The following is a 72,089-nucleotide window of genomic DNA, read 5'->3' on the forward strand; positions in this document are numbered from 1 at the left end:
CTTGTCTTTTGGGTAGTGGCCATTCTGACTGGTATGGGTAGATATAACATTGTAGTTCTGATTTACCTTACCCTGATTAGCTATGTAGAGCATCTTTTCACTGCCTGTTGGCCTTTTGTATTTCTTTGGAAAAATGTGTGTCCAGGTGTTCCACCTATTTTTTTTTTGGAGTTGACATGTATGAGTTCTTTATACATATTTAGGATGTTAATACCTTATTGGGTAAATTCATATGAATATATCTTCCCATACTTTAGGTTGCCTTTTTGCTCTGCTGATGGTCTGTGTCCTTTGTTGTATAGAAGCTTCTTAATTTGATGTACTCCCACTTGTTCCTTTTTGATATTGTTTCCCTTGACTAAGGAGATGTGTGCAGGAAAAAATTGCTCATACTTATGTTCAAGAAATTTTTGCCTATGTTTTATTCTAAGGCTTTTATTGTGTCATGGTTTATATTCAGGTGTTTGATCAATTTTGAGATTACTTTTGTATATGGAGATAGACAGTAATCCAATTTTATTCTCTAGCATGTAGCTGCCCAGTTCTACAAACATCATTTATTGAAAAGACTGTCTTTTCCCCATTGTATATTCATGGTTCCTTTATCGTATATTAATTGATCATATATGTGTGGCTTTACATCTGAGCTCTCTATTCTGTTCCATTGATCTATGTGTCTGTTCTTGTGCCAGTACCACATTGTTTTGATTACTGTAGGTTTGCAGTATAGCTTGAAGTTGGGGACTGTAATGCCCCCAACTTTGTTCTTTGTCATGATTGCTTTGGCTATTTGGTGTCTTTTCTGATCCCATATGAATTTTAGAACTGTTTGTTCTAGTCCACTGAAAAATGCTGTCAGTATTTTGATAGGGATTGCAGTGACTTTGTAATTGCTTTGGGCTTGGGCAGGATGGATATTCTGACAATATTAATTCTTCCTACCCATGAACATTGGATAGATTTATATTTATTTGTGTCTTTTTAAATTTATTTTATGAGTACCTTATAGATTTCAGAGTGAAGGTCTTTCATCTCCTTGGTTAGGTTTATACCTAGATATTTTATTATTTTTCATGCAACTGTAAATAGATTTGGTTTCTTAATTTCTCTTTCTGCTAGTTCATTGTTAGCATATAGCCACACAACAGATTTCTGTGTGTTGACTTGGTATCCTGCAACTTTTCTGAATCCAGTTATAAGCTCTAATGGTATTTTTGGTGTGGTCATTACGGTTTTCTATGTATAATATCATGTAATCTGCAAATAGTGACAGTTTAATTTCTTCTTTACTGATTTGGATGCCTTTTATCTCTTTATCTTGTCTGATTGATGTGGCGAGGACCTCTAGTACTATGTTGAATAAAAGTGATGAGAGTGGACATCCTTATTTTTTTCTGATCTTAGAGGGAAAGTTTCCATCTTTTTCCATTCAGTATGATGTTAGATCTGGGTTTGTCCTATATGGCCTTTATTATGTTGCACTATGCATCCTCTATACCCATTTTGTTGAGAATTTTTATCATGAATGGATTTTGAATTTTTTCAAATGCTTGTTCAGCATCTACTGAAATGATCATATGGTTTTTATCCTTCTTCTTGTTAATGTATATATGATAGTCATTGATTTATGAATATTATAACATCCTTGCATCCCCAGAATAAATCCCACTTGGTGGTAGTGAATGATCCTTAGATGTTTTTGAATTTGTTTTGCTAATATTTTGTTGAGGATTTGTACATCTATGTTCATCAGAGATATTGGTCTTTAATTTTCTTTCAATTTAATGTCTGCATGGTTTTGCTATTAGTGTGATGCTGGTCTCAAAGAATGAATTTGGAAGCATTCCTCATCTTCTGCTTTTTGCTATTCATTAAGAAACATGAGCTCTTTAAGTGTTTGGTAGAATGCAAGTGTGAAGCCGTCTGTTCCTGGAATTTTGTTTGTTGGAAGTATTTTAATTACAAATTCAATTTCACTGCTGCTAATTGGTCTGCTCAGATTTTCTGTTTATTCCTTGGTCAGTCTTTGGAGTTGTATTTTTTCTAGGAATTTGTCCATTTCTTCTAGGCTGTCCAATTTATTGGCATATAATTTTTCATAGTATTCTATAATAATTCTTTGTAGTTCTGTAGTATATATTGTGACTATTCCATCTGCATTTCTGATTTTATTTATTTGTATACTCTTCTTTTCTTTTCTGAAAACATGTTTTATTAGGGTATTATTGATATACACTCTTATGAAGGTTTCACATGAAAAAACAATGTGGTTACTACATTTACCCATCTTATCAAGTCCTCACCCATACCCCAATGCAGTCACTGTCTATCACTGTATTAAGATACTACAGATTCACTGTTTCCCTTCTCTGTGCTACACTGTTTTCCCCGTGATTCCCCACACCATGTGTACTAAACATAATACCCCTCAATCCCCATCTCCCTCCCTCTGCACTCACCCTCCCACACCACTCCCCTTTGGTAACCACTAGTCCCTTCTTGGAGTCCGTTAGTCTGCTGCTATTTTGGTCCTTCAGTTTTGTATGTATATTCTCTTTTCTTCTTGACAAGTCTGGCAAGGGGTTTCTCTATTTTGGTTATTTTCTCAGAGAACCAGCTCTTGGTTTCATTGACTTTTTCTACTGTTTTATTCTTCTCCATTTTATTTATTCTTGTACTGATATTTATTATGTCCCTCTTTCTACTAACATTGGATTTCATTTCTTCTTTTTCTAGTTTCTTTAATTTTACATTTAGACTTTTATTTGGGATTGCTTTTGTTTCTTGAGGTAGGTGTATATTGCTGTGTAATTCCCTCTTATAACTGCTTTTACAGTATTACACTAATTTTACAGTCTTTAATTTTTTTTCATTTGTTTCCATTTATTGCTTGATTTCTGGTTTAATTTGTTCATTGATTCATTGCTTTTTTAGAAACATGTTTAACGTCCATGAGTTTGTTGGCTTCTTTGTTTTCCTTATGTAATGTTTCTAGTTTCATATCATTGTGGTCTGAGAAGTTGCTTGATACTATTTATGTCTTTTTGAATTTATTGAGGTTACTTTTGTAGCCTAGTCTGTGATCTATTCTGGAGAACATTCCTTCCATGTGCACTTGAGAAAATTGTGTATCCTGCTGCTTTTGGCTGGAATGTTCTGTAGATATCCATTAAGTCCATCTGAACTTAGGTATTGTTCAGTGACTGTCTTTCCTTATTTTCTGTCTGGTTGATCTGTTTATTCATATGAGCGGTGTGTTGAAGTCTTCTAAAATGAAGGTGTTGTAATTACTTCCCCCTTTAATTCTGTTAGCTTTGTTTTATATATTAAGATGCTCCTATATTGGGTACATAGATATTTATAATGGCTATATATCCTCTTAGTGGACTAATGTCCATATCGTTATGTAATGTCCTTTGTCTCTTGTTACTTTCTTTGTTTTGAAATCTGTTTTGTCTGATGTAAGTAGTGCTACTTCTGCTTTTCTCTCCCTATTATTTACATGAAATATATTTTTCCATCTCTTCACTTTTAGTCTGTGTATGTCTTTGTGTCTGAAATGAGCTTGTAGTCAGCACATAGATGGGTCTTGTTTGTTTATGCGTTCTGTCACTTTATAACTTGTGATTGGTGCCTTCAGTCCATTTACATTTAAAGTAATTATAATTTAATTATTACATGTCTTGTTGATAGGTATGTACTTATTGCCATTTTTCATTTCTTCCTTGTTTTTATATCTCCTATATTTCCTTTCCTACTCTGTTATACTATTCTCTTTTTATGTGATGGCTTTATGTAGTGTTGCAATTGGTACTTCTTTTTTAATTTTTGTATATCTATTATAGGCTTTAGGTTTGTGTTTACCCTAAGGTTCATGGAGAGCTTCCTGACTATTTAGCAGTCTATATTAAATTGATGATTGCTCTATTTCAAACACAATTTAAAAGTACTTCATTTTTCTTTTTCCTCCTCTTCCACACTTTATGTCCTAGATGTTATAATCTGCAGTTTTTTTGTATCCCTTGATTGATTTTGTGTATAGTTTATTTTACTATTTTTGCTTTAATTTCATACTTGCTTAGTAGTTAATTGGTCTACTACTTTTACTGTGAGTGTTTTCACTGGTGAAAACTATTTAGCCCAGGAAATTTCCATTTTCAGAAGACCCTTTAACATCCTATAATGCTTATTTAGTGCTTATAAATTCCTTTAGCCCTCATATATTTGGGAATGATTTAATCTCTGCTTCAGATTTTAAATGGTAATCTTGTTGTGTAGGAGATTCTTGGTTGAAGGTCTTTCTGTTTCAGTACAGCACATATTTCATGCCACTCCCTTCTGCCCTTTAATGTTTCTGCTGAGAAGTCTGCTGATAGCCTGATGGGGTTTTTCTTATGAGTAAATTTTTTATTTCTGGCTGCTTGCAGTACTCTCACTTTATCCTTAATCTTTGTCATTTTAATTATTACATGTCTTGGTGTTGTTTTCTGGGTTCCTTTTGTTAGAGAATCTCTGTCCTTCCATGAACTGAGTACTTATTTCCTTCCCCAGATTGGAGAAATTTTCAACAATTGTTTCTTCAAAGAGACTTTCTATCCCTTTGTCTCTTTCTTTTTCTGGTATCCCTATTATGTGAATATTGTTTCATTTAGATTGGTCACACAGTTCTCTTATCATTCTTTCATTCCTAGAATTCATTTGTCTCTCTGTTCCTTGGCTTCATTGTTTTCCTGTTCTCTAATTTACATCTAATTGTCTCCTCTACTTGAAGCAATCTATTTTTTGTTTTCTGTACTGTATATTTCATTTCAGTTACTGTGTTCTTTAACTCTAAGTGGCTCTTTCCAGCTCTGGCATCCTTTGTTAAAGTCCTCCCTGAGAACTTTACTACTTTTCTGAAGATCAGTGAGCATATTTATCACTTTAACTTTAAAATGTTTTTCAAGAAGATCATAATGTCCATTTCATTTAGTCCTCTTTCTATTGTCTTATCTTGTAGTTTGGTTGGAACATATTCCTCTGCCTCTTCATTTTGTCAGGGTTTCTGTGTTTCTTCTTTTGTATTAGATGGATCTGCTATGCTGCCTGGTCTAGATAGTAATTACTTTATGAAGAAGTCATCCTGTAGTGCCCAAAAGCTCATGACACCTTACTCTCCAGTGTCTGGTTCTAATTTTCAGGATCCCCAGTTGCTGTTGTTGGGCAATGGGCTGGGTGTCCATCCTGTCTGTCTGCCAGTAGTGTTCTTAGTTCACTGCAATTGGCAGTTTGCTTCAGCCAGCCCTGTGTGACCAGAGCAGTGGCTTCTGCTGGGATAATTGTGGGTAGGGCTGCACTCTGCCTGGCCTGAAACAATGGCAGTGTTGCAGGGTAAGGAAGTGGGCTGTGTGGTTGTGCAGCTTTCAGACCAGGCAAGGTGCAACAAGTCCCATGGTGGCTTGATGGCTGGGGCAGCAAGTTGCATGGGTACTCTCTGAGGGTGTCATTGTGTGCAGCACTGGGCTTGGTTGCCCACAGATAGGACAGAGCTCTCAAGGCTGGCTCTTGTAGGCACCTCCACAGTTGGGCTAAGGCATGGCTGAGAAAGCTGGGAAAGACTCCCTCCACCTGCCAGGCAGCAAAGTCTGACACTACTGGGCTGAGCTGCCTAGTGTGCCAGTGGTGAGCCAGCAAGCACCTTGGTAATGAGCCTCTAGCAAGGGGATGGAGCATCTGGGGCTCCCAGGAGTGCCTGAACTGTTGGTTTGAGAAAAGAGTAAGTAGATATTTTTCATCTCCCTTTTCTTCTGCAGAGAGAGCTCCATCCAGCTCTCACACCTCTGGCACCCGTTTCTCTCCTGGAAATTTTTAAATGGCCTCCTGTGCTCTGAGTCCCAGTGGGACTATCAGAGAGTGCCTGTCCTCCACAAGCAGCTGTAGTCTCAGCCTCCCAGAGTGTTCCATCTGTCCATGATTTCCAGCCCTGGTAACCCCTAGAACCCAGTGCAATGTGGACTCATGTTCTCAGAACAGATCTCCATGGTCAGGTGTGCAGAGTTTCTGAGTACCTATTCCCACCATGCTCCATTGCTCTTCCCCCTGCCTGATCGCTGGTATGGGGAAGGGCTTGGGTCCTGCTCAGTCATGTCTCTGCCATATTACCCTCTTCTGTGTGGTCTTCTCTTCTTCTCCAGGTATAGGTGGTCTGTTCTGCAGTCTTGAGGTTGTTCTCAGGGTTAGTTGTATTTGTTGAAGTTGCTTCCTTGGATTTTTTTGTGGGAGATTTCCACATTGCCTTCCTATTCATCCATCTTTTTTCCATCTGTAAGGAAAAATTTTTTAACTTTCACCACTCCATATTATATCAGTTATATTACTTTACCAAATTTGTCAAACACATTTTATCAAGAAAGGATGCTGAATTTTGTGAAATGTTTTTCTGCATCTATTGAGATGATTATACAATTTTTAACTTTCATTCTATTAAGGTGGTGAATCATATTATTCATTTATGTATGTGAACCATCCTTACACCCAAGGATAAATCCCACTTGATCATCGTGCATGATGATTTTGATGTGCAGTTGAATTCAGTTTGCTAATATTTTCATGATAATTTTTACATCTATATTAGAGTATTGATGGACTCAAAATTATATTTAGAGTGTATTTTCCTCTTCAATTTTTTGTAATACTTTGAGGAAGATTGGAATTAATTCATCTTTAAATGTTTGTTAGATTTCTCCTTAGAAAACAGTTGCTCCTGTGTGGTTCTTTGTTGGGATGTTGTTGGTTAGTCCTTCAAAATATTAAGTTGTTTTTGGTTTATTAAGATTTTCTATTTCTTCCTGATTTACTCTTGATAGATTGTATGTTTCTAGAAATGTAGTCCTTTCTTCTAGGTTATCTACTTTGTTGATGAATAATTGTTCATAGTACACCATTATATATTTACTTCTTGGTATCAGGTAAAATGTCATCACATTAATTTTTGATTTATTTGATTCTTTTCTAATTTTTTCTTATGTAACCTAGCTAAATATTTGTCAGTTTTGTTTAATCTCAAAAAGCCAGCTCTTAATTTGGTTGTCTTTTCTATTTTCCTGGTCGCTGTTTCATTTATTTCTGTTTTGATCATTGTCATTTTATGTCTTCTGCTAACTTTAAGCTTAGATTCTTTCTCTTTTTCTAGTTCCCTGAGGTGTAATGTTAAATTGTCTGTTTTATCTCTTCTTTTTTATTATTGTAGGTGTTTTTCACTATAAACTTTCCTCTTAGAACTTCTCTAGCTGCATCATATAAGTTGTTGTGTTTCCATTTAATTTGTTTCAAAAATTTATTTATTTTTTATTTATTCTTTGTCCCATTTGTTGCTCCGTAGTGTGTTGTTTAATTTCCAAGTATTTGCATATTTTCCAGTTTCCCTCCTGTTGATAACTTCTAGTTTTATACCAATGTGGTCAGAAAAGTTGTGATTTAAAACTTCGTAAATTTGTTACTGCTTGTTTCATGATCTTTCCTGGAGAATGTTTCATGTGTGCTTTAGAAGAATATGCTTTCTATTAATGTTGAAATTAATGTTCTGTCTATGACTGTTAATTCCCATTATTCTAAAGTATAGTTCATGTCCAAAGTTTCCATATTGATTTTGTCTATATCATCTCCTATTGTTGAAAATTAATTATAATATTCCATACTATTATTGTATCATTCATTTCTCCCTTCAGTTCTGTTAGTATCTGCTTAATAAATTTATTTATTTATTTATTTATTTTGGTATCATTAATCTACATTTACATGGAGGACATTATGTTTACTAGACTCCCCCCTTCACCAAGTCCCCGCCAGATCCCCGTTCACAGTCACTGTCCATCAACATAGTAAGATGCTGTAAGATCACTACTTGGCACCAAGTTCACAGTCACTGTCCTTCAACATAGTAAGATGCTGCAGAATCACTACTTGTCTTCTCTGTGTTGCACAGCCCTTCCTGTGCCCCCCCAACACTATACATGCTAACCTAATGCCCCCTTTCTTTTCTTCCCACCCTTATCCCTCCCTCCCCACCCGTCCTCCACAGTCCCTTTTCCTTTGGTAACTATTAGTCCATTCTTGGATTCTGTGCTTCTGCTGCTGTTTTGTTCCTTCAGTTTTCTTTTGTTCTTATACTCCACATATGAGTAAGATCATTTGGTACTTGTCTTTCTCCGCCTGGCTTATTTCACTGAGCATAATACCCTCTAGCTCCATCCATGTTGTTGCAAATGGTAGGATTGTTTTTTTCTTAGGGCTGCATAATATTCCATTGTGTATATGTACCACACCTTCTTTATCCAGTCATCTACTGATGGACACTTAGGTTGCTTCCATATCTTGGCTATTGTAAATAGTGCAGTGATAAACATAGGGGTGCATCTGTCTTCTTCAAACTGGAATGGTGCATTCTTAGGGTAAATTCCTAGAAGTGGAAATCCTGGGTCAAATGGTATTTCTATTTTGAGCATTTTGAGGAACCTCCATACTGCTTTCCATAGTGGTTGAACTAATTTACATTTCCAGCAGCAGTGTAGGAGGGTTCCCCTTTCTCCATAACCTCGCCAACATTTGTTGTTGTTTGTCTTTTGGACGTTAGCCGTCCTTACTGGTGTGAGATGATATCTTATTGTGGTTTTAATTTGAATTTCTCTGATGACAAGCGATGTGGAGCATCTTTTCATGTGTCTGTTGGTCATCTGAATTTCTTCTTTAGAGAACCATTTATTTAGCTCCTCTGCCCATTTTTAATTGGATTATTTGCTTTTCCTTTTTTGAGGTGTGTGAGCTCTTTATATATTTTGGATGTCAACCCTTTATCGGATCTGTCATTTTCGAATATATTCTCCCATACTGTAGGATACCTTTTTGTTCTATTGATGGTGTCCTTTGCTGTACAGAAGCTTTTCAGCTTGATATAATCCCATTTGTTCATTTTTGCATTTGTTTCCCTTGGCCGGGGAGATATGTTCAAGAAGAGGTCACTCATGTTTATGTCTAAGAGATATGCCTATGTTTTTTTCCAAGAGTTTTATGGTTTCATGACTTACATTCAAGTATTTGATCCATTTCGAATTTACTTTTGTGTATGGGGTTAGACAGTGATTCAGTTTCATTCTCTTACATGTAGCTGTCCAGTTTTGCCAGCACCATCTGTTGAAGGGACTGTCATTTCCCCATTGTATGTCCATGGCCCCTTTATCGAATATAAGTTGACCATATATGTTTGGGTTAATGTTTGGAGTCTCTAATCTGTTCCATTGGTCTGTGGCTCTGTTCTTGTGCCAGTACCAAATTGTCTTGATTACTGTGGCTTTGTAGTAGAGCCTGAAGATGGGGAGTGAGATTCCCCCCCCCCCCACTTTATTCTTCCTTCTCAGGATTGCTTTAGCTATTTGGGGTCTTTGGTGTTTCCATTTGAATTTTTGAACTATTTTTTCCAGTTCATTGAAGAAAGCTGTTGGTAATTTGATAGGGATTGCATGGAATCTGTATATTGCTTTGGGCAGGATGGCCATCTTGACAATATTAATTTTTCGTAGCCAAGAGCATGGGATGAGTTTCCATTTGTTAGTGACTTCTTTAATTTCTCTTAAGACTGTCTTATAGTTTTCAGAGTATAGGTCTTTCACTTCCTTGGTTAGGTTTATTTCTAGGTATTATATTCCTTTTGATACTATTGTGAATGGAATTGTCTTCCTGACTTCTCTTTCTGTTAGTTTATTGTCAGTGTATAGGAAAGCCACAGATTTCTGTGTGTTAATTTTGTACCCTGCAACTTTGTGGAATTCCGATATTAGTTCTAGTAGTTTCGGAGTGGAGTCTTTAGGGTTTTTCATGTACAATATTATGTCATCTGCAAATAGTGACAGTTTAACTTATTCTTTACCAATCTGGATTCCTTGTATTTCTTTGTTTTGTCTAATTGCCATGGCTAAGACCTCCAGTCCTATGTTGAATAACAGTGGGGATAGTGGGCATCCCTGTCTTGTTCCCGATTGCAGAGGAAAAGCTTTCAGCTTCTCGCTGTTCAATATGATATTGGCTGTAGGATTATCATATATGGCCTTTATTATGTTGAGGTACTTGCCCACCATACCCATTTTGTTGAGAGTTTTTATCATGAATGGATGTTGAATTTTGTCGAATGCTTTTTCAGCATCTATGGAGATGATCATGTGGTTTTTGTCTTTCTTTTCATTGATGTGGTGGATGATGTTGATGGATTTTCGAATGTTGTACCATCCTTGCATCCCTGGGATGAATCCCACTTGGTCATGGTGTATGATCCTTTTGATGTATTTCTGAATTCGGTTTGCTAATATTTTGTTGAGTATTATTTCATCTACGTTCATCAGGGATATTGGTCTGCAGTTTTCTTTTTTGGTGGGGTCTTTGCCTGGTTTTGGTATTAGGGTGATGTTGGCTTCATAGAATGAGTTTGGGAGTATTCTCTCCTCTTCTATTTTTTGGAAAACTTTAAGGAGAATGGGTATTATGTCTTCTCTGTATGTCTCATAAAATTTCAAGGTAAATCCATCTGGCCTGGGGGTTTTGTTCTTTGGTAGATTTTTTTTTTTCTCTTACAAAAGTAACATGTTTAATGCAAAAAGCTGAAAAAATATACAGAGTTGCACAAAAGTATAAATTGTCCACTCCAGATAAGCTGTTAATATTCTGGTGTATATCTTATATTCTACATATTGTATGTGTATACACACACACACATGCACAGTTTTATATATGTATACACACACTTTTTGCATATAAATGTCATTTAAAAAGTAGGGTCATAGTTTGCCTTGTCTTTTTTTTTTTTTTTAGAGGGCATTTCTCATATTTATTGATCAAATGGTTGTTAACAACAATAAAATTCTGTATAGGGGAGTCAATGCTCAAGGCACAATCACTAATCCACCCCAAGCCTAATTCTCATCAGTGTCCAATCTTTTGAACCATAACGAACAAGTTCTTACATGGTGAACAAATTCTTACATAGTGAATAAGTTCTTAACAAGGTGAACAGAACAAGGGCAGTCATCACAGAAACTTTCTGTTTTGATCACGCATTATGAACTATAAACAATGAGGTCAAATGTGAATATTTGTTTGATTTTTATACTTGATTTATATGTGGATCCCACATTTCTCCCTTAATTATTATTATTATTATTATTTTTATTTTTAATAAAATGCTGAATTGGTAGGTAGATGCAAGATAAAGGTAGAAAACATAGTTTAGTGTTGTAAGAGAGCAAATGTAGATGACCAGGTGTGTGCCTGTAGACGATGTGTCAATCCAAGCTAGACAAGGGCATTAAAACATCCACAGATGCAGATTTCTCTCAAAACAGGGGATGTGAGGTTCTAAGCCTCACCACTGTTGATCCCCAATTTCTCACCTGATGGCTCCGCTGTGACTGTGCCTGTCTTAGGTTGTTCCTCCCTTGAGGAATCTTACCCGTCTCTGGCTAACCAGTCATCTTCCAGGGCCATACAGGGAGATGTAAAGTTGGTAAGTGAGAGAGAAGCCATATTGTTTGAAAAGGTTAGCTTTTTACTTCTTTGCAGATTTATGCCCTGTGGCTTCTATGCCCAGCATTTGTCTTGAGGTATCTTTACCATTTGGAGGAGTTATGATACTCGGTAAATTCGATATGAGGCATGAATTCTATTTAAGGGTTGTAATTAGAAAGGAAGAAGTAAAGCTATAGAGGTACCAGACGGAAGAAAACATGGGAGGATTGATTATTTCTTTGACATATATTCTTGTAGAGTAACTTAAGCATGTATAGGTTTTAAACTACTAATTAAATTGCACACACACATTAACATAATAGGAATACAGTTACATAACAAAAGCAGATCTATAATTACCAGCCATCTCTAGTGAAGCCAGGAAAACCAGTTAGGCACCCTAGGCATTTGCGAAAATTTCTCTATGATATGATGGATATTGTCCAACTGTACTTGAACAGTCTGAGAGAAATCAGACAAATTAAAAGAACCCATTCCTGGGAACTGTTCACATCCCATATGTTCTTTTAACAGTAGATAGTCTGTAGTTGTAAGATTTTGGAGCACTACAACTTGCACTTCTCTTAATTCTTGGTTGAGTTCCAACAGTATAGATCCAGTCAAATTTGTTGTTTTACTGAAAGCACAGGCCAGCTTAGATATCTCCTTCTTCATTCCAATGGCAAGTCCAAGAACCAGTGGGATGGATGCAGCTATAACTGCAGCATTACCGGGATCTTTGTTGAGCTTTTTTGATGATCATCTTCTGGTATGAGTCTTCCAGAGAGTGCTGATGTTGGAAGTTCTTCTTCATATCGTATCTTAGTTCATTTTCTGGGTAGCCAAACTAGGCTTTGATCCTCTGTATAAACACAAACAGACCCTTTGCCCACACTTTGATATGCTCTTCATACCATTGTGTAGAACTCGTTGGAGGTCACCACAGAGGAACTGCTTTTTTTTTTAAGAGAAAGGAATATTATCAGAAAAGTGTACCTGCATAGCCGATCATCTGACACCCTTTAAGTGATCAAAATTAAGGATATTAAAAGCATGCACGAATCATTGATTTACAGTTAGTTTTATCCTATCAAGGAGTAATCCCCCTTTTCTTTCTTTCTTTTTTTTAATCTTTAATCTACACTTACATGAAGAATATTATGTTTACTAGGCTCTCCCCTATACCAGGTCCTCCCTACAAACCCCTTTACAGTCACTATCCATCAGCATAGCAAAATGTTGTAGAATCACTACTTATCTTCTCTGTGTTGTACAGCCCTCCCCTTTCTCCCTCTCCCCCATGCATGCTAATCTTAATACCCCCTTTCTTCTCCCCCCCTTATGCCTCCCTACCCACCCACCCTCACCAGTCCTTTCCCTTTGGTACCTGTTAGTCCATTTTTGGGTTCTGTAATTCCACTGCTGTTTTGTTCCTTCAGTTTTTCCTTTGTTCTTATACTCCACAGATGAGTGAAATCATTTGGTATTTCTCTTTCTCTGCTTGGCTTATTTCACTGAGCATAATACCCTCCAGCTCCATCCATGTTGCTGCAAATGGTAGGTTTTGCCCTCTTCTTATGGCTGAGTAGTATTCCATTGTGTATATGTACCACATCTTCTTTATCCATTCATCTACCGATGGACATTTAGGTTGCTTCCAATTCTTGGCTATTGTAAATAGTGCTGTGATAAACATAGGGGTACATCTGTCTTTCTCAAACTTGATTGCTGCGTTCTTAGGGTTAGTTCCTAGGAGTGGAGTTCCTGGGTCAAATGGTAGGTCTGTTTTGAGCATTTTGATGAACCCCCATACTGCTTTCCACAATGGTTGAAGTAATTTACATTCCCACCAGCAGTGTAGGAGGGTTCCCCTTTCTCCACAGGCTTGCCAACCTTTGTTGTTGTTTGTCTTTTGGATGGCAGCCATCCGTACTGGTGTGAGGTGATACCTCATTGTAGTTTTAATTTGCATTTCTCTGATAATTAGCGATGTGGAGCATCTTTTCATGTGTCTGTTGCCATCTGTAATTCTTTTTTGGAGAACTGTCTGTTCAGTTCCTCTGCCCATTTTTAATTGGATTATTTGTTTTTTGTTTGTTGAGGCGTGTGAGCTCTTTATATATTTTGGATGTAAACCCTTTATCAGATCTGTCATTTACAAATATATTCTCCCATACTGTAGGGTTACTTTTTGTTCTATTGATGGTGTCTTTTGCTGTACAGAAGTTTTTCAGCTTAATATAGTCCCACTTGCTCATTTTTGCTGTTGTTTTCCTTGCCTGGGGAGATATGTTCAAGAAGAGGTCACTCATGTTTATGTGTAAAAGGTTTTTGCCTATGTTTTTTTCTACGAGTTTTATGATTTCATGACTTACATTCAGGTCTTTGATCCATTTTGAATTTACTTTTGTGTATAGGGTTAGACAATGGTCCAGTTTCATTCTCCTACATGTAGCTGTCCAGTTTTGCCAGCACCATCTGTTGAAGAGACTGTCATTTCCCCATTGTATGTCAATGGCTCCTTTATCAAATATTAATTGACCATATATGTTTGGGTTAATGTCTGGAGTCTCTAATCTGTTCCACTGGTCTGTGGCTCTGTTCTTGTGCCAGTACCGAATTGTCTTGATTACTATGGCTTTGTAGTAGAGCTAGAAGTTGTGGAGTGAGATCCCCCCTACTTTATTCTTCTTTCTCAGGATTGCTTTGACTATTCGGGGTCTTTGGTGTTTCCATATGAATTTTTGAATTATTTGTTCCAGTTTATTGAAGAATGTTGCTGGTACTTTGATAGGGATTGCATCAAATCTGTTATCTGTTTTGGGCAGGATGGCCATTTTGATGATATTAATTCTTCCTAGCCATGAGCATGGGATGAGTTTCCATTTGATAGTGTCCACTTTAAATTCTCTTAAGAGTGTATTGTACTTTTCAGGGTATAGGTCTTTTACTTCTTTGGTTAGGTTTATTCCTAAGTATTTTATTGTTTTTGATGCAATTGTGAATGAAATTGTTTCCTGAATTCTCTTTCTATTGGTTCATTTTTAGTGTGTAGGAAAGCTACAGATTTCTATGTGTTAATTTTGTATCCTGCAACTTTGCTGTATTCTGATATCAGTTCTAGTAGTTTTGGAGTGAAGTCTTTAGGGCTTTTTATGTACAATATCATATAATCTGCAAATAGTGACAGTTTAACTTCTTCTTTACCAATCTGGATTCCTTGTATTTCTTTGTTTTGTCTGATTGCCGTGGCTAGGACCTCTAGTACTCTGTTAAATAACAGTTGGGAGAGTGGGCATCCCTGTCTAGTTCCCAATTTCAGAGGAAAAGCTTTCAGCTTCTCACTGTTCAGTATAATGTTGGCTGTGGGTTTATGATATATGGCCTTTATTATATTGAGGTACTTGCCCTCTATTCCCATTTTGCTGAGAGTTTTTATCATGATAAAACTGATGTTGAATTTTCTCAAATGCTTTTTCAGCATCTATGGAGATGATCATGTGGTTTTTGTCTTTTTTTTTGTTGATGTGTTGGATGATGTTGATGGATTTTCGAATGTTGTACCATCCTTGCATCCCTGGGATGAATCCCACTTGGTCATGATGTATGAACCTTTTGATATGCCATTGAATTCAGTTTGCTAATATTTTGTTGAGTATTTTTGCATCTACATTCATCAAGGATATTGGTCTGTAATTTTCTTTTTTGGTGGGGTCTTTGCCTTGTTTTGTTTTTAGGGTGACGTTGGCTTTATAGAATGAGTTTGGGAGCATTCCCTCCTCTTCTATTTTTTGGAAAACATTAAGGAGGATGGGTATTATGTCTTCTCTGTGTGTCTGACAAAATTCTGAGGTAAATCCATCTGGCCCCAGGGTTTTGTTCTTGGGTAGTTTTTTTTAATACCGTTTCAATTTCTTTGCTCGTAATTGGTTTGTTTCACTTTTGTGTTTCTTCCTTGGTCAGTCTTGGGAGGTTGTATTTTTCTAGGAAGTTGTCCATTTCTTCTAGGTTTTCCAGCTTGTTGGCATATAAGTTTTCATAGTAGTCTTTAATAATTCTTTGTATTTCTGTGGAGTCTGTCGTGATTTTTCCATTCTCATTTCTGATTATGTTGATTTGTGTTGATTCTCTTTTTCTGTTTATATGTTTGGCTAGAGGCTTATCTATTTTGTTTATTTTTTCAAAGAACCAGCTCTTGGTTACGTTGATTTTTGCTATTGTCTTATTCTTCTTAATTTTGTTTATTTCTTCTCTGATCTTTATTATGTCCCTCCTTCTGCTGACTTTAGGCCTCATTTGTTCTTCTTTTTCCAGTTTCGATAATTGTGATGTTAGACTATTCATTTGGGATTGTTTTTCCTTCTTCAAGTGTGCCTGGATCGCTATATACTTTCCTCTTAAGACTGCTTTCGCTGCGTCCCACAGAAGTTGGGGCTTTGTGTTGCTGTTGTCATTTGTTTCTATATATTCCTTGATCTCTATTTTGATTTGTTCATTGATCCATTGATTATTTAGAAGCATGTTGTTAAGCCTCCATGTGTTTGTGAGCCTTTTTGTTTTCTTTGTAGAATTTATTTCTACTTTTATACCTTTGTGGTCTGAAAAATTGGTTGGTAGAATTTCAATATTTTGGAATTTACTGAGGCTCTTTTTGTGGGCTAGTACGTGGTCTATTCTGTAGAATGTTCCATGTGTACTTGAGAAGTATGTATATCCTGTTGCTTTTGGATGTAGAGTTCTATAGATGTCTATTAGGTCCATCTGTTCTAGTGTGTTGTTCAGTGCCTCTGTGTCCTTACTTATTTTCTGCCCGGTGGATCTATCCTTTGGGGTGAATGGTGTGTTGAAGTCTCCTAAAATGAATTCATTGCAGTCTATTTCCCTCTTTACTTCTGTTAGTATTTGTTTCACATATGGTGTTGCTCCTGTGTTGGCTGCATATATATTTAGAAGGGTTATATCCTCTTGTTGGACTGAGTCCTTTATCTTTATGTAGTGTCCTTCTTTATCTCTTGTTACTTTCTTTATTTTGAAGTCTGTTTTGTCTGATATTAGTATTGCAACACCTGCTTTTCTCTCTCTGTTGTTTGCATGAAGTATCTTTTTCCATTCCTTCACTTTAAGTCTGTAGTTGGGGCTTTGGGTTTGAGGTGAGTCTCTTGTAAGCAGCATATGGATGGATCTTGCTTTTTTATCCATTCTATTCCTCTGTGTCTTTTGATTGGTGCATTCAGTCCATTTACATTCAGGGTGATTATTGAAAGGTATGTACTCATTGCCATTGTAGGCTTTAAGTTTTTGTTTACCAAAGGTTCAGGTTTAGCTTCTTTACTATCTTACTGTCTAGCTTAACTCACTTATTAAGCTATTATAAACATGGTCTGATGGTCTGATGATTCTTTATTTCTCCCGTCTTATTCCTCCTCCTCCCTTCTTCATATGTTGGGTATTTTGTTCTGTACTCTTTTTAGGAGTGCTCCCATCTAGAGCAGTCCCTGTTAGATACCCTGTAGAGGTGGTTTGTGGGAGGCAAATTCCCTCAACTTTTGCTTGTCTGGGAATTGTTTAATCCCTCCTTCATTTTTAAATGATAATTGTGCTGGATACAGTAGTCTTGGTTCAAGGCACTTCTGTTTCATTGCATTAAGTATATCATGCCATTCTCTTCTGGCCTATAGGGTTTCTGTTGAGACGTCTGATGATAGCCTGATGGGTTTTCCTTTGTAGGTGACCTTTTTTTCTCTCTGGCTGCCTTTAATACTTTGTCCTTGTCTTTGATCTTTGCCATTTTAATTATGTGTCTTCGTGTTGCCCTCCTTGGATCCTTTGTCATGGGAATTCTGTGTACCTCTGTGGTCTGAGAGGTCATTTCCTCCCCTAGTTTGGGGACATTTTCGGCAATTATTTCTTCAAAGACACTTTCTATCCCTTTTCCTCTCTCTTCTTCTTCTGGTACCCCTATAATGCGGACATTGTTCCGTTTCAATTGGTCACTCAGGTCTCTTAGAGTTCTTTCATTCCTGGAGATCCTTTTATCTCTCCCTGCATCAGCTCCTCTACATTCCTGTTCTTTGTTTTCTAGTCCACTAATGGTCTCTTGCATCTCGTCCATTCTGTTTTGAAATCCTTCCAGAGCTTGTTTTATTTCTGTATTCTCCTTCCTTAGTTCTTGCATATTTCTCTGCAAGTCCATCCGCATTGTTATGACTTTTGTTTTGAATTCTTTGTCAGGAAGACTCATTAAATCTATCTCCCCAGGGTACTTCTCAGGAGAAGATGTAGCAGATGCCAAAGCTGTCTGGGTTAGTCTTGTCTGGATCAAATATTTTTGCCTTTTCATGTTGATATGTGCAGTGGAGTGCTATTCACGCATCTATCAGCTTTCCACTTGACTCCTGGCCTTTCTTTACTGGGACCACTGCGACCCCTAGTGGCTTGTGTTGGGAAATTGCATGTAGACTGGGTCTTTGTGTCTTGCCCATCCGGCATGGAGGATGCTCCCTTGCTGAGGGCATGACCAGCCTCAGGCTGCTAATCTGCTATGCAGGGCCCCAGAGGGGTAATGGACGGGGGGGGCTGTTTGGCTGTTTACCTCTGTGAGGGGTCTCAGAGCTGTTGCCCAGGGGGTTAGTACACCTGGAGTGCCCTGGAATTTCCAGCTGTTGGACTGTGACCTTTGATGTTTCCGTCCAGCTCTGGCATCCCTGTCCCTTTAAGACTTTCAAAAAGCACTTGCTTTTCTTTGTCACAGGGGCATCAGCTTCGGGACCTGCTCAGAGGTCTTGCTGCCCTGTTTCCCTAGTTTCCAGCACCCCACGCATGCACTGTGTCTGCGCTTTGGTGCGGATGGCTAGGGCTGGGTGTTTAGCAGTGCCTGGCTTCCTTTCCCTCCCCGCTCCGAATCCTCTCCTCCCGCTGGGATCTGGATGGTGGGGCACTCGGGTCTTGCCGGGCTGGGGCTTGTATCTTACCCCTTTCACCAGGCGCTGGGCTCTCGCAGGTGTGGATGTAGTCTGGCTGTTGTCCTGTGTTTTCTGGTCTCTCTTTTAGGATTAGTTGTATTTGTTGTATTTTCAAAAATATATAAGTTTTTGGGAGGAGATTCCCACTGTCCTACTCATGCTGCCATCTTGGCTCTGCCCCCTCTGCTTAATATATTTAGATGCTCAGATGTTGGGTGCATATATATTTTTAGTTGTTATATCCTGCCATTGAATTGACTACTTCATAATTATATAATGATTTTCTTTGTCTCCTGTAACAGTTTTGAGTTTAACTGTATTTTGACTGATATACATAAAGCTAGCTCTAATCTTTGATTTCCACTTTCATAGAATATCTTTTTAATCACTTTATTTTCACCATGTGTGTGTCCTTGTAGCTAAAGTGAGTCATTTGTAGTTGCAAATAATTGAGTCTTTTTTCACATTCAATGAGCCTGTGCCTTTTGATTGGAGAATTTAATCATTTATTTTTGAAGTAAGTACTGATAAGTAAAGACTTACTGCTATCTTATTAAGAGTTTTTTTGGTTGTTTTTTCATTCCTTTGTTTCTTTCTCCCTCTCTTGTTGTCTTCATTTGTAAATTGATTATTTATCTACTATAGGTATTTGCTTTGTGATTACCATGAAACTTACATAAAATATATCTATAACAGTCTATTTTAAACTGATATTACATAACTTTAATCACATACAAAAAAATTGCAGTTTATTTGCCACTCACATTTTTGTTTCTGACTTCATACTTTATTTACACCATTTTAGACTGTGTATCTGTTGAAAATTATTGTTACTATGCTTATTTTAATACTTTTGTACTTTAATATTTATACTAAATTTATGTGATTTACACAGCACTATATTGCCATATCAGTTTATCCTGAATTTCACTATGTACTTACCTTTACCAGTGTGCTTTTTATCTCCATATGTTTTCATGTTACGTATTAGCAACCATTTGTTTAACCTTGAAAATTTCCTTTCATCATCTCTTATAAGTCATGTGTATTGGTGATGAAAACTTTCAGATATTTGTCTGGGTAAGTCTTTATATCTTCTTCATTTCTGAATGAAACTTACAGGAGTAAAGTATCCTTGGATTACATGTATTTTTTTTCACGCCTTTGGCTATATGATCCCATTTGCTCCTTGCCTGCAAGGTTTCTGCTGAGAAATCCGCTCGTAGCTTTATGGGGTTTCTCTTGTATGTGATGAATACTTTTTTCTCTTGCTGCTTAAAAAAATCATTTCTTTGGCTTTGCTTTTGGATAGTTTCATTTTAAGGCATCTAGGGGAATATCTTTTGGCATGGAAAATGTTTAGGTGAGCTTCATGTACTTAGATATCCAGATCCTTTCCCAGATTTTTTATTGTAAACTGTATCTTTTTTTAATTAAGGAATCATTGATATACAATCTTATGAAGGTTTCACATGAGAAACACTGTGGTTTCAGCATTCACCCATATTATCAAGTCCCCCCCAACCCCATTGAAACCACTGTCCATCAGTGAACTAAGATGCTATGGAGTCATTACTTGTTTTGTCTGTGCTATACTGCCTTCCCCAAGAATTACCTATATTGTGTGCTAATTATAATGGCCATTAATCCCCGTTTCCCTCCCTCCGCACTCACCCTACACAACCCCTTCCCTTTGGCAACCGCTAGTCGCTTCTTGGAGTCTGTGAGTCTGCTGCTGTTTTGTTCCTTCAGTTTTGCTTTGTTGTTATACTCCACAAATAAGTGAAGTCATTTGGTACTTGTCCTTCACCACCTGGCTTATTTCACTGAGCATAATACCCTCTAGCTCCATTCATGTTATTGCAAATGGTAGGATTTGATTTCTTTTTATGGCTGAATAATAATAAATTGTGTATATGTACCATATCTTTTTTATCCATTCATCTACTTGATGGACACTTAGGTTGCTTCCATATCTTCGCTATTATAAATAGTGCTGTGATAAACATAGGAGTACATATATCTTTTTGAATCAGGGATCCTGCATTCTTAGGGTAAATTCCTAGGGGTGGAATTCCTGTGTCAAGTGTCTTTTGGGGACCCTCCATACTGCTCTCCACAATGGTTGAACAAATTTACATTCCCACCAATAGTGTAGGAGGGTTCCCCTTTCTCTGCATCCTTGCCAACATTTGTTGTTTCTTGTCTTTTGGATGGTGGCCATCCTAAGTGGTGTAGATGATATCTCACTGTGGTTTCAATTTGCACTTCCCTGATACTTAGTGATGTAGAGGATCTTTTTATGTGCCTCTTGGCCATCTGAATTTTCTTCTTTGGAGAGGTGTCTGTTCAGATCCTCTGCCCATTTTCTAATTGGGTTATTTGTTTCTTGGCTCTTGAGGCATGTGAGCTTTTTATATATTTTGAACGTTAAGCCCTTATTAGATAAGTCATTTACAAATATATTCTCCCATACTGTAGGATGATTTTGTGTTCTATTGATGGTGTCCTTTACTCTACAGAATCTTTTTAGCTGATGTAGTCCCATATGTTCATTTTTGCTTTTGTTTCCCTTGCCTTAGGAGATATGTTCAGGAAAAAAGTTGCTCATGTTTACATTGAAGAGATTTTGCCTATGTTTCCTTTTGCTATGTTTTCTTTTGCCTATGGTTTCATGACTTACATTCAGGTCTTTGATCCATTTTGAGTTTACTTTTGCATATGAAATTAGACAACAATCCAGTTTCATTCTCTTACATGTAGCTGCTCCGTTTTGCCAACACCAGTTGCTGAAGAGGCTGCCATTTCCTTGTTGTACATCTATGGCTCCTATATGGTATATTAATTGGCCATATATGTGTGAGTTTATATTTGGGTTTTTTATTATTTTCCATTGATCTATAGGTCTGTTCATTTGGCAGTACCAGATTGTTTTGATTATTATGGCTTTGTAGTAGAGCTTGAAGTTGGAGAGTGTGATCCCCCCAGTTTTGTACTTCCTTCTCAGGATTGCTTTGGTTATTTTGGGTGTTTTGTGGTTTCATATGAATTTTAGGATTATTTGTTCTAGTTTTTTAAAGAATGATATCAGTATATTGGTAGGGATTGCATTGAATTTGCAGACTGTCTTGGCAGGATGGCCATTTGACAATGTTACTTTGTTCTATTCATGAGCACGGGATGCATTTCCATTTATTGGTGTCTTCTTTAATTTCTCTCATGAGTTTCTTGTAGTTTTCAGAGTATAGGTCTTTCAACTCCTTGGTTTGGTTTATTCCTACGTATTTTATATTTTTTGATGCAATTGTAAATGGAATTGTTTTCCTGAATTTTCTTTCAGCTAGCTCATCATTAGTACATATGAATGCAACAGATTTCTGTGTATTAATTTGTATCCTGCAACTTTGCTGAATTCAGTTATTCTAGTAGTTTTAGGGTGGAATCTTTAGGTTTCCTCATGTCATCTGCAAATGACAGTTTAACCTCTTCTTTACCAATCTGGATGCCTTTTATTTCTTTTGGTGTCCGATTGCTGTGGCTACGACCTCCAGCACTATATGGAATAAAATTGGTGAGAGTGGGCATTGTTGACTTGTTACCTATCTTAGAAGAAAAGCTTACAGCTTTTTGCTGTTAAATATGATGTTGGCTGTGGATTTGTTGTATAGGGCTTTATTATGTTGAGGTACTTGCCCTCTATACCCATTTTGTTGAGAAGTTTTGTCATGAATGGATGTTGAATTTTATCAAGTGCTTTCTTAGCACCTACTGAGATGATCATGTGATTTTTATCCTTTTTATTGATATGGCATATGAAGTTGATTGATTTTTTAAATAGTGTATCATCATTGCATCAGTGGAATAAATCCCACTTGATCACCATGGATGATCATTCTGATGTATTTTTGAATTCAGTTTGCTAATATTTTGTTCAGTATTTTTCCATCTATGTTCATCAAGGATATTGTTCTGTAATTTTGTTTTTTGTGGTGTCTTTGCCTGGTTTGGTATTAGAGTGATGCTGGCCTCATAGAATGAGTGTGGAAGTATTTCTTCCCGTTCTACTTGTTGGAAAGCTTTAAGGAGGATGGGTATTTGATATTCTCTGAATGTTTTATGAAACTCAGCAGTGAAGCCATCTGGTCCAGGGCTTTAGTTCTTGGGTAGTTTTTTTATTACCAAGTCAATTTCATTGCTGGTAATTGGTCTGTTCAGATTTTCTGTTTCTTTCTGGGTCAGCCTTGGAAGTTTGTATTTTTCTAGAAAGTTGTCCATTTTTCTAGCTTGTCCTATTTGTTAACATAATTTTTCATAATATTCCCTGATAAATATTTGTATCTCTGTGGTGTCCATAGTGATTTTTCTTTTCTCATTTCTGATTCTGTTTATGTGTGTACACTCTTTTTTTCTTGATAAGTCTAGCTAGGGGTTTATCTATTTCAAAGAGAATCAGCTCCTGCTTTCTCAATAGATTGATTCTTTCTATTGTTTTATTCTTCTCAATTTTATTTCTTCTCTGATCTTTATTATGTCCTTCCTTTTACTGACTTTGTGCCTTATTTGTTCTTCTTTTTTTAGTTTCATTAATTGTGAATTTAGACTGTTCATTTGGGATTGTTCTTCTTTCTTGAGGTAAACCTGTATTGCAATATGCTGCCCTCTTAGAATGGCTTTCACTGTGTCACACAGATTTGGAGTTGCTGAGTTATTGTTTTCATTTGTCTCCAAATATTGGTTGATCTCTGTTTTTATTTGGTCATTGATCTATTGATTATTTAGGAGCATGTTGTTAAGCCTCCATGTGTTCATGGGCTTTTTAATTTTCTTTGAACAATTTATTTCTAGTTTGATACCTGTGTATCACCATGGGGGCCTCGGTGCTGCATTGCCAGCCAGGTGTTTGGAGCATCTTTAGCTCCTGAAAGTTCCAACCTGCTGGACCTAGTGTGCCAGGATGATTTTGTCCACCTGTCCTTTCTCATGAACAGCATGCTCTGTGTAATCCTTGACCCTTTAGCACCTTTCTCTCTGTTGGGAAGTCTTTCAAAGTGCCCCTTTCTTTTTTCTCGGAGTGGCCAGTGGTGGCTTGGAGCGGGCCATGTTTCTTATGCTGTTTGACAAGGTCCAGGCATGAGGATTAATCCTGAAATCCAGGAAATCTTATAGCTGGCCCCTGCTAATTCCCACACTTATTTTTGCAGTTATGATGTTGGTGATTGGGCTCATATATGGGAAATATTATGTATTTAAGATTGATTCATGTTTAGTAAATAACATAAACCAAAATTTTGATCAAAGCAGCAATTCCAGAAACAAAAGCAGTGTTATGGGACCAATTGTTCCAGGCATATTGCCATAAATAAGTGAGACAGAACAATCCAGGCCTCTCAAAACTAGATGCAGTTTGTTCCCCCTTTTGGAACAATTTAAACATGATTAACCAGGAGTTATGGGAACATGGGCCATGGAAAACCCCTACAGAAAAACCCATTTTCCCAAGAAACTTACACAAAACAGGAAAGTAATAAAAAGAGATTAATAGTTCCCACGGCCCAGGGCCCTTGTTATCTTGCCTATAATATTAGAAGATACCTCTGTTATCTCCCTTGAAGAAAGAATTTATGAGCAAAATAGGAAGATTTATAAATATCCCATATATAGAGTTTATGATGAATTTATGACAAAATATTACTATATTAATGGTGAGTTAGTAAGAGCAGATTTAGTGCCATTATGTGAAAGATTAAAGAAGACTGCAAGGCCCTAGTGCCTGCAGACACATGAAGAAAGGTATAAACATCTGAAATTGTGGAATGAATATTATGAAAGAATAAGGTGTTCCTATTGTATTTGTAGGAATTATAAAAAATGTCAAAATTTACAGGTGATAGGAGTACCATCCCTAGATTTTAGATGTAAGCCTAAATCCACATGCGTAGAATAAGATTTAATCAATAATATAACATTATACTCAATAACCAAAAGATATAAAGCTTGAATTTTATATAACCTGTTTAAACTTTATATAGCCTTAGGCACATATCTTAAACTCTATATAATCTTACATGCTTATAAGTAAAAATCATAGCCCACATGCTGTCTCATGCCATTTTCTGTCTAGCACCTAGCACATAGCTCACATGAATCACTAATCAAAATAGACTAGGGAAAAGTTAAAAATTAAATGTTAAATGGTTACTATTAGAGGAAATGATATTTACTGAAGGGTAAGAAGCCAGAATTATGCATAAACTGAAAGGAAAAGGATTGTACTATTCATGATTAAAGAAAAATGTTTAACATTATGTAAACCTTAAAAAGATATAAAAATAAACACCCTGCCGGTTGATGTCAGGAGATGTTTCAACCTTGATCGGGTGTTTTGTCTCCTCATTCATCTCCTCACTCGTCAATGCTGTCCTTTCCTTCGTGACTCCCACCTCAACTGGAGCTGGACTCCGGCAGTGGGTACCTGCTCTCCACAAGTGGTTATAATCTCAGTCTCTCCCAGTATTCTGCTTGTCTTTGCTTTCTAACCCCTCTCATCTCCAGAGCACCATTTTATGTGGGTTCATGCTCCTGGAGCAGATCTCCAGAGGTTGGTGTTTAGCAGTCCTCTTCCCTCCCTGCTCCATTTATCTTCCTCCCACATGGGAGCTGGGCTGTGGGGAGGGCTTGTGTCCCACCAGATTGTGGCTTTGCTTCTTTAACCTTTTCTGTGAGGTCTTCTCTTTTCCCCAGATGTGGGTAGTCTGTTGCAATTTTTGGGTCACTTTCAGGATTAGTTGTATTTGCTGTATTTTCCTGTTATATATGGTTTTGGGAGGAGCGTTCTTCCTCATTTCTCATGCTGCCATCTTTTTCTGCTCCTCTCACTTTCAAACTACTACCTGTTAAATCATTTAAAAATAGAAAATAAAATATTTATTTAATTTATTCCTTCTGTAATGTTCATTCTCTCATTATGTAGGGGTCAGTTTGTGATCTATATCACTTTCTTTTTTTCTTAAGAAAAATCTTTTCCTATTTCAGTTTTGAAAGATAATTTCACAGGATACAGAACTCTAGCTTAGTAGGTTTTTTCTTTAAATACTTTAAATATTTTATTCCAATCTCTTCTTGTTTGCATGGATTCTGATGAGAATTCCAATGTAATTCTCATCCTTGATCTTTTATAGGTAAGGTTTGTTGTCTCTTTGTCTTTGAAAATTTTTTCTATTTCTTTGGTTTGAATATAATATGCATAAGTGTAGTTTTGGTATTTTTATGCATGTGTTCTAAGCTTCCTAGTTCTGTTTTAGTATCTTTCATTACTTTTGTATAATTCTCTATAATTTTTATTTCATCTATTTCTTCCCTCTTTTCCTGTTTTTTTTCCTCTTTCTGGTATTCCTATTACATACATGTTACATCATTCGCAATTGTTGCACAGTTCTAAGATATTCTATTTCATCATTTTTTATGTTTTATTTTGCATTTCTGTTTAAAAAATTTCTATTGATTTGTATGCAAGCTCAATGATTTTTTCCTTAGCCATATCCAGTCAATTGAGCAAAGACATTATTCATTTCTGATAGTGTTTTTTATTTCATTTTGATTCTTCGAGTTACCATCTTTGTGTTTACATGGCCCATCTGTTTTTGCATGTTGTCCACTTTGTCCTTTGTAGCCCTTAGCATATTAATTCTAGTTGTTTTAAATTCCCATTCTGATAATTTAAACATCTCTTCCATATCTTCATCTTGTTCTGATGTTTTCTTTCTGTCTCCAAAGTCTCTGTGTGTGTATTGAACACCATATATACACTAACAGGAACTTAGGTAAATAGGCCCTTGCTGTGAGGTTCTAGGTTTATCTGGCTGGGAGTTAGGCTTTATTTACTGTTTGCTGTAGCTATAGTTGTCAAAGGCTAAACTTTTCACTGTTATCCTTGTTTTATCTCTCTTACTATCTTTGGGTTTCCCTACAGTCTTTTTCTTAAATAAGGTCTAATATGTGTAGTTCTTTCATTTGCATTCCCCTATTACAAAGGAGCTCTATTGATTTAACATACTACTGTTGAAATACTGTTGAATTATTGGGGGAGAAGAAGCATTCTTTCATACTATGATTATGTTTTAGTCTTTTAGTGAGCCTATGTATCTCAGATATGAACTTCATAGGGCTTCTCCAGTTTTTTCTCCCCCTTAGGGTTGATAAGAAGGCTGAAGGAGGCTAGAATTGGATAATCCTTTCATCTAAATTGATTAAGCTCTGGAATAAACCCAGTTGGCCAGACTAGTAAAAGGTTTCCCTTGATGGCAGATTAGTTCTTGTTAATAGAACAGAATTCTATGGGCATACTTCAAAATGGCTACTTTTCCACTTCCTCTGCTTGAAGCATGAGGGGTTTTGGGGGGGAACTCCACAGTGAGAATCTGGTAGTGCTCCAGATGGTAAAACACATGAAGGTGTGAATGCTCCTGTAAGACTGGTCCCCACCCACAGGGTTTTTACATCTCAAACTCATCCATATTTAGTCTCTAGCCATTTTTCAATTATGGTTTAAGATTTCTTACCCTGGTGTTGGTTTCAGTGGTGGTTTCTTTTCCTGACCTTCTGCTCTTCTAAGCCGATTCTCTATATCTACCTGTCTGTCTCCAATTTTGAAGGTAGCTGTCCTCCCTGTGACTTAAATTCTCCCATTAATCGAAGAAGAATTAGTACTTTTCAGAGTAATCAGATTTTTTGTTATGAGAATGGGAGTGATAGCTTCTAAGCTCCTTACATGCTGGACCAGAAAGCAGAGTTCCTCCTATTAAATTTCCACCATTTCTAGTTAAATATCTGCTTGAATATGAGTTCATTTAAAGTCTAGTATGTATTAGGAAAGGACAGTAACTGAGGAAGAAGGATAGTGAATGGCTAATTTAGAAGAAAAAGAGAGCCAGATGCAGGGAATAGCTAGCTAATTTCATGACGTGATGCTTCCATTTTCTGGCAAACAGCTTGCAAGTTACAACCTTTGTCTCTGTACAAGAGTATCTTCTCAGATGCCCAAACTTCTTTCCACTCATGATAATTGCTGCGATTTTGATGGTTATTTCTCTTCCAGCCAGAAAATGATTGAGGTGTGAATGTTACTGAGCTTGTAATAACTTGAGACAAAGTATTAGTGATTTTTCCTCCTTCACAGACTCTATTTTCATGCTCTGTTCCTGCCTGCCTTACAAACTTCTTTTTATTCCCTCCCTCAAAATTTTACTAATATTTGCTCTTAGACTTTTAGCTGGTGTAAATAGGTGTGGCACTTCCACACAATGGGTCTCTTTGGAATGTGTGATGAAGGAATGGAGGATCTTGGAGTCAATCAACTTGATTCAAGCTACTCCCTTTTTACATATGTATCTTGCTTTCTACATCCAATCAGTTTGTACATCTCTCACTATCATCTATCTTTTCCAGGCCTATGACCAATTTCTTAATTCAGGTATTATTAGGTGACACTTTATTTTGTTGATACATACATCTTCCATCTGGCTCTTCTTACATTATCCTTATATTATTCTTATTTTCTTGCTACCACTACCATTCTAACCTACCTAAAACACTGTTTTTGTTATGTTATTTACATGTCTGAACTCTTCCAAAGGCTTCTAATATTAATTATATAAATTTCTCTACCTGGACTATAATAGTTAAGACTCAGAGTTTTAATGTCAGATATGAGTCAAGTATCACTCTACTATTTACTAAATGTGACAGTTGGGGTAAAGTCAACTTTAACCCTCCTGAGACTCAATAGGCATAGTAACATATACATCACCTACTGTAATGAGATTTCTATGAGGTAATTTCTCCAAGGATGGCCAGTATAGTATTTGTCAAATGTAAGTTTACTTCCCTTGCTCTTTTATTCAACTGTGTAGTCCAGTTTTACAAATTCTTTTTGTGTTCTACAGTTGTTGAGGGTTACCATATTAAGTATAACATAACCCAGTTTTCCAAGACGTACAATAGAGTAAAAATTTTCTTTAAATTCAAAAAGTGAAATAAATCATCATTCAATTCAGAATTTAGTGAAATAAATCATCATTATAAGATCAATGGTCCTTCTTCAAGTTAGAAAATAAAGGTCTGTGATCTTACATTTGTGGTTTTTTACTACTGGATCAGCAAGATTTTACTCTAAATACTAGTCATGAAGGTGCTGGTTGAAGTTCAAGTTCAGAGGAAATGGGTTACATGAATGCATCAATGGTGAAAGAAATTGAAAGATAATGAAGTTATGAGAAAATTTCAGGACATTTCTTTGGTTTATTTAGGCTAAAACCTAAAGCTTTTATCCACATACTCACTTTCTCAGAAAGCCACATCTAATGTATAGATGCTCCCACCATGTTTAGGGAGTTGTATCTTCCATTTTTCTGAGAAGCAGAGAACATTGTTGCTACTTCTTGTACTACATAGTTGAATAAATTTCCTTAAAATAAGGCCCCAAAGATAAGTCCACTAGCACTTATATTCTGACATCTATTAAGATTTTGACTTCTTGTTCCCTTGATGTCCCTTATTATACCATGACCACTTCCTTTATTCTTTACTCCATTGATTCAGAAAAAAATACCTACATGTAAAACTTTATGTATGGTGTGTGCATGTGTCATTAACTATTTCTTCTTTATTGTTCTATATCATGGTATTTCTACTCAATTTTCTCCATCACTCCTTTAGTTGGTATGGCTCTATTCACCTTTTCTTAGCTGTCTTAACATACTTTTACTGCAGGGCACACCCTGCCCCCACCCCCAAAGTGATTTATTTTGCTCATTAGTTTATGGGTTAATGCTGTTCACCTTATTCATTTTTCTAATTAAGGTTGTTTAGGACTTGTGTTAATGAAAGTTGCTTGGAAATATGTATCACTAAAGATAGAGAAAAATGGTAAAAGTAAGTTCTTTCTATGTTTACCATAAGATTGTTCCATAAAGATCAAGAATTGCTTTGGACTATTACACAAGTTTAAAATTTTAGAAAAAATAATCCTCTTTATTGGGGGAACCATCAACTCTTTATCTCCAGTGAATAGAAAAAAAAAGGGTTACTTCCTTCTGGATGTGCTGCTTCTCAGAAACCATAGGTGAGTAATACTTAAATTAAAAAAATGACCCATTTATCTAGGTCCTGATGTCCGTAAGACAGTATATTGCAAAGAAGGAAGCAAAAAACTTCCAAGTGTCCAGGAGAGATTCATGTGTTGCTCATTAAGTTTTTGCAGTGAATGGTTTGTATCCCAATGGATCTTAGAAATCATACTATGTTATTCACCATCTGTCTCACAAATAGAAGATAAAAGATATAATTAATCATAACCTCTTTCTCTTTGAGGCTACATAGCACTTTGTTTATGTCTTGGCAAGCACATGAATCTGGTCTTGCAGTAATAGATCTGTGTTTTTTTCCTATTCCTTCAATCTTGAAAGTAGGGACTGTATATTATCTGTTGATTCCTTGCTCTTTCCCATGCCTATGCACAGTACATTCACTTAATATATACTTAATACATTTGTTGCATGCAATTGATCACACAAAGAAAAGTTAAGGAAGACAATGGACATCACAACCAACTTCTGCAGAGATAAAACAGCACAATGACTGAGGAGTGCCATTAAGTTTTATATGCTTCAATTACAATATTTATTGAGCTCCTACTATGTAAAAGGCTATAATCTAGGTGATGATTTTCCAAGGAGGTGTGGGGTATATACTCTGCTGAAGACAGTAGCATAAGGCAGTGGAAATATTCTCTAAATCTAGAGGAAGAAGACATGGATCCACATGTTTACTCTGCCTTTAATTAGTTCTTAGTAAATATGAGTCACTATGTTAGGCATGGAGTGGATAGAAAGAAAAGTTGCTTAATCACTGAAACTTACTTTGTTCTTGTCCTTATCTTTAAAATAAGAATTAATAAGAGTCACCTCACAGGTTTCTTTTGATTAAATAAGATAGTACAAGTAATGTTATTTGAAGTTGGGTCCAATTAATATGTCAAGGCCAAATTTTAATGAAGTAATACTGAGCAAGACAGTGCAGGTTGCATTTACACAGAGTTAACACAGATTACTTCTAAGGTCTTTTCTGATTCAGTAAATTAAACTGGTTAGCATCTAAAGTCATGAAGAAAATATTTTCTCACCCAACATTTTAGTAATCACTGATTGAATTGGTTGAATATGCCCTTAGAGTGATAATTTACTAGGATAGGTAGTGTTATGGAGCAAATGATCTATGTGCAATGTGATTACATTTGTTAGATAGCAGGTCTTTACAGTATGTCTTCTTTTTTAATGGTCTGTGGAATGACACTTATTTCTAGAATGCATCTTTCCTTTTGTGGTTTATATTGATCACTAGTATAAACAAGCAACTTTATGTGTAAATGGTGAAAAGTGTTGCAATTTCACTGAGACAAGAAAGCTCAATTCTGATTTATATATTAAAATTGAGCTGGAAATTTGGAGAACTCTTACATTAAGGTATTTAATCAACACCAAGTTGAGACTGATTAGACATTTCCTGTGGTACAATTGCATACCTAATTTTAATTTGGAAGTATTAACAGTAAGAAATCTTTGTATCTTGACAATGATTTCCCAGTTTACCCATCCCCCAGCCCCTAGTAACCTCTGTTCTACTCTCTGTCTTTACAAGTTTGGCTTTTATTAGATGCCACATATAAATGATACTGTACAGTATTTTTTTCTCTCTGACTGGGAATGTAAATTGGTTCAGCCACTATGAGAAACAGTGTGAAGTTTCCTCAAAAATACAAAAAATAGTGCTATCATCTGATCCAGCAATTCGTCTTCTGGGTATATATCCAAAGGAAATGAAAACAGGAGTTTGAAGAGATATATGTATTCCTATGTTTATTGCAGCACAATTCTCAGTAGCCAACATACGTAAGCAAACTAAAATTGTCCATCAGTGGGTGAATGGATAAAGAAGTTGTAATTATATATATAATTCAGCCACAAGAAAGAAGGGAATCCTGCTCTATGTGACAACATCTTTCGATCTTGAGGGAATTATGCTGAATGGTAAGTAGTAGTTGTTATTAATATTATCAATATAGTTAATATCATCAAGGAACGTTTGACCAATGACATTTCAGCATTTTAAAGCTTCTACTGAACAATTCTGTGCAGATACATGCTACATAAATATTTAGTCATTGTCTTGACTCTTGGTTTTAGTGAGGGAACAATTATAGAAATAAATAATTACAATATAGTATAATAATATCTTCAAAGTGTTTTAGGCACCCAGAGGGTGAGCAAGTAACTTCCTGAAAAATGAAAATAATACCCACCTCATTGGCTTAGTATAAGAATCAGACTTAATAATATATGTAAATTATTTGCCACATATTTGGTGTTTAATATGTTTTTTAAAATGAGGTACATAAAAGTTGATCCTATACTTAATAAAGTTATTGCGATGGCTAATTTTTTGTGTTAATTGATTGGGTCATAGATTGCCCCAAAATTTGGCCAAACATTATTCTGGGTTTGTCTGAGTATTTCTAGATGAGATAACATTTCAATTGGTAATCTGAGTAGGTCAGATTGTCCTCTCTAATGACGTGGGCCTCATCCAATTAGGTTAAGGACTAAATAGAACAAAAAGACTGTTCCTCATGTAAGAGATGTCTCCTCCTGTCAGACTGCCTTTGAGTTAAAAAACTGGCTTATTGTTGCCTTTGAACTTGAGCTGAAACATGAGTTTTCCCTGGGTCTTAAGCCTGCGAAATTTCAGATACCATTAGCTCACTTGGGTCTCCAGTTTGTCAATTCTAGATCTTGGGACTTGTCAGCCTCCACAATCACATGAACAAACACCTTATAATAAACTTGTCTATATCTATATCTCCTATTCATTATGTTTCTCTGAGAACCCTGACTAATACAGATTTAAAGAAACATAATACAACCGTAGAATAATTTGATGTTTCTGAAGTATAGGATTCATTGTGTGGGTGTGAGGTAGGGTGTAACACAACAGTTACGTGGAGGTGGTAACACTGAGGGATGTGTTTGGGATGATGTTTGTTTATTATACATATTAGATCTTCACATTCCAGATAGTAGAGAGGTCAGACAATGGTATGACAGATAAGAAGTCTTAAATTATAAAAAGTTAAAAAACAGAGTGAAAGTATAGATTATGTTTTTCTCAATATATCAAGCAACTCCAGCTAGTAAAGAAAATGATGGCAACTCTCTTCTTATCCAAATAGTTTGAGCTACTTAAGAAGAGAATTTATTAGGTCTGAATATTACAACAGATATACCTTTATATAGTATTCACAGGCTGTAGGAGGAATTCCATTAGATATATCCTATTTTTTCAAATAATAGATAAACATTAGATATTGATCAGCTTTTCCAGCTTCTATCTGGAAATTTCTCTGCAGCCAGAGTAATCTTTCAGAAACACAACTATGGTGATTTCTGGTCCAAATAAGATGGCATAGATACATATATTACTGCTTTTCTTTGCGAAGAGCAATTATAAAACTAAAAATAATACAGGAAATAACCGAAGTGGTACTATGCAAGGAGTAGAAGATGGTGAGCTGATTTAGAAACCATCCTAGGGCTGGAAGATGTATGAAACTGAAAGACATATTAAAAGCCCCTTCTTCCAGCATAAGGCAACCCATGTCTCTGTTTCCTTACCACCAACCTAGCAACAGAACTTTACCCAAGGTCTTTCTTCCCTGGTCAACTGTCCCATGGACAATACCAGGTGATCCCAGTATCAAATGTAAGGGCGAATTGATTAGAAGTTCCACTGAGTATACGTGGTTAGAAAAATCTCCCTTATCTGATGATCCTGAGATTTCTCTCCTCCTCTGAGTCACTGCTTGGCAAGGCGGCATTGGTGATGGAGATCCCACCATAATAAATTCAAAATCTGGGAAGCCAATTTATCCCCCTGAACCTGATATTTTCCTCCTCCACCATGAGACAACAGGAAAGCTGAAGAGCACCAAAAAGCACTGGAGGGGAAAGGGTCCTTCCATGAAAAAAAGCCTCTTAGAATTAAATTGTCATGGGAACCACAGCCCAAAAAGGTAGGCTAAGACATGTGTAATAAACCAAAACAGATCTTATATGTGAAGATCTAAATGCCTGATAAAATAAAAGAGTTCAATGGAAACCAAAATCTCCTAATGTAATAGCTAAAATTTCTAGGTTACAATAGAAAATAATGCGTCATACTAAGAACTAGGAAAATGTAAACTTAAATGAGGAAACACAGTAAACATTTGTCAATACCAAAATTAGTCAGGTGCTGAAACTAGCTGACAAGGATGTTAAGGAAGTTATCAAAAAAAACAATTCAACAATCACAGTCTGAAGAAAAAGAAAAACATATTTGATATACAAAATCATAGCATAGAAACTGATGTTATAAAAAAGAAAACGGGAATTATGGAACTTAAAAAAAGAGAAATAAAAAATCCATCACATGGGCTAGTAGTGGTGAAGTGATGATAGAGGCTAGAATTAGTGGAGTTGAGGACTAATAAATAGAATTTACCCAGTCAAAAGAAGGGAGGGAAAAATAGACGGAAAGAAATAGCAAAGACTCTGAGATTTATGAGACAATAGCAAAATATCCAACAGTGATATCATTTTAGTTACAGAAATAGAAAAGAACTATAGAGTAGGGATAAAGAATATTCTAAGAAATAATGGCTTAACAGTTCCAAAGCTTGGGGAAAGGCATAAATCTACTGATTTAAGAATCAGAACAAATCCTTAAACAGGATTAACTCAAAGAAATACATGCCAAGATGAATCATTCTTAAACTTCTGAAAATAAGACAGATAAGAAATCTTTAAAGCAGGAGTAAAATGATGTGTTACTTATAGGAGTACACCAATTTAAATGACAGGAGGTTTCTCATCTGAAATCCTGGAGGCTAGTAGGAAGTGGTACGTTTTTCAAATAAATAAAGCAACTTGCAAAAGGTAAATTCCATAATTGGAGAAACTATAAGAAATTTTCAGAAGTGAAGTGAGAATTGATGGATTCACAAAAAAAGGTTAAAAAAAGAAGGTGTTAGGAAACCTACTCTTAATAATAGCTCAGGACTGGTGAGCAAGATGATAGAAGAGGAAGCTTTGGATCTTATTTCCCTCATGAACACAACATGTTCATTCAACAACAATTCAAAGACAGATTCCTTTTACGACGAGTTTAAAAACTAGTAAAGGGCTCTTTCACACAGGGTGAGTATGAAACCAGCCACATAAAAGCCAGTAGGGACATTTGAAATACCTTTTTGCTATAATCTCTACTTCTATAACAGCACCATATGATTGAGACAATACTCCTCACTTCACATTTTCCTGGAGAGGTAAAAAGGTGCACAATGGACAAATGCCCCCAAATTTCTAAGAACTACCCATAGGAATGCCATTTATCTAGCCTAACTTGGATGGCTGATGGGACATGGTATACTCTAGCTGTCCAAGGCTTGTGAGAACAGAGAATGGCAAATCAGACTGACAGTAGCCATATCTCTTCTTCCCATCCCAGGAAAGTGCTAGCAATTGAAAAACTCCAGCTTCCTGTTTCTCCCTGAGGAGGAAAATAGGTGTACTGCATATCCAATACCCCAGTATTTCCAGGATCTACCCAGAGGACTAGTCTGTCAGCTTTCTTGGAACACTAAACATGGGACATGGCATACTCTAGCAGCCTGGGGCCAGTGCAAGTCAAGACTGCAATTCAGGTTGACAGTAAACATAACCACTTTCCCTAGCTAAATACAGAGAAATAAGTTGGAAAAATCCAATTCTAAGTTTTTCCCTGGAGAAGGAGAGCAGTGTATAACATGTCCAATGTCTCAACTTTTCTGATGGCTACCCGGAGTATTAACCTCTGTCTAGCATGTCTCACAGTGGTACAGAACATGAGATGCCACACATTCAAGCTGACTTTGGACGACAGTCGGAATAGAAAAAGCATTTCAGAAGGGCAGTTCCCATAGCTACTGGAAGGATCAACATAGAAAAAGTGGACCAAAAAACTGCAGATCCCATTATTCCTCTGGGGAGGGAAAGAGGTACACTTCATGACGAACCTTCCAAAATTTCTGGGAATTTCCCAGAAGACAGACTTATGTGTAGCTTGTCTCCAATTGCTGATGTTTCTCAGCATTCTCTACCCACCTTGGGGCCAGTGAGAATAGAGACAATTTGGATTGCTGATTGCCATTGCCACTAGTTTCTATCATGTGAGGAAAAGAGGTGTACAATGTGTTCCCAAATCCAACTTATCTAGGGCCTGCTTGAGAATTTAACCCCAGTCTTTCTTGTACTAATATAACCCAGCATACTCTAGAAGCCTACAGCTGCTAAGAACAAAAAAAGTGGGTTATCTAGCATGAAGGTTTGAAAGTCATTCAGAATCTCTGGCTGAGCTGATGGATGAGGGTCTTCTCCAGTATGAGGTCAGTCCATAAAGACTAGGAAAGAAAGCTTTTTTGTCTAATACACAGATAACACAGAGAGTCAAGGAAAATGAAGAAATCAGGTAAATATTTTCCAAAGAAATAGGAAAATATCCACAAACTCACTCTAAAGAAACATAAATATATGGTTTACTGACAGGGAATTAAAAATAAACATCATAAAAATGCTCACCAAGTTTAGGAGACTACTGCATGAGTAAAGTGAGAATTTCAACAAAGAAAAAACTTTTAAAAGTACAAAATATAAATCACAGAGCTGAATATAATAAGTGAACTGAAAAATCCACTAGAAGCAGTTTATATCGAGCTGAATAAAGGATGGGAGGACTAAAAGACAGGTTATTCATAATAATTCAGTCAGAGGAGCAAAATTTGTAAAAAGAATGAAAAGGAGTTAAGAAGGCCTAAGGGACTTGTGGGTCAACAAGTCATAAACATACACATTATGGAAGTCTTAGAGGACAAAAGAAAGAGAAAGCACCAGAAAGCTTATTCAAATAAATAATGGCTGGAAAGTCCACCAAATTTCAGGAAAGGAATCCAGGAAGCCCAAAATATCCCAAATAATAGGAAACCAAGTGAATCCACACTGAGACACATAATCAGATTTTCAGGCCTGAGACACTAAGAGAATTTTGAAAGGAACAAAAACTCATAATATATAATGTAATCCCCATAACATAATTACCAGATTTTCCAGTAGAAAATTTGCATGCCAGAGGAAAAGGGATGGTACGTTTAAACAACTGAAAGACAAAACAACCTGCCTACAAAGACTATGCCTGGAAAACTCTCCTTGAAAAATCAAGGACTCTTCTGGAGAAACAAAAGCTGAGGGAGTTCACCATGAGATCTGTCTTATAAGAAATGATAAAACAAGTTCTTCAAGATGGAAATAAATGGTACTAAACAACAACAAAATTGCTTAACAAAGTCTAATACTTAATGTTCAAGGTAAATCCATAAGAAATGCAAGATACTGTGTTATTATAGTGGCAGTGGGTAAATAGTTTTGAATTCTGAGATACAGATTAAATGACAAAATTACTAAAAACTATATACTAAAAACGAACTAATGAATACACACTACACATAGATGTAAATTATGGAATCGATATAATGTGTATGGAGGAAGTAAAAGTGTAGTTTTTGTATGATTGAGGTTAAGTTGTTATCAGCTTAAAATAGACTATCATAAGATATTTTATGTAAGCACAAGTATATTGAAGTTACACAAAAGAAAAAGAATGAAAGCAAAGTATATAAATAGAAAAAATCAATGAAGCTCAAAGACAGCAAGAAAGGAAAAAAGTGGCGAAAGAACTACAAGACAAATAGAAAGCAATAAATTGAAATCTCAATAGTGAATCATTCTTTATCAATGATTATTTTGTTACAATTTTATATGTCCATTTCACAGTCATTGGGTAGTTCTCATCCATATTTACTGTCTGTAGATTTTTTAGTGTCATGATGGGTACATAGGTAACCAGTATATAAAGCTTGCTCAGTGAATCTTCATCTTATTAAATTTCCTGGACAACTGCACATAAACACAGCATGGAACACTCATTATTACTTTGGATCAGATAGCTTTGTTGAACCTAGTGTCAATGCATATAGTTCCCATCTTATTCATGGCAGATTTCCTTGAGTGACCAAGGGACACACTTATAAAACTCTATTTAATGGATGCACTTGTGAATGTTGATGGTGTATTCTCTGATTACTGCTTTGTTGATGGCAGAACATCAACTATTTTTGATGTTATCACCAACTATCTTTGGGGAAGCCTTACTGCCAGGGGCAGGTTGTATAGAAAGGGAATAATTACTTAAATGTAAATGGCTTAAATCATCAATCAAAAAATATAGAGTGGCTGAATGGATTAAAAACAAGATCCAACTATATATTGTCTTTAAGAAACTTCCTTTAGATTTAAGGATTCACATAGGCTTAAAATGACACGCTATATCATGTAAATGGCAAACAAAAGTGAGTGTGGCTAACTATATTTACCTAATACAAAATAGATTTCAAGTAAAAAACTATCACAAGTGACAAAGGACATTATACAGTGATAAAATGATCAATTTAATAAGAACTTACAAAATTTATAAATCTATATGCATCTGATAGAACACCTAACTATATAAAGCAAGCATTGACATAATTGAAGGGAAAAATAGAATTAAATAAGAGTAGGAGACTTAAATACCCATTCTTAAATAATGGGCAGATCAACGAGGCAGAAAGTCAACAAAGAAAGAGCAGACTAGAACAATACTATGGACCAAATTGACCTAACAGATTGTAGGGAAAATATAGTCACAATTGCCAGGATTATTGCCTGACCCACAGCACATGTGCAATACTGTCTCATGCTTACACAATACTTGGCCCTCTGTGCAGGTGCATGCTTACACACATGCCGGCAATGAGCCACTATTGTCTATGTTGGTATAAAAGGGCAACCGCTAGATAGTTGTGCACGTATTCATGGATGTGGATGTGTTTCCAGTGTTTGGCTGGCTGCTTCAAGAATAAAGTTTGGTATGAACCCTTTATCTAGTGGTCCATTGTCATTTTTCAGTCTTGCCAAATCCAGTGTGAACTTTCAGGAGCTGGGCTTCTGTGCTACATAGCAGGATTCACTGCAGACTGAAAACTTGGATCAGGTTGCCCCAATGGGTGGAGGGACACAGCAGGCTGTCCCCATGGGTGGGGTGATACTCAGGTGTCCCCCAGTGGGCATGTGGTCTGAGGTGGCAATCTTCCTAGAGGCATGGTCCCTTTCCCAGGGCTGGAAAGAGGTAGAAGTAATGCCTAAGGCAGTGCAGGGGGCCCTTCATAAAATTGGGGAATTCTTGGAGAAATAGAGCACCTGCATGGTGGTGGGAATTGTGGATGGGCATTTCCTCACAGTATTACAAAGGACTATAGATGAGAAGGATGCACTCCTGTGAGAAGCACAAGAAAATGAGATGTGAGGTATTATGAAGAAGGTAAGATGGGTGTTGGAGGCTGAGCCGACTGTTCTCCGTGCAGCAGTGAAAACTTGTCGACTCCAGAAGCTTCAGAGGGTTCATCAGTGGAGGAGGACAAGGAGGGTTATGTAGTGGTACCTTAAGCTCCAGCCACTCCTCTATTTAAGTCCTGCCCAGTTGTGACCAAGAAAGTAAAGAAACAGCAACTGTGCAATCCTGCAGTATAGGTACAACCCCCTCCTCATGTCATGGAGCATGCCACATTCCTTCCCTATACCCAGGCTTAGATGGTGGATTTGGGTTCCCAATTTCAGCAGAATCCCTAAGAATCCAAATCAGCCTAGCTCCTGTGCCTTTGGGGTATATGGGCAGATGGTATTCTTCTGTCTGGGCCAGAGATGAAAAGCTGGCTTCCCTGACAACTCATCCTGCCTTACAACAGCGATTGCAGAATTTATACCAGACCCAAGGCAAACATTCACTTCTTGAGTGGTTGATGGTAGCCCTTCACACTGCATGGCCCAACCAGGGTGACTTACTATCTTCTCCCACTAACTGAAAGATATATACAGAGCTCCAACAGGTGTTACAGGAGTTGGGCATGAATTCCATTTGGCCTGGATGAAGAGAGCTGTTCAGCATGGGGATAAGGAATATGGTGCTGTAAACAGCTCCCTCATCCATCTTTGGGTCGTCAGTGGCCATTCTTAGCCCCTACATGGGGCAGTCCATGAATATGGTTACCTGTACTATGGAAGATTTTGGGGAGGCTGAAGTTATACAGATGCAGAAGAGAGTACAGGTGGCTACTGAGAGGAAGGGATTAAAGGGCCCCATGAAGGTCACAAAGATCCAGATGTGGGTTGATTTGATAGAGGCAGGAGAAGACAAGGAAAAACTGGATGGGAAGTTAAATAAAATACTATTGGAGCTATGGCAACAATTGAAGCTGGAGCAGTGGTTTAGTCCGCTGACTAAGGTGATGGACAAAGAATGGGAGCCAGTGACAAACCCACAAGTCCGGGTGGCATGCCTACAGGACTTCCTGTGGGAAAGTGAGCTGAACTACTCTGGACTCTCACAGGAAACTGTTTGGGCAATACAGTTTGACTGAAGGGAGGGCCAAAGTATTCGACTTGCAGGACCAGGTGGGTACTGGAGGCCACATGTTGAAATATCAATTTACTAGTCCCCAGTGAATGTACAAAATGTCCTGAATCTGGTAGACACAGGAGAATGCTCACTGATTTATGGTAACCCTGAGCAGTTTCCTAGGACCCCCACTGCGATTAACAGGTATGGGGGCAAGACCATCAGAGTGAAACAAGCCTGAATCCCACTGGGGATAGGGTGTCCATCCCCAAAATAGCATACGGTTTAAATCTCTCCCATCCCTGAATATATTCTGGGGATGGATATCCTGGCTACAGACCACATCAGGTGTGTTCAGACTGAGGATACATGGGGTAAAGGCAGTTTTGAGGAGAGATACCAAGCACCCACTTATGACTTTGCTTGTGCCTCAGCAAGTGATGAATACCAAACAACACAAGTTGTTGGGAGGGCACAAAGAATTTGGAGAAACCCTCCAGGAACTGAAGAAAGTGAGTATTATAAAGCCTACCAATAGCCCATTGAATTTCATAGTGTGACCAGTAAAAAAGCTGGACAGCTGCTGCATATGAGCACACATTAGTGGGAAGTGAACAAAGTAATACCCATTTTGCATGCTGCTGTCCCCTCTATTGCAGCCTTCTTGGACACACTGTCATGAACTAGGGTCATATTCTTGTGGATATTGCTAATGCTTTCTTCTCAATTGACATAGATAAAGAAAGTCAGGAACAGCTTGACTTCACATGGCAAGGGAGGCAGTGTTTCTTTACTGTCCTTCCACAAGGGTACCACTATAATCCAACCATCTGTCATGAGCTTGTAGCCCAAAATTTGGTGGCATGGGAGAAACCATCAGTTATGGGCCTCTGTTCAGAATAAAACAGTTACAGTATATCATATGACAGGCCATTTGCAGCTGGCTTCCCCGGGAAATGATGAAGCACAAGAGCTGGCCAGGTACACTGGTTAGAGGCAAAGCCTCTGATGTGGTCCAATGGTTACATTGATGCTTGCTGTATGCAGGACAAAAGGCATTGTTGGAAGTAGCCTACTGGTTGGGTCTCCCTCTAACCATTGAAGAAGTCAGCAGAGCCCAGCATGAAAGTGTTATGTGTTCTAAAAGGGACTTACCCCAAGCCCCACAGGAACCAGAGACAATAACTAAAGGGCCAATACCCCTCATTAGGTAACAGACTATATTGGACCTCTGCTTATCAGAAGCATATCGATATTCCGTGACTTGTGTTGACACAGCTACTGGACTTCTGGTTGCTTTTCTTGTGCATTGTGCAGGAGAGCAAATGACCAAGAGGCCTAGAGTGTCCCTTTGCAGCCTATGGCCGACTACAGGTAATTGAGTGTTATCAAGACATCCATTTTGCTGGACATGCACTACAAGAATGGGTGCAACAATTAGGGGTACGTGGAAGTTTCATGTATTCTATAACCCTATGGGGGCAGCCATGATAGAGAGGTACAATGGTTTGTTAAAATCTTGTTTGAAGTCAGACACTGATAATCCACAGGGGTAGTCAGTCCACTTATGGACAGTGCTACAGCATTTGAATGAGAATCCCTGGAAGGGAGCGCTGAGCCCTGTAGACATGCTAGCACACATTGCTGCCTCGCCTACACAACTGCGAGTACAAACCAAGCAAGAATTGTTGAAGCCAGGGTTTGGCCACCAAAACATTTGGCTACCAGCACCAAATGCAATAAACCCTAGAGACTCCATTCAGTAGGTGTGGTCTTGGATGGTTTTACACACAGACCAGCAATGACTGGCCCTCTTGACACCTTGGTGACAAGGCTTGGAGGCCAGCCTCCTATGCATTCCTGGAGTAATGTCTGAGTGGTCTCCATGGATCACCATGGATCATAGTAGTGTACCCTAAATGGCTAGAAAGTAAGGGCATCTTACCAGGAAATTTTGTCTTATCTTTATGGCCAGTGCATTCACCTCCAGTAGCACTATATATAGACCTTCTCAGTAACTCCCATAGAGAGAGGGGTAAAGGTATGGTATAGTAGACCCAGATGGGACTACCTTCCTGCCACAGTCCTATCACAGGACCACTCCCTTGGATGCATCCTACCTGATGGACAGGATGTGCCTGTGTTGTAGAAATGAACATACTGCAACAAAATAAAGGCCACATACGACAAGCCCACTGCTAACATTATATTCAACTGTGAAGAACTGAGAGCTTTTCCTTTAAGATTAGGAACAAGGCAAGGATGCTTATTCCTACCATTTCTATTCAACATAACACAGCAAGCCCTAACCAGAAAAACTGGGTAAGAAACATAAGCAAAACTCATCCAAAATAGAAAGGAAGAATTAAAATTATCTCTTCATGTGACATAAACTTATACATAGAAAACACTGAGTCCCAAAAACCTTGTTACAACGATAAACTCACTCAGTAAATTGGCAGGATAGAAAAATCATCATGCAAAGATAAGTTGTGTTTCTATACACACACAAAAAAAACACCATTCCAAAAGAAAATTGAGAAAATAATCTCATTTAACAATAGCATAGAAAAGAATAAAACGTTCAACAAACTTAAGGAAGTGAAAGACTTGTACACTGAAAACTACACACTGATGAAAGAAATGATGGAAAGACCTCCATGTTCATGAATTGGAAAGCTTAATGTTGTTTAAATGTCTGTACCACACAAAGCGACCTATAGATTCAAAGCAATTCCTATCAAAACCCCAAAATCATTTTTACAGAAATATAAGAAACAATTCCAAAACTTGTATGGAACTGCAAAAGACTAAAAAGTCAAAAGAAAACATGAGAAAATACAAATATATAGGCATCACACTTTTTGATTTCATAATATATTACAATCAACAGTGATTGATACAGTATACTATAGGCATAAAAACAGACACAGACCAATGGAACAGAATTAAAAGTCCAGAAATAAATGCACACATATACAGTTACTTGATATGACAAGGGTGCCAATAATACGTAATGGGAAAAACATAGTCTCTTCAACAAGCAATGTGGGAAAACTGTATATCCATGTGCAAATGAATTAATTTGTACTCCTATCTTATACAATGCAGAATAATTAACTCCAAGTGGATTAAAGACTTAAAAGTAAGACCTGAAGTTGTGTGAGAAATTATAGGATAAAAAATTCATGATTTTGATCTTCATGGATATGACACCAAAAGCACAGGCAACAAAATCAATATTAGACAAGTGGGACTATATCAAACTAAAGAGCTCTGCACAGCAAAGAAAACAATGGAGAGAAAAGGAAACTAGAATGGGAGAAAATATTTGAAAGTCATCTATCTGTTAAGGTATTAATCTCCATATTAAATAATAAATCTCCAATAAAATATATAGGGAAGTCTTAAAACTCAATAGCAAAATAACCTAATAATCTGATTTTAATATCAGATTTAATGATAAGAATTTAAGATTAGGAACAAGGCAAGGATGCTTATTCCTACCATTTCTATTCAACATAACACAGCAAGCCCTAACCAGAAAAACTGGGTAAGAAACATAAGCAAAACTCATCCAAAATAGAAAGGAAGAATTAAAATTATCTCTTCATGTGACATAAACTTATACATAGAAAACACTGAGTCCCAAAAACCTTGTTAATATCAGAACTAGAGATTTGAACAGACATTTCTCCAAAGAAGACATAAAAGTGGCTAAGAGGTGTGTGAAATTTTTCTAATCATCAGAAAAATATAAATTAAAATCACAATGAGATATTACCTACCTCATTCCTATTAGGAATGATATTACCAAAAAAGAAAAAGAAAAAAAGTAAAACAAGGATTGCCAAGGATATGTGGAAATAGTAACTCTTGAACAATTTTGATGAGAATGCAAAGTGGTATGTTACTGTGAATACAGTATGGAACTTCCTAAAAAATTAAAAATATAATCACCATATGTTCTACCAATCCTACTTTATATATTTATCCAACCAACAGAATTGAAACTACAATCTCAGAGATATTACCACTCACACTACTCATTGTAGCACTATTCACAATAGCCAAAATGTGGAAGAAATCCAAATGTCTATGAACAGATGTGGATAAAGAAAATGGATAAAGTATATCCATATGAGGAAATATTATTCATTCTTAAAAAAGCAGAAAATCAAGTGATGTCACCAAAATGGTGGAAACGGTGTTCTTACTGAGTCCAAGCTCATGCCACTCATAACATGACATGCCAATAAGTTGAGAGACAAGGTTTTGGGACTTCACTCAGAAAGCCAGCAGACCAAGAAGATGGCAGAATGATGTCCTAAAGCACCATCTTAAGTCTGATTTCAAGATTCTTTTGTATTATGGAAGGAGAAGCAGAAATGGATTGAGGTCAGGAGGTGATAATTGACCTTAGACATATGGAGCCAGAAAGGTTCTGAGTAGGTTTGTGAAACTCCTTGTCCTTAGTTGACTCCAGTCATTTCATTGGTGTGTGTCTGGCCATGATGTTCCTATAAGCCCCTGACAATCCAGTCATCATTTTTGTACATACTTCCTTCCCTCCTTGAGGGAGGTGAGTTTTGGGTAAGGGGCTGGTTGCATCAGACTTAAGTCATGAAACTATAGAATGTATGAGCCCATATACTAAGAAAAGATACACTGAGAAGGGTGTGAAAGATAGACTCACACCATCATCCTTCCTTCAAACCTAGGCATCCTAGTGTGGAAAGAGACAACTTTTCATGGGAGATGGAGAGTGAAATAAGCATTGATTTCACTATGGATCCCAGAGACCTCCACACCAACATTACACCGGTTCTTATTGACATAGGTGGCTCCCTGTGGGCTCCAATGAGCCTATGTACTAGGCTAACCCAGTGTCTCCCATCTCCAGTATTTCTAGATTGCACCCATAGAAGCAGGCTTCATGTAGACTTTTATAAATCCAGGAATCTGGCTCACTCTAGCACTTGAAATCTCCCATGGCCTGTATATATCTTACTGATCCAGGTAACTTACACAGAACTAGGTCCTGCCAGGATTTCATGAGCCCTAACAACAATCTCACCCCAGTGCCTGCCAGTTTCCATGGCTCCAGGTAATTTCTGTCACCGTAGGATCCAGAAAAGCTTCTGTAAATCTTAGTTTCTGGATTACTCAAATGCTGGTTGACCTTTTGGCACTAGGCTCAATAATCTGGGAACCTAGGCTCATGGTTCAGCTCAGAGCTGGCTTGTCCATGAGGCTGAAGGATACTCTAATGGTACCAGGCTCCCAGTAGGCTCCTGAGAACTCTGGTTACCAGCATATCTATGTCCAGACCCAACAGACTTAGACTCTAGACCATTTCCCTTGGGCCCAGGCTTCCAGAATGCCTTGGCACTAAGCCAGCCCCAAAAGACCCAGACTTCTAGTCTGCTGTCCAACTAGACTTCTACCTAACTTCAATTCCAGCTGCTAGAGACCCAGACTTCCATTTTACTTCAGCACCAGATTGGCACCCATAGGCCTAATCTCCAAGCCAGATCCTGAGGCCTCAGGTTACAGACCAAGTCCTGTGTTCCCAGACTGCAGGATCACCATAGAACCAGGTCAGACCCCATGGTACTAACTGCCAGGTAAATTCCCAAAAAATTGAGCTCCAAGCACAACCAAGTACAGGGATGTCCCATGCAGACCCAGACCCCAGAACCATCTCCAGAGTCCCTGGCACCTGGTTGGCCCCTGTGAATTAGGATCCAGTTCTGTCCACACAAACACTATTACCAGCCTGATCTCCATGTATCCAAACACCGGGCCTGCCTACCTGCTGAACGAAACACCAGACCTGTGGGTCTGAGTAACACAGCAGCAAGCCTTCCTGCATATACCATCAGATGGCCCACACTGAATTTCTGGGCATGATATCTGGTGAAGGGTTGATCCTGACGAAGTCAGTTTTAAAGACTAAAAGAAGTACTTACTTCCTCAAATGCACATACACCAACAGAATGCCACAGGGATTGGGAGTAGTTAAGGAAATATGACACTATTAAGAGGAAAAAACTTCATTGACTGACCATAAAGTAATGGAGATCTCTGAAATATGGGAGAGAGAATGCAGTATAGTACTCTTTTTTTATTAAGGTGCTGTTGATATAAACTCTTTAGAAGGTTTCACATGAAAAAACAATGTGGTTACTACATTTACCCATATTATCAAGTCTCTACCCATATCCTATTGCAGTCACTGTCCATCACTGCAGTAAGATGCTACAGAGTAACTACTTGCTTTCTCTGTGCTGCACTGTCTTCCTTGTGACCCCTCACACCATGTGTACTAAACATAATAACCCTCAATCCACTTCTCCCTCCCCACCTGCCCTCCCACACACCTCCCCTTTGGTAACCGCTAGTCTCTTCTTGGAATCCGTGAGTTTGCTGCTGTTTTGTTTGTTATACTCCACAAATGAGGGAAATCATTTGGCACTTATCTTCCTCTACCTGTCTTATTTCACTGAGCATAATATCCTCTAGCTCCATCCATGTTGTTGCAAATGGTAGGATTTGTTTCTTTCTTATGGCTAAATAGTATTCCATTGTGTATATGTACCACCTCTTCTTTATCCATTCATCTACTGATGGATGCTTAGGGTGCTTTCATATCTTGGCTATTGTAAATAGTGCTGCAATAAACATAGGGGTGCATATGTCTTTTTGAATCTGAGAACATGTATTCTTTGGGTAAATTCCAGGAATGGGATTCCCAGGTCAAATGGTATTTCTATTTTCAGATTTTTGAAGAACCTCCATATTGCTTTCCACAATGGCTGAACTAGCTTACATTCCCACCAGCAGTATAGGAGGGTTCCCTTTCTCGGCATCCTCACCAGCATTTGTTATTCTTAGTCTTTTCGATGCGGGCCATCCTTATTGGTGTGAGGTGATATCTCATTGTGGTTTTAATTTGCATTTCCCTGATGATTAGTGATGTGGAGCATCTTTTTATGAGTCTGATGGCCGTCTGAATTTCTTCTTTGGAGAATTGTCTTTTCATGTCCTCTGCCCATTTTTAAATCAGGTTGTTTGCTTTTTGGATGTTGAGGCATGTGGGTTCTTTATATATTTTGGATGTTAACCCCTTGTCGGATATGTCATTTACAAATATATTCTCCCATACTGTGGGATGCTTTTTTGTTCTGTTGATGGTGCGCTTTGCCATACAGAAGCTTTTTAGTTTGATCTAGTCCCATCTGTTCATTTTTGCTTTTGTTTTCCTTGCTCAAGAAGATGCGTTCAGGAAGAAGTTGCTCATGTTTATATTCAGGAGATTTTTGCCTATATTGTCTTCTAAGAGTTTTATGGTTTCACAACTTACATTAAGATCTTTGATACATTTTGAGTTTACTTTCCTGTAAGGGGTTAAACAATAATCCAGTTTCAGTCTCTTGCATGTAGCTATCCAGTTTTGCCAACATTGGTTGTTGAAGACACTGTCATTTCCCCCATTGTATGTCCATAGCTACTTTATCATATATTAATTGACCATATATTGTGGGTTTATATCTGGGTGCTCTAGTCTTTTCCATTGGTCTATTGTTCTATTTTTGAGCCAGTAACAAATTGTCGTGATTACTGTGGCTTTGTAGTAGAGCTTGAAGTTGGGGAGCATAATCCCCCCAGCTTTATTCTTCCTTCTCAGGATTGTTTTGACTATTCTGGATCTTTTGTGGTCCCATATGAATTTTAGAATGATTTGCTATAGTTCATTGAAGAATGCTGTTGTTACTTTGATAAGAATTGCATTGAATCTGTAGATTGCTTTAGACAGGATGGGCGTTTTAACAATATTAATTCTTCCTATCCATGAACATGGGATGTGTTTCCATTTATTGGCATTTTCTTTAATTTCTCTCACAAGTGTCTTGTATTTTACAAAGTATAGGTTTTTCACTTCCTTGGTTACATTTATTCCTAGGTATTTTATTATTTTTGATGCAACTGTGAATGGAATTGTTTTACTGATCTTTCTTTCTGCTAGTTCATCATTAGTGTATAGGAATGAAAAAGGTTTCTGTGTATTAATTTTGTATCCTGCAACTTTGCTGAATTCAGATATTAAATCTAGTGGTTTTGTAGTGGATTCTTTAAGGTTTTTTATATACAATATCATGTCATTTGCAAACAGTGACAGTTTAACTTCTTCCTTACCAATCTGGATGGTCTTTATTTCTTTGTGTTGTCTAATTGCTGTGGTGAGGACCTCCAGAACTACGTTGAATAAAAGTGCAGAGAGTGGGGACCCTTTTTTGTTCCTGATCTTAAAGGAAAGGCTTTCAGCTTCTCACTCTTAAGTGGGATGTTGGCTGTGGGTTTGTCATATATGGCCTTTATTATGTTGAGGTCTTGCTATCTATACCAATTTTGTTGAGAGTTTGTATCAGAAATGGATGTTAATTTTGTTGAATACATTTCTGGCATCTAAGGAGATGATCATGTTTGAATTCAGTTTGCTAATATTTTGTTGAGTATTTTTGCATCTATGTTCATCAGGGATATTGCTCTATAATTTTGTTTTTTTGTGGTGCCTCTGTCTGGTTTTGGTATTAGAGTGATGCTGACCTCATAGAATGAGTTTGGAAGTATTCCGTTTTCCTCTGTGTTTTGGAAAACATTAAGGAGGATGGGTATTAGGTCTTCAGTAAATGTTTGATGAAATTCACCAGTGAAGCCATCTGGTCCAGGCCTTTTGTTCTTAGGTAGTTTTTGGATTACCAATTCAATTTCATTGCTGGTAATTGGTCTGTTCAGATTTTATGTTTATTTCTGGGTCAGCCTTGGAAGGTTGTATTTTTCTAGAAAGTTGTCCATTTGTTCTTGGTTATCCAGTTTGTTAGCATATAACTATTCATAGTATTCTCTAATAATTCTTTGTATTTCTCTGCTGCCCATAGTGATTTTTCCTTTCTCATTTCTGATTCTGTTTATGTGAGTAGACTCTCTTTATTTACTTGATAAGTCTTGCTAGGGGTTTATCTATTTTTTTATTTTCTTGAAGAACCAGCTCTTGCTTTCATTGATTCTTTCTATTGTTTTATTCTTCTTGATTTTGTTTATGTCTGCTCTAATCTTTATTATGTCCCTCCTTCTATTGACTTTGGCCTTCATTTGTTCTTCTTTCTCTAGTTTTGTTAATTGTGAGGTTAGACATGTGATTGTTCTTTTCTGAGGTCGGCCTGTACTGCAATATACTTTCCTCTTAGCATGACCTTTGCTGTGTACCACAGATTTTGCATTGTTGAATTATTGTTGTCATTTGTCTCTATATATTGCTTGATCTCTGTTTTTATTTGGTCATTGATCTATTGGTTATTTAGGAGTATGTTGTGAAGCCTCCATGTGTTTGTAGGCTTTTTCATTTTATTTGCTTAGTTTATTTAAAGTTTCACACCTTTGTCACCTGAGAAGCTGGTGGGTAAAATTTCAATCTTTTTTAATTTACCTAGGCTCTTTTTATGGCCTAGTATATGATCAATTCTTGAAAATGTTCCATGTGCACTTGAGAAGAATGTGTATTCTGATGCTTTTGGTTATAGAGTTTTGCAGATGTCTGTTAGGCCCATCTGTTCTAATGTCTTGTTCAGTGCCTCTGCCTCCTTACTTATTTTCTGCCTGGTTGATGTGTCCTTTGGAGTGAGTGGAGTGTTGAAGTCTCCTAGAATGAATGCATTGCATTCTATTTCCCCTTTTAATTCTGTTAGTATTTGTTTCACATATGTAGGTGCTCCTATGTTGGGCATATAGATATTTATGACAGTTATATCTTCTTGTTTGATTAACCCCTTTATCATTATGTAATGTTCTTCTTTGTCTCTTGTGACTTTCTTTGTTTTGAAGTCTATTTTGTTTGATACAAGTACTGCAACTCCTTCTTTCTTCTCCCTATTAGTTGCATGAAATATCTTTTTCCATCCCCTCACCTTCAGTCTGTGTATATTTTGGGGTTTAAAGTGAGTCTCTTGTAGGCATCATATAGATGGGTCTGGGTTTTTTTAGCTATTCAGTGACTCTATGGATTTTGATTGGTGCATTCTGATCAATTACATTTAGAGTGATTATTGATAGGTATGTATTTATTGCCATTGTAGGCTTTAGATGCTTGTTTACCAAAGGTTCAAGGGTAACTTCCTTACTATCTAAGAGTCTAATTTAACTCACTTAGTATGGTATTACAAACACAATCTAAAAGTTATATTTTTTCTCCTCCTTTTTCTTCCTCCTCCATTTTTTATATATTAGATATCATATTCTGTACTCTTTGTTTATCCCTTGACTACCTTTTGGGTTAGTTGATTTAATTTTGCATTTGCTTAGTAATTAACTGTTCTAATTTCTTTACTGTGGTTTTATTACATGTGGTGACAGCTATTAAACCTTAGGAACACTTCCATCTATAGCAGTCCCTCCAAAATACACTGTAGAGATGGTTTGTGGGAGGTGAATTCTCTCAGCTTTTGCTTATATGGAAATTGTTTAATCCCTCTTTCAAATTTAAATAATAATCTAGTTGGATAAAGTATTCTTGGTTTGAAGCCCTTCTGCTTCATTGCATTAAATATATCATGCCACTCCCTTTTGGCCTGTAAGGTTTCTGCTGAGAAGTCTGATGATAGCCTGATGGGTTTTCCTTTGTATTTGATCTTATTTCTCTCTCTGGCTGCTTTTAATAGTCTGTCCTTATCCTTGATCTTTGCCATTTTAATTAATGTGTGTCTTGATGTCATCCTCCTTGGGTCCCTTGTGTTGGGAGATCTGTGCACCTCCGTAGCCTGAGAGACTATCTCCTTCCTCAGATTGGGGAAGTTTTCAGCATTTACTTCCTCAAAGACACTTCCTATCACCTTTTCTCTTTCTTCTTCTTCTGGTACCCTTATAATAGAAATATTGTTCTGTTTGGATTGGTCACACATTTCTCTCAATATTCTTTCATTCTTGGAGATCCTTTTTTCTCTCTATGCCTCAGCTGTTTTGTATCCCTTTTCTCTAATTTCTATTTCATGTATCATCTCCTCCACCATGTCTAATCTGCTTTTAAAACCGTCCATTGTATGTTTCATTTCTGATTCTGTGTTCTGTAATGATTGGATCTTTGACCAGCATTCATTTCTTAGTTCCTGAATATTTTTCTGTACTTCCATGAGCATGTTTATGATTTTTATTTTGAAATCTCTTTCAGGAAGATTTGTAAGGCTGGTTTTATTTGACTGTTTCTCTGGTGTATGTCTGATTTTGCATTGAACCAGTTTCCTTTGATGTTTCATATTTGTATGTGGCACTCTCTAGTGCCCAGAAGCTCTACTGTCTGGATCTGCTCAGTCCCTGGAGCAATGTCAAGTGTTGCAGGGGTGTGGTGTTGGTGCCTGTGGGGAAGAAAGAGCTGTTTCCTGCTTCCCGGCTGCTATGCCTGTCCCCACTCCCAGAACCAGTGGGCAGAGGACACAGGTATAAGCCTCTATGCTTTGTGTTTGTAGCTGCTGTAGGCCTGGATTATCTGTGGGTGGCCTGACACCAGGGCAGGGTTTGCTGGACTGTGCACCTCGTGCGGGATTGCCGAGAGAAAAGCAAAGCTGGATGAGTATAAAGGTGGAGGCTTTGGAGCTGTGTAGCCAGCCAGGGGGCTGGAGCACCTGAATATTGTGAAAGTTCCCAACCTGCTGGGCAGAGTGCACCCAGAAAATTTTGTCTACCTTTCCTTTCACCTGAGCAGTAAGCTCTGTGCAATCCTTGCCCCTTTAGCAGCCCTCTTACTGTTAGGAAGTCTCTCAGACTGCCTGTCTTTCCTTTGTCCCAGACCAGCTGGATATGGATCCCTGTTTTTCAAAAGCAGTAGGAATCTTAGTCTTTCCAGGCATTCTGACTGTCTTAGCTTTCCAATCCCCCTAATCACCAGAGCAGCATGCAATGTAGGTTTGTGCTCCCAGAGCAGATCTCCAGAGCTAGGTGTCTAGCAGTCCCAGGCCTCCACTCCCTCCCTGTTATGCTTCTATTCCTCCCACCAGTGAGCTGGGGTGGGGGAAGAGCTTGAGTCCTCAGTATAGTACTCTTAAAGAAATTCAGTGCGCTACAACAAAATGCAGATAGACAACTAAAAGCAATTAGGGAAACAATACATGAATGAATTCAACAAAGAAATAGAAACCATTAAAAAAAAGCAAATTTTACATTTGAAGAATGCAGTGACTGATTTGAAGAATTCAATATACAGCTCCAGCTCCAACAGTAGACCCAGCAAGCAAATTAAGTAACTAGGGAACTAGAAGGCAAGTGATTTAAAATCACCTAGACAGTGGTACATAAAGAAAAAAAATGAAAACAGTAAAGAAAGTCTTTGTAAATAATAGGATATCATTAAAAGAAACAATCTATGTGTTATTGGAATCTAGAAGGCGAAAGAGGGAGAAAGGAGCAGAAAGTTATTTAAAGTAACAGTGTTTGAGAACTTCCAAAATCTGGAAATATATATGGACTTTCAAGTTCAGGAAGCTAATAGGTTAGCCCAAAAAAGCCAAAATGATCTTATTCAAGATGCTTTATAACAAAACTATCTGAAATCAAAAATAATGAGAAATTTCAAAGAAACAAGGTAAAAATTTCAAACATGGAAGAGAACTTTCAAGGCTATTTGTCAGCAGAATCCTTGCAGGACAGGATGTGTGATAAAGGTGGGTATACAATAAACTAAAAAGCATCTGCATAGCAAAAGAGGCAATCATTTTCAACAAAATGAAAAGACATCCTGCAGAATTGGAGAAAATATTGGTAAATCATATATCTAATAAGGGGTTATTCAAAATATTTAACAAATGCAATAATACTCAATAACAAAAATATCTGATTAAAAACCAGGCAGAGGAACTAAATAAACTATTTGTAAGACACACAAATAACCAACAGATACCATGAAAATATGCTCAACATCACTAATCATCATAACTAATCACATCAATCAAAGACACAATGAGATATCCACTCAAATGTGTTGGAATGTCTATCATCAAAAAAGTAATTGACAGAAAGTGTTGACAAGGATGTGGAAAAAAAGGGAACATTTGTGCACTGTTAATATAAATTGGTAAAATCTACGTGGAAAACAGTGTGAAGGTTCCTCAAAACATTAAAAATGAAACTACCATATAATCCAGAAATCCCACTTTTGGATGTGTATTCTAAGAAAATGAAAACACGATACACAATATCTGCAACATTATTTAGAATAGCTAATATTTGGAAAGAGAAATTCATCAACAGTGGCCATCAACAGATGAATGGATAAAGAACATGTGATACATATTGCATTGCATACATATATATCTAATATTATTCAGTCATGCAAAAGAAGGAAAACCTGCTACTTGCAACAAATGGACAAACTTCATATGCATTATGCTAAGTGAAATAAGCCCTCCAGAAAAAGACAAATACTATATGATGCCACTCATGTGGGATATATAAAAGCTGGATCATAGAAATATAGAGAAAATAGTGGTGGTTACCAGGGACTCATTGTTAGGGAAAATAGGGAGATGTTGGCCAAAAGTTACAAATTCCAGTTATAATTTGAATAGGTTCTGTTGTTTTAATATGCAGTATGATGCTTCTAGATCGTAATATTGTATTATATACTCGAAAGTTTCAATGAGAGTAAATATAAAATGTTCTCACCACAAAAAAGAAATGACAATTTAATTTCATGATGGAGTTGTTAACTATTGGTATGGTGGTAACTATTTTGCTCTATATAAGTTTATAAAATAAACACATTGTACACCTTAAAGTTACACAATGTTATATGGCAATTATTTCTCAATAAACCTGAAAAAATGTGCCCTTTACTCTTAAACTAGACAAAAAGAGAATATATACATATTGGAATTCTTGAAGAAAAAGAGATGGGGCAGAGAGCTTATTTGAACAAATAAGTACTGAGAACTCCAAATTTCAGGAAATTCATGGATCTACAATACAAGAAAATTACTCTAAGAAAAATGAATGCAAAGGATCCCGTACTGAGGGACTTTAAAATCGAACTTTCAAAAGCAAGCACAAAGGAAAATCTTGAAATTGGCAAAAAAAATGTGACACATCACTTACAAAGAATCTTCAATCAGATGATTAATGGAAATCTCAGAAGAAATCTTACAGGCCAGAAGATTGTGGGATGATACATTTTAAGTTCTGAAAGAAAAAAAACCTGTCAACTGAGAATTCTGCATCTGCACACTTGTCCATCAAAAATGAAAGAAAAACTAAAACATTTCCAGGTAAATTAAAGCTAAAAAAGTTAATAAGCACTAAGCTGGTCTTTCAAGAAATGCTAGAGTCCTTCAAGTTGAAATGAAATAATTCTAGATAATCACTAAAGCCACAAAATAATATAAAATTATCCACCAAAATTAAGCATGGTAAATATAAGAACCAGTATTATTGTGATTTTGGTTTTTAACTTCACTTTTTATTCTTTTACAGGATATTAAAAGAAAAGCAAATAATTATATATTTTTGTTAATGGATGCACAATATGTAAAAATGAAATGTGTGGTATCAATATCCTAATGGGTGTGAAATGTAAATGATTTCTTGTATGTAATTGAAATTAGCTTGGTATCAGTTTGACAATGGAGCTTTACAACTTTAGGATGGAATGTGAAACCACCATGTTAACTAAAAAGAAAATGTCTGTAGAATATATCCAAAAGGAAATGAGCAGGGGATCAAAATGAGTCACAAAATATCAAGTGAACACAAGGAAATGTAATAAGGGAGGAGATGAAGGAGAGGAAATGCTACAAGACATACAGAAAACAAATAACAAAGTGGCAATAGTATGGTCTTCATTATTGGTTATTATATTAAATGTAAATGAATGCAACTCCCAAACAAGACATAGACTGGGAGAATGAGGTAAAAAACAGGATCAACCAAAATACACTCTACAAGAGATTTATTTTAGCTTTAGGGTACACTTAAGTTGAATGTGAAATGACTGAAAAGGTATTCAATGAAAATAGTTACCAAAACTGTGTAAAGGTGGATAAACTAATATCATAAAAAAGACTTTAATTTAAAAAATGTTATGAGACAAAAGGATATTATAAAATAATAAAAGATTCAATTTACTAAGAAAATGTAACAATTATGAGCATATATGCAAAAAGCACCAGAGGTCTTAAACATATGAAGAAAACACTAACAGAACTGAAGGAAGAAACAGACAGCTTGATATTTATAATAGGAGACTGCAATATCCCACTTTTAATAATGGATAGAAAAACCACATGAAAGATCAATAATGAAATAGAAGAATTGAACAAAACTATAGAGAAAGTGGTTAACAGACATATGTAGAAACTCCACTGGACAATAGGAGAATACATATATTTCTCAAGTGCACATGGAATATTCTCTGGGATATATCATATGTTATATGACAAAATGATTCTTAATAGTATTATAAAAAATGAAATTATATAAAATCCTTTTGATCACTATGGAATGTAACTACAAGTCAATAGCCAAAGGAAAACTAGAAAATCCAAAAATATGTGGAAATTAAACAACAAAGTTTTCAACAACCAATGTGTAAAATGGGAAATCACAAGGAAAATTAGAAAATAACTTGATAGAAATGAAAATGAACACACAACACTACATAGTTATTGTATTCAGCAAAATCAGAGTTAATTTATAATTTTAAATTGGTAACATTAATTAATTATACTTATTACTTAATTAGAACTATAAATATATAAATGTGTAATATATAAACGTAATTTCTAAACCATAAATTTATAACTGGAAATGATTACATCAAAAAAAAAAAAATAGATCTGAAGTGTTTGTAGTTCATGATGCGTGATCAAAACTGAAAGTTTCTGTGATATGACTGCCCTTGCACTGTTCACCATGTAAGAACTTATTCACTATGTAAGAACTTGTTCACCATCTAAGAACTTGTTCGTTATGCTTCAGAAGATTGGAGACTGTTGAGAATTAGGTTTGGGGTTGATTAATGATTGTGCATTGAGTCCCCTATACAGAATTTTATTGTTGTTAACAACCATTTGATCAATAAATATGAGAGATGCCCTCTCAAAAAAAAAACAAAAAAACAATTTGTGCTCATTAAGGTTGAAAAAAGTAATCCCAAAGCTATACAAGATGGAATAATAAATATTAGACCTGAATTTTCAAAATAAAAGCAAAGAATGCAACAATAATTAAGAAAATCAATGAAACCAAGAACTAATTCTTCAAAAGGAACAGCAGGATTGAGGAACATTTACCTAGGAATGACTAAGAAAAAAGAGAGAAGACTCAACTAACTAAAAGCAGAAATGAAAGGGGATATTACTATTGATATTATTGATATTAACTACATCAACAGAATAACTATTGATATTATTGATATTAACTACATCAACAGAATAAGGGCCATAAATGAAAAACCCACAACATTATATTTAGTAGCAAAAGACTGACAGCTTTCCCTATAAGATCAGGAACAAGAGTATACCTACTCTCACTGTTTCTATTCAAAATAGTATTAGAAGGCTTAGTCAGAGCATTAGACAAGAAAGAAGTAAAAGGCATTCGAATTGGAAAGGAAGAAGTAAAACTATTTATATTCAAAGATGGTAAATTTTATATGTAGAACACCCTAAGGAGTACACACACATGCACACAAACATTCAGAACATAATAACTGATTTCAGCAAAGTTGAAGAATAGAAAATCAAAACATACAAGTCAGTTGCATTTCTATACACTAACAAAGAACAATATGAAAGGAAATCTTTTAAAATTCCATTTAAAATAACATCAGAAAGAAACAAAGAAATAAAATGTCTAGGAATAAATTTAGTTGTGGAGGTGAAAGACTGGTACACTAAAAATCACAAAATATTGCTTAAAGATATTTAACAAGACACAAATAAATGGGAAAAGATACTAAGTTACCGAACTGGAAGACAGTACTGTTAAGATGTCAAGACACTACCTGATTCAATCTACCAATTTCATGTAGTCCCTGTAAAAATCCTAATGATTTTGCAGAGATAGAAAAATTCACCCTAAAATTCATATTGGACCTTGCCAGAACATACATGAGAAATAACTTTAAGAGTAGTATATCTCATGTTTGCTGATAATAAAACTCATTAGAAAGCCAAAGTAATCAAAATAGTATATCCTAGCATTCAGATAGACATTCATACCAATGGTATAGAAAAGATAATTCAGAAATAAAATGTTAATATGCATTGACAAATGATTTTTTTCATTGAACTATAGTTGACACATAATATTATATTGGTTTTATGTTTACAACATAGTGATTTGACAATTAAATGCATTATTAAATGATCACTATCATAATGGTAGTTGCCATCTGTTGACATATAAAGCACTTACACTGATATTGACTCTATTCCCTATGCTCTACGTTCACCCCAGGGACTAATTTATTTTTTCGTTGGAAGTTTGTACCTCCTTCTCCCCTTCTCATCTATGTTACCCAAACCCCTTGCCATCACCTATGGCAAACACAAGTTTCTTTGTTTAAGAATCTATTTCCATTTTCTTTGATTGTTTGTTGTGTTTCTGGATTCCTCATATAAGTGACATGGTATTTGACTTTCTCTGCTTGGCTTATTTCACTTACATAATACCCTCTAAGTCCATCCATATTGTTGGAACATGGAAAGATTTTTTTCTTTTTGTGGCTTAGTAATATTCCATTGTATATATCTACCACATTCTCTTCATCCACTCATGTATTGACCAACACTTTGTTTTTCTATGTCTTGGCTATTGTAAATCATGCAGTGATAAACAGAGGGATGCATATAGCTTTTGGAATCAGAGATTTTGTTTTCTTTGGGTAAATTCGTAGAAGTGGAATTACTGGGTCACATGGTATTTTTATTTTTTTAGTTTTTTGAGGAAACTCCATACTCCATACTGCGTTCCATAGTGGCTGCATCAATTTATATTCCCACCAGCAGTGTAGGAGGGTTCCCTTTTCACCATATCCTCACCAACACTTGTTATTTCTTATCTTTTGGATAGTGGCCATTCTGACCAATGTGAGATGACATCGCATTGTAGATTTGATTTGCATTTCCCTAATAATTAGGCAAAGCATCTTTTCATGTGCCTGTTGGCCATCTGTATTTTTTCTTCAGAAAAATGTTTGCTTAGGTCCTCTATTTTTTAATTTTTTTTGATGTTGAGGCATATGATACAGAAGCTTTTTAGTTTGATGTAGTCCCACCTGTTTATTTTTTTGTTTCCCTTGCCTGCAGAGACGTGTACAGAAAGTAACTGCTTATGTTTATGTTCAGGAGGTTTTTGCCTATGATTTTCTTGTAAGAGTTTTATGGTTTCATGTCTTATATTTAGGTCTCTAATCAATTTTGAATTTACTTTTACGAACGGTAGACAGTAATCCAGTTTCATTCTCTTATATGTAGCTGTCCAGTTTCACAACACCACTTATTGGAGAGACTGTCTTTTCCCCATTGTATATTCATGGCTCCTTTATTATATATTAATTTGCCATATATGTGTGGGTTTATTCCTGGGTGCTCTATTCTGTATCATTGGCCTATGTATTTATTCTTCATCACTACAATACTGTTTAAATCACCGTAGTTTTACTTTAGCTTGAAATAAGGAAGTGTAGCTTTGTTCTTCTTCCTATAGATTGCTTTGGGTATTCAGAATGTTTATGGTTTCATATAAATTTTAGGATACTTTGCTGTATTTCATTGAAAAATGCCATAGTATTTTCATAAGAATTGCATTGAATCTGTAAATTGCTTCAGGCAGAATGACCATTTTGATAATACTAATTAATCCTACTCATGAACATGGGATAGATTTCCATTTGTTTCTGTCTCCAATTTCTTTCATCAGTATCTCATTGTTTTCATAGTATAGGTCTTTCACCTCCATGGTAAAGTTTATGCCTACATATTTTATTCTTTTTGATGCAATTGTAAATAGAATTGTTTTCTTGATTTCTCTTTCTGCCAGTTTATTATTAGTATAGATATGCAATAGATTTATTCATGTTGATTTGGTATCTTGCAACTCTACTGAACACATTTATTAGTTATAGTAGGTTTTTGGTGGTCTTTAGGATTTTGTATGTATAGTGTGTTGTAATTTGCAAGTAGTGACAATATTACTTCTTTCTTACCAATTCGGTTGCCTTTTTTTGTTTTGTCTGATTTCTGTAGCTAAAACTCCTGGTATTATTTTGAAGAAGAGTGGTGAGAATGGGTATTCTTGCCTTGTTCTTAATCTTAGAGGAAAAGCATTTAGTTTTTGATGCTTGAGTATGATGTAAACTGTGGATTTTTCATATATGGCCTTTATTATGTTGAGGTATGATCCTACTATATACACTATGCTGAGAATTTTTATTATGAATCGATGTTGAATTTTGTCAAATGTCTTTTCAACATCTATTGAGGTGATCATATGTTTTTTATTCTTCCTTTTGCTGATGTGGTGCATTAGATTGATTGATTTGTAGATATTTTACCATCCTTGAATCACTGGAAAAAATCTCACTTGGTCATGATGAATGATACTTTTGATGTATTTTCAAATTCAGTTTGTATTTTTTATTTGAGGATTTTTGCATACATATTCAACATGGATATTGGTCTGTAATTTTCTTTTTTTATGGTTTCTTTGGTTGATATTAGAGTAATGTTGAACTTATGTAATGAGTTTGGTAGTACTTGCTACTCTTCTATTTTTTAGAATACTTTAAGAAGGATAGATAGTTCTTTAAACATTTGGTATAATTCACCTGAGAAGCCATCTGATCCTGGACTTTTGTTTGTTGGGCATTTTTTTATTATGAATTCAATTTCAGTATTAGTAATTGATCTCAGATTTCCTGTTTCTTCCTGGGTTAGTCTTGGAAATTACGTATTTATAGGAATGTATCCATTTCTTCTAGGTTGTCCAATTTATTGGTGTATAATTTTTAATAGAATTCTCATAATTCTTGGATTTTTTTGGTGTCAGATAACTTTTTTTCCATTTCTGATTTTATTTCTGTCCTCTATATGTTTTTCCTAATAAGTCTGGCTAAAGATTTTTCTATTTTGTTTATCTTCTCAAAGAGCTATCTATTGGTTTCATTAATGTTTTCTATTGTTTCCTTAGTCTCTGTTTTATTTATTTCTGCTTGATCTTTATGTCCTTCATACTAACTTTGGGCTTTGTTTGTTCTCCTTTTCCATGTTTCTTTAGTTGGGAGGTTATATTGTTTATTTGATATTGTTCTATTTCTTGAGGTAAGCATATGCTACTATGAAATTCACTCAACTACTTTACTTCATCCCTAATATTGGAGCCTTTGTGGTTTCATTTGTCTCTATGTATGGGTTGATTCCCTATTTGATCTGTTCAATGATCCATTGTTTATTTAGATGCATGTTGTTTAGCCTACATGTGTTTGTATTTTTTCCAGTTCTTTTCTATTAATTGATTTTTGGTTTTACACCAACATGGCCTGAAAAGATGCTTGGTACAATTTCTATCTTAAATTTCTTGAGAGACTTTTACTATATTAATATTTTAGTATGAAACATCTTAACATGTGATCTATTCTGGAAAACATTCTTCCTTGTTCACTTGAGAAGACTATGTATTCTGTTGCTTTTGGGTGGAATTTTCTGTATATATCTAAGTCCACCTGGTCTAATGTGTTGTTTAATGCCATTATTACCTTATTTATTTTCTGTCTGGATTATCTATCCATTGATGTAAGTGGGGTGTTAACACCCCTTACTATTGTTTTGTTACCATTTGTGTAGGTCTGTTAGTATTTAGGTGCTCCTAGATTGGGTACATGGATATTTACAATTGCTATATCCTCTTCTTGGATGGATCCCTTCATCATTATATAGTGCCCTTATTTTCTCTTGTTACTTTGTTTTGAAGTCTATATTGTCAGATATGAGCCCTGCTACTACTGATTTTTTCTCCATTTTATTTGCATAAAATATGTTTTTTCATCCCTTAGTTTTTTATCTCTGGATGCCTTTAGGTCTAGAATGAGTCTCTTGTAAACAGTATATAGATAGTGTCGTTCCTTTTTCCATTCAGCAATGTATATCTTTTCATAGTTCATTTAGTCCATTTACATTTAATGTAATCATTGATAAATCAACTATAGTGAGATGTTACCTCACAGCAGTCAGGATGGCCACTATCCAAAATATAAGAAATAACGAGTGCTAGTGAGGGTCTGGAGAAAAAGGAACACTTCTACATTGTTTGTGGGAATGTAAATTTGTGTAGCCACTATGTAAAGTAGTATGGAGATTGCTGAATAAAATAAAAATAGAAATACCAAATGACTCAGTATCTCTACTTCTAGGAATTTACCCAATGCAAACAAAATCTGTGCTCTGAAAAGTTATATGCATCCCTATGTTTATTGTCACATCATTTACAGTAGCCAAGATATGCAAGCAGCCAAAGTGTCTGTCCATTAATAGATGAATTGATAAAGATGTACTTATACAAAATGGAATATTATTCAGCCATAAAAAGGAACTAAATACTGCCATAGACCTGAGGGCATTAAGCTAAGTGAAACAAGCCAGGCAAAGGAAAACAAATGACATATGATTTCATTTGTATTTGGAATCCAAAAACAAAACAAAATGAAGAAAGTAGCAATAGATTCATAAACACTGAGAAATGACTTATGGTTACCATGGAGGAGTGGTTGGGGTGAGTGGGTGAAATAGTGAAGGAGATAAAGAGGCACAGTCTCAATCATATTATAAGTTAGTCATGGGGATGGAAGTGCAGCATGGAGAATACAGTCCATAGTTCTATAACATCTTCCTGTGTTGACACGATAGTAACTACACAAGTTAGAGTAAGGATTTGATAATGTAGATAACTGTCAAATCACTGTGTTGTATATTTGAAGTAAATATAATATTGTATATTAATATACTTCAATAAAAATATATTAAAAATACAAGTAAAAAATATAAAGGTATTTAAATCGAATCATGATTGTAAAAAGTAATTATTAATAGATATGTACTTAATGCCATTTTGTTAAATGTTTTCTGATTGTTTTATAGTTCCTCTTTCCCTTTCTTCCTCTATTTCTGTCTTCCCTTATGATTTGGTGATTTTTCTTTAGTGTTCTGCTTATATTCCTTTCTTTTTACTTTTTCTATTTACTTTCTTATTACTTTCTCTTATGGAGTTTATATTTGTCATTACTGAAAGCTTTATACATGCTTCCTCAGTATATGTCTGTATTAAGTTCATGGTTGCTTTATTTCAAACATATTCTAAAAGTACTATGTTTTATTCTTATTACTCCTTCACATTATATATATTTGATTTCAGAATCTACTTCTTATTTTGTGTATCCCTTGAGTAATTTTATGTACAGTTGACACTACTAATTTTTTCTTTTCAACTTCATTCTTGCTTATGAATTGATTGCTTTACCACCTTTCTTGGAGGTTTGTTTTCACTGATGAAAATCTTTTAATTTTAAAAACATTTCCATCTAAAGAATTTCCTTTAATAAATCCCATAAGGCTTATTAAGCCATGATGAATTCTTTTAAGCATTTATTTGTAAAACTTTAATCTCTCCTTCAATTCTGAATGATAGCCTTGCTGGGCTGAATATTCTTAGTTGTAGATTTTTCCCTTTCAGAACTTTGACTCTTTAATGACCCTCCCTTCTGGCCTATAAAATTTCTGGTGAAAAATTTGCTGATAGTCTTAAGGAGTTTCCTTTATAAGTAACTGTCTTTCTTATGCTACTTATAAGATTCTCACTTTATCTTTATTTTTGCCTTTTATTTACTGTGTGTTTTTGTGTGGATCTCCTTGGTTTCACCTTATTAGGGTTTCTCTGCAGTTCCAGGATATTGATTTACTTTTCCTCTCCCACTACCTTGTCTAATAGCTCACTGCTCGATTCCTCTGCCTCCTTTAACTTACTATTCATTCACTCTTTTTTATTTTTCATTTTGGTTATTCTACTCTTCAGTAATGACTGGGTCTTTTTTTACATTTTCTATCTCTTTGTTGAATTTCTTGCTGAGATTGTCAATTCTTTACTCCAGTTCATATTCCAGCTCAGTGAGCATTTTTGTGCCTCTTTATTTGATTTCTTTATCAGGAAGATTGCTAATCTCCATTTCATTTAACATTTTCTGGCATTCTGTTTTTTTATTTTCTTTGAAACATATTCCTCTGCCTCCTCATTTTGTCTGGGTCTCTCTGTTTCTTCTTTTGTATCAGAAAGGTCTGCTATGCTTCCTGGTTTTGAAAGTAGTGACTTTATTTAGTATGTGTCCTGTGTTGCCCAGAAGTGCAAGACTTCCTGCTCACGAGAGCCCTGTTCTCTGTTGTGGCTGAGCCACAGCTGCTGGTGGTGGGCTGTGGGTGAGTCTACCCTCTGCCTGTCTGCCAGACATGTTGCATCCCTATCGCTGTGACTTTGTACAACATAGGGGTTTTCTGCATGGATGCACTGTGGGGAGGGTTGTCCTCTGCCTGTCTGCCAGCAGTGGCAGACTACTAAGAGGATGAGTGTTTAGTGATGGGCAGGTCTGCAGGGTAATGCTGAGGCTAAACTCGGTGGTAGGTGGAGAGTTTCAGAGATGGTTTCCACAAGCGTCTGGACATTTGGACTGAGAGAGGAATGGGAAAGTGTTATCCACCTCATCTGCCTGTTCTACTCCAGAGAGAGCTTCCTCAGACCCCTGACCATCTGACATCTTTCCCAAGGCTAGAAAATCTTTCAAACTGCTGCCTTGCATGCATTGAGTCTCAGAGATTGACAAAGCATGGTGGTCTTCCAAAAGAGACCAGTGTTCTCAACTCCCCGTAACAGTCCAACCCTCCTTAGTGTCCAGCCCCGTTAATTCAAATCCCAGTGCAACTGGGTCTTGTCTCTTCTTGGAGCAAATCTCCAGAGTCAAGTGTGCCCAGTTCCTGAACACCTATCCTCTCTGCACTCTGTTGCTCTCCCTCCTGATTGTAGGAGGGGATGATGGAAGGGCTTGGATCCTGATTGATTATTGCTCTGCTGCCTTACTCTTTTCAATGAGGTTTTCTCTTTGCCAGATCTATAGTCTGTTCTGTGGCTTTCAGGTCATTTTCAGTTAGTTGTATTCAATGTAGCTATTTCCTCAATGTGTACATGGGAGGAGATTATCACAGTGACCTCCTATTCTGCCATCTCCCTACAACCCCATGTTTCATCTTTCAAAAATATTTTATATGTCTTTGTTGAAGCTCTCCCTGTGTCATCCACTCTTCTCTCACTTCCTGTTAGTATCTCTATAGCCATTACTTAAAACTCTTTATCAGGTAGATTGTTTAACTCCATTTAATTTAGTTCTTTTACTGAAGTTCTATCTTGTTCTTTCATTTGAAACATATCCCTCTGTCACCTCATTTTATGTAACTTTCTGTGTTTTTATCCATGGATTATGTGAAAAGTTTACCTCTCCCAGTATTGAAGATGTGGTATTGTGCAGTATTGTCTTCTGAGTAGACTTCATTTGCCTGGTTGTTTTGGCTGGAAGCTGAGTGAACACGGTCAACACGTCCTTGTGCCAGGGCCGCTAGGACATGTTCCAGTGGGGGTTTCAGGTGGTTATTGTTTGAGACTGCACTGATTGGGTAGCCTGGGGTGGAGAGAAATATTCCAGGGGCCTCCAAGTTGGGTGCCTTATGGGGACATGCTAGCAGGGCAACTGGTAAGAGAGAGGTGTAGTCCTTCGGCATCCCAGGTGGGTGCCAGGCCAGGGCTATGCTCACAGGTTGATTGGAGGTGGAAAGACATGGTCCAGCTGTCTCCCATGTGGGTGTCATTTCAGGGCATACCAATGGGTGTCCAGGAACTGAAGGAGCATAGTTGGGTGGAATCTAAGTGAGTGCCAGCTGAGGCTGTGCTGATTTGTTGGCTGGGATCTGAAGGAGCACGAGCAGGGTGAATCAGTGTGAATGCTATGATGGTGATCCCTGGTGCATTGCTGGATCTCTGGAAAGTGTGTTTGGGCCTGACTGGGGACCAGTAGGTCACATTGGTTTCATCTAAAACTGTGTGTACACCCAAACTCTGCTCCCATCTGCACTATGTGTGGGGACAATGTAAACTTACTGGCACCTCCAATTCTGGAAAGACCTGGCAGTTCCCCTGCCATTTGGTGGGTGTTTATTTTGAAAAGTGTCCTCCATCACTTGTAATATAATTTCCCCTAAACTTCATTTTTTCCTGTGCCACAGGATAAGTGAATCTGTATCTAGTCCCTCAGTGATATTCCTCCCTACTTCTGTCTCGCATTAGGAATGGGGTTCCTGTCATTATCTTGTTTCCATCTTTCCTGCCATTTTTGTGTGATCTTTTATCACTCCTTATGCAGAAGATGTTTATTCAGGCCTCAAGAGGAATTGTTCCCTCAGGAGGAATTGTTTTGTGTGTAAGTGTAGATTTGGTGTGTCTGTGGGAGGTAATAGGATCAGGTTCTTTCTACAGCACTACCTTGAACCCAGTCAAATGATTTTTTGACAAGGTGGCCAGGAGCATTTAATGAGGAAAGATAATCCTTTGAATAACTAGTTTTTGGAAAGACTAAATATACATATGCAAAGTAATGATCCTGACCTTATACTATATAAAATTTTACTCAAAGTGGATCAAAGATCTAAAAGAAAGATCTAAAGCTATAAAACTGTTAGAAGAAAATATCTGAAACAAGATTCATTACACTGGACTTTGCAATTATTTATTAGATAAAACTTTCAGAACTAATAATCCAAAAACAAAGGCCAAAAATGTTAAGAAATATATAAGTTGGACTTCATCAAAATTAAAAACTAGAATAAACAGAACAATCTATAGGGGAAAAACAAAGTTAGAATTGAAAATTGGAAGATTCATACTTCTTGATTTCAAAAGCTATTATCCAACTACAGTAAATAAGCTTATGTGGTACTGACATAAGTATGGGCCTTTAAATCAATGGGGTAGAACTCACAGTCCAGAAATAAAATAATACATTCATGATCAATTGATTTACAACAAGAAGACCAAGACATTCAAAGGGTTTATGAATAGTCTTTTCATAAAGAATACTTGGACAATTGTGTATCTATTAACATATAATGAAATTTGACCACTTCATGCAACTACACAGAAAAATTAATTCAATGTGTATCATAAATATAAATGAAAAAGCTACAGATATAAAACTCTTAGAAGAAAACAGGGTAAACTCTCCTTGAAATTGTGTTTGGAAATGACTTCTTGGGTATTACACCAATGACACCAAAAACAGTCAACAAAGTAAAGATACATTATTAGATTAAATGAAAATTGAACCTACTGTGTACTAAAAGATATGATCAATAGAATAAAAAGGCAATACAGAAAACGGGAGAAAATATTTGTAAATCACATATCTGCTAAAGTGCTAATACCCAGAAAATATAATAAACTCCTACAACTCAAATACAAACACAAAACATAATCTAAAAATGTGCAAAGCACTTGAAAAGAAATTTCTCCAAGGAAGATATACATTTAATGAAATAATCACATGAAAAGTTGCCCATTATCATTAATAATTAGGGAAATGCAAATCAAGACCACTAGGAGCTATCACTTCACACCCATTATGGTGGCTATTATCAAAACAAACAAAATAGCAAGGATGTGGAGAAATTGGAATGCTCGTGCTCTAGTGGTAAGATAGTAAAATGGTAAAGCCTCTATGGAAAGCAATATGATGGTTCCTCAAAAAATTAAAAATAGAATTACATAATACAACAATTCTTCTTTTGGGTATGTACATAAATGAATTGAAAGCAAGAATTTGAAGATGTATTTGTTCAACTTATGTTCAAAGCAGAATTATTCACAATAGCCAAAAGGTGGAAGAAACCCGGGTATCCACTGACAAATAAGTAGCTAAGCAAAGTTTCATAGTATAAATACTGTGAAATGTTATTTAGTTTAAAAGAGGAAACAATTTCTGACACATGCTACAACATGAATGAACCTTAAGGATATTGGCCAAGTGAAATAATCCTTTCAGAAAATTAAAAAACTATTATTCCACTTACAGGAGTTATGTAGGGTAGTCAAATTCATGGAGCCAGAAAGTAGAATGGTAGTTTTCAGGGGCTGAGGGAAGAAGGAACAGGGCATTATTGTTTAATGTCTACAGAATTTCAGTTTTACAAGGTAAAATGATTCATGTACTGGATGGTGGTGGTTACTCAGCAATATGAATGCCCTTACTGCCACTACACAACTAAAAATCTACACTTAAAATGGTTAAGATGGTAAAATTTATATTAAGTATATTTTACCACAATCTGAAAAAAGTTTAAAGGTTGTGAAAATAAAAGACACACTAGGAAACTGACACATACTAGGGGAGACTAGGGAAACACAATGACTAGATGTAATATGGTCCCCTGGGTTTGATCCTAGAACAGAAAAGGGATATTATTGTGAATACTGTTGAAATCTGAATAATGTATGGACTTTAGTTAATTATATTGTACCAATATTTATTTCTTATTTTGACAAATATACCATTGTTATGATAACATTAATGGAAAATAGATAGAAGATATTTAGGAACTATCTCTGTACTATGTCTGCAGCTTTTTCCTAAATGTTAGTTACTTCAGAATTAAAAGTTTGCTTAAAAATTATTTAGACAAAACATCGGAGAAAATTTTCAGGACCTTGAACTGAACAGAGTTCTTATATTTGATGTCACAGTCACAATCTATCAAAGGAAAAACTAATATGTTGAATTTCATCAAAGTTAAAAATTTTTGCTCAGGCAAAGACCCTTTTAGGAGGATAAAAAGACAAACTATAGACTGATAGAACATATATTCAACAGAAGACTATTAGCTACGATATATAAAAACTTTTCAACACTCAACATTTACAATAGCTTGAAAATAACAAAATGCTGAGAAGACACTACACCAAAGGTATATACAGATAGCAAATAAGTACATGAAAAGATGTTCAACATCATTAGCTATTTGAAAACTGTAAATTAAAACCACAATGAGATTCAAATGGCTAAAATAAAAAACAGTAACATCAAATTCTGGTGAGGATGCAGATAAATTGGATTGTTCATATATTACTGGTAGGAATGTAAAATGATATAGCTTGTTTGGAAATTTTTTCTTATAAGCTAAATATTTTATAGTTTATGAATATCTTATGCAAGTATTTTCTTATAAACTAAACATGCATTACCATAAAACCCAGCAACTACACCCTAGAACATATTCCCCAGGGTAATGAAAACCTATGTTCACATAAAGACCTGTATAGAAATGTTAATAGTAGCCTTACTTTTAATATCCCGAAACTAGAAACTACCATTATCTCTTTCAATAAGTGAGTAGTTAAACAAATTAGGGTACCTACATACCACAGAATACCACTCAGCAATGAGAAGGAACAAACTTTTCATACACACAACTTGAGTGGTCAAAGGCATTACACTGGGCGAAAAAAACCCCAAAATATTATATACTGTGTGATTCCATTTATAGATTTTTGAAATAACAATATTATATAAATGGAGAATAGTTTAATGGTTACTAGGAATTAAGGGTTAGAGAGTAGAGGATACATAAGGTGATTGCAGCTATAAAAGGACAACAAGAGGGATTTTTGTGGTGGAGGAACTGTGGTATCTTTATTATGGTATTGGATACACAAACCAGTATGTATGACAGAACTGCATAGAACTAAATAGCTCCAGCCCTCCTGCTCCCCAAATCAGTACAAGTAAAACTGGGTAAATATGACTAAGATTAGTGTATTGTAATGTCAGTATTCTGGTTTGATATTGTACTATGGTTTTGTAAGACTGCATGATTTTGCAAATTATCATGGATAAATGGTGCATAAGATCTCTGTGTATTACTTATTGAAGTTTCACTATTATGTTATTTCTTACAAATTTCTCAAAAATTTATTTTAAAAAGTCACAGCTATGATCACATTGCTTTAGAAGAAAACCTTTAGTAGTTCCCCAATTTCAACCAAAGTCCAGACTCATTGGTCTGGAATTTAGGCACATCTGTGACTACCCTTAGTCTAACTTCTAGTTCCTGTTCCTTACTATTTCTTCACATGTAATCTTACACACCAGCCAAATTCTATTACTCACAATTATTTTCACATAGACTCATAAAACTATCTAATAGCCCCCTCCAACATTTGCATAAAGAAACAGTAATAAAAAGTCTTCTTTTAAAAATGCAGAATGGTAAAATGGAAGCTGCTTATGTTGAAGTGCTGGCCTTTTACTGCACCTGGACTGTCTGCCATGGAACAGAGTATGGTTTAAAAGCTCTGATACAGTTGAACACTTTCATGTAAAAGATAAGGAAAATGAGCTTTTGATGGCTAGAGATACTATGCGACTTGTCCAAGTTCCTTATTAAATTAGTGATAAACCTGGAATTTCACCTCATGTTTTTTGAATCCTAAAATTTGTGTTCCTTTCATTATTTACATTAATTACATTACACTCTATCTTACTTCTATGCATCTGTCCATGCCATCACCTCCATAAGCACATTGAAAGACCACCCCAAGTGCAACGTATGTGTGCATGCAAAGAGTCCTCTCCACATACATTTCTCCATTTTAAAAAATCCTGTCGAGAGTTCGAAGCTCTTCTTCCTACATGAAATTTTTCCTGATTTCCCCAGTGAGAAATGATAGCTCTAACTGAACTATCTTAGAATTTTTTTCATTCATTTTTCAATTTTTTGAGATTCATTTTGTGGCCTAGTATGTAATCTATTCTGGATAACATTCCATGTACACTTGAGAAAAATGTATATCCTGCTCCTTTTGGGTGGAATATTCTGTGGATGTCTGTTATGTCCATCTAAGCTAATATATTATTCAGTAATTCTGTTCCCTTATTTATTTTCTGCCTGGTTGACCTGTCTGTTTATCTGAGTGGTGTGTTAAAAATCTACTAAAGTGAAGTTGTGGCCATCTATTTCCCCCTTTAATTCTACTAGTATTTGTTTTACATATTTTGATGCTCCTATATTGGGTGCATAGATATTTATAATGGTTATATCCTCTTCTTGGACTGATCTATTTATCATTATGTACTGTCCTTCTTTGTCTCTTGTTATTTTCTTTGTTTTGAAATCTATTTTGTGTGATATAAGTACTGCTACTCCTACTTTTTGCTCCCTATTATTTACATGTAATATCTTTTTCCATCTCTTCACTTTGAGTCTGTGTATGTCTTTGGGTCTGAAATGAGTCTATTGTAGTCAACATTATGGATGGGTCTTGTTTCTTTGACCATTCTGCCACTCTATGTCTTGTGACTGGTGCATTCAATCTACTTACATTTAAGGTAATTATTGATAGGTAGGTACTTATTGCCATTTTATTCATTATTTTCTGTTTTTATAACTCCTATCTGTTATTTGATGGCTTTCTGTAGTATTGCGGTTGGGTTCCTTTTTTAAAAAATTTTTGCATATGTATTATAGGCTTTAGGTTTATGGTTACCTTAAGGTTCATTGATAGTTTTGTAACTATATAACAGTCTATATTAACCTGATGATTCCTCTCTTTCAAACACAGTCTGAAAGTACTTCTTTTTTCTTCTTCCTCCTCTTCCAAACTTTATGTATTAGATGTCATAATCTTCATTTTCTGTTGCTTTGACTGACTTTGTATGTAGTTGGCTTTACTACTTTTATTTTATTTTCATACTTGCTTGGTAATTAATTGGTCTACTACCTTTACTGTGGGTTTTTCACTGGTGAAAACTATTCAATGGTGAAAACATTTCTATCTTCATTTATCTGGGAATTGTTTAATCTCTGCTTTAATTTGAATGATAATCTTTTTGGGTAGAGGGTTCTTGGTTGAAGGTTCTTCTGTTTCAGTACATTGAATATTGTACACCACTCCCTTCTGGACTATAAAGTTTCTTCTAAGAAGTCTGCTGATAGCCTGATTGGGTTTCCTTTATAAGTAATCTTTTTCTCTCTGCATTCTTTCAATACTCTTCTTATCCTTAATCTTTGTCACTTTAATTATTGTATGTGTTCGTTTTGTCTTCCTGGGGTTACTTTTGTTAAGGCCCTCTGCACTTCCATGAGCTGAGTGTCTATTTCCTTCCCCAGATTCGGGAAGTTTCCAATAATTGTTTCATCAAAGAGGCTTTCTATCCCTTTGTATCTCTTCTCCTTCTGGTACCCCTATTATGCAAATATTGTTTCATTTGGATTGGTCATACAGTTCTCTTATCATACTTTCATTCCTAGAAATTCATTTTTCTCTCTGTTCCTTGGCTTTGTTGTGTTCCTGTTCTCTAATTTCCATCTCATTGTCTCTTCTGCTTGCAGCAATTATTCATTTCCTCCATTGTGTATTTCATTTCAGTTAATGTATTCAGCTCTGAATGTATCTTTTTTAGCTCTTATATCTCTTTGTTGAAGTCTTCCCTGAAATCTTTAATATTTTTCTGCAGATAAGTGAGCATATTTCTGACTTTTATTTTGAAATGTTTATCAGGAAGATCGGTAATGTCCACTTCATTTAGTTCTCTTTCCATTGTCTTATCCTGCAGTTTGTTTGGAACATATTCCCCTGCCTCTTCATTTTCTCAGAGTTTCTGTGTTTTTCCTTTGTATTAGATGGATCTGTTATGCTTCCTGGTGTAGAGAGTAAGGGCTTTATGAAGAAGACATCCTGTGGTGCCCAAAAGCTCAAGATTCTTTATTTTCCAATGCCTGGTTCTCCTTTGTGGTGGTGCTCCAGTTGCTGTTGGTGGGCAGTGGGCTGTGTCAGCTTTCTTTCTACCTGCCAGCAGTGTTCTCAGTC

Source organism: Manis javanica, chromosome X (assembly GCF_040802235.1).
Source record: "Manis javanica isolate MJ-LG chromosome X, MJ_LKY, whole genome shotgun sequence".
Classification (NCBI taxonomy): Eukaryota; Metazoa; Chordata; class Mammalia; order Pholidota; family Manidae; genus Manis; species Manis javanica.